Raw genomic sequence first — 72,089 nt, 5'->3', positions numbered from 1 at the left:
TTAAGTTCTGCTTTTCTAATGTATCAAATATGTATGTCATGCAATAAAATGCTAATTAATTACTTAAAAATCATACAATGTGATTTTCTGGATTTTTGTTTTAGATTCCATCACTCACAGTTGAAGAGTACCTATGATACAAATTACAGACTTCTACATGCTTTGTTAATGGGACAAACCTGCAAAATTGGCAGTGTATCAGATACTTGTTCTCCCCACTGTATAATTATATAATGAACTGACATAATGGTGCATAAGTATCACACAATAGAATCTGCCCCCACTCCCATATATTTATGGAGCCCCTACGAGGACATAGTAATGGAAAAAATATATTTCCATTATTTTGCGTTCATTTCCCCAAGTAAGTTTGGAGTCTCGCAAAAATATTGTGTTACCCCCCAAAAAATGTTGCATTTGCAGATGCATTTGTAAAACTTTTGCGTTCCGTCGCAATGGTATTGCGTTCCCCCAAGAAACGCTGAATTTGCTTGTGAATGCTTACTTTTTACCACGCAAAACTTGTGAGAGTTATGCAATCCCCCAAGAACCATTGCGTTCACTCACAAAACCTCTGCATTCACTCGCAAAAACATTGTTCCGCCACAAATCTTTGCGTTCACTCACAAATGCATACTTTTTCCTCCCATATTATTCCATCACCATTTTGTGTTTGCTCACATAACTTTGTGAGGGAGCACAGAAATTATTGGGAGAATGCAAAAGTTCTGTGAATGAATGCATAAGCATTTAAATCTCAATGTCCTCGATGCTGGCCGTGGGGGTGCATTTTATTTTATGATTTGATTAACTTTACCTGTCCTGTATGCCACTATTATCATCCCTCTCACATTTTTGGCTTTCAGCAGGTAAATAAAATTTGTCCATGGCCAGACAGTTTATCCTATTTCTATGTTGCAGACAGACTACTGCAGGCAGTGAAGTAAAGCACAGGAAACTGCTAGGAAATAGTTACCAGCATGGTCACAATTCATTTTCAGTGAAATCCTGTGAAACTACCCAGAATATGAAATGAGAGTCTGAAAGTCTCCACACACAGTGCACTGTCGCCCCCGAGAGCACTGCCACCCTGAGCCCATACGCAACAATTTCACAATTCATTTAAAGTTGTATTTTTTCATATAGTAATAGAGTTGTGGCTGTTAAAATTATTAACACATGAGGAAGATTGAATGATTTGGACAAATGTAACCATTTTGATGTCTACATAGTGGCATCTGTTGGGGTAAAGAATGACCACAGGAAAAAGTTTGAAAGCTCCAAGATTTAGGATTTGAACAGTTATATAGTAAACTGCAGAAGGAAATGAGAAGAAATACTTGAATCACAGAGGCACTCGTCTTAATCAGCCTTTGTGTCAAGACTTGTGTGAGGACAGGAAGTGGTTCATTATGTCTTTGCTGGAGGGCATGCCTTCCCTGCTGATCTACTGCTTTGGCTGGGAAAACATAATTAACCTGGGAGACAAATAAGAGCAAATAATCATGATCTGATAACGTAGCTGTGTAACTTAAACCACACATTTAAAGTGCAGAGCATTCAAACAAAGGACGTGATTTGGACAAAACCCACAAGATTGCAAGTAATAAAATGACAATGATACTGACAAATATATTTATTTGTGCTTGAATCTACAATATACTGTAAACACTACCGTTCAATAGTTTGGGGTCAGCAAGAGTTATGCTCGCCAAGGCTGCATTTATTTGATCAACAATACAGTAAAAACAGTAATATTGTGAAATATTATTACAATTTAAATATATAACCCAGTTCCCAGAATGGGAATGAGATGCCGTGTCATGGTGTTGATGGCGCTATGGGAGCACCTTCAGCGTGAGCTGGTGTCTGAGTCATGTGTAGTACACGCCAAGCAATTGGCCAAAGATGAAGTCAGGTGACGCAACGTTTAAGTCTATAAATAAAACCAGCATGAGAGCATCAATAGATTCACTTGTCTGAAGATGCCACGTAGGTGTACTTGAAGTATGGCATTGTGGTGCGGTTATACACTCACCTAAAGGATTATTAGGAACACCTGTTCAATTTCTCATTAATGCAATTATCAGTTGCTTCAATGCATTTAGAGGTGTGGTCCTGGTCAAGACAATATCCTGAACTCCAAACTGAATGTCAGAATGGGAAAGAAAGGTGATTTAAGCAATTTCGAGCGTGGGATGGTTGTTGGTGCCAGACGGGCCGGTCTGAGTATTTCACAATCTGCTCAGTTACTGGGATTTTCACGCACAACCATTTCTAGGGTTTACAAAGAATGGTGTGAAAAGGGAAAAACATCCAGTATGCGGCAGTCCTGTGGAAGAAAATGCCTTGTTGATGCTGATGAAAATGTTGCCTGGTCTAATGAGTCTCGATTTCTGTTGAGACATTCAGATGGTAGAGTCAGAATTTGGCGTAAACAGAATGAGAACATGGATCCATCATGCCTTGTTACCACTGTGCAGGCTGGTGATGGTGGTGTAATGGTGTGGGGGATGTTTTCTTGGCACACTTTAGGCCCCTTAGTGCCAATTGGGCATCGTTTAAATGCCACGGCCTACCTGAGCATTGTTTCTGACCATGTCCATCCCTTTATGACCATCATGTACCCATCCTCTGATGGCTACTTCCAGCAGGATAATGCACCATGTCACAAAGCTCGAATCATTTCAAATTGGTTTCTTGAACATGACAATGAGTTCACTGTACTAAAATGGCCCCCACAGTCACCAGATCTCAACCCAATAGAGGATCTTTGGGATGTGGTGGAACGGGAGCTTCGTGCCCTGGATGTGCATCCCACAAATCTCCATCAACTGCAAGATGCTATCCTATCAATATGGGCCAACATTTCTAAAGATTGCTTTCAGCACCTTGTTGAATAAATGCCAAGTAGAATTAAGGCAGTTCTGAAGGCGAAAGGGGGTAAAACACAGTATTAGTTTGGTGTTCCTAATAATCCTTTAGTGTATATGGGTAATATGCATGGCAACATGCCCTAGAGAGGGAGCCAAGGTTAGAAACCGGGGACTCCTCTATATAGAAAGGGCACGAAGCACTCGGCGTGTGACCCTTACCATAAGCATGGGTTTTAATAGGGGATGAAACCCCTTGTTTTTGAGCCACCACTGGAAGGGCTTCATGTGCAGCATGCCTAACGGTATTATGTTGGTGGCTGAAGCCATGAGACTCAGCAGTACCTGGTACTGCCGGACCCGATTTTGGTAAGCTTCCCCCAAAAAGTGAACCTCAGGAACTTCCAGTGCACAGGCAGAATCTCTCGTTGAAAATATGCATCCTTCAAATTCATTGTGACAAACCATTACTTGGATTGAATTTGAGACACGATAAGCTTTAGCATCAACATCTTAGCTGGGCCGTCTCAAACAGCTCCATCTGCAAGGCCATTGTCTAAGTGTGCGCACCGCCTCAGTGGATGCGGGACCCGAATCACGGGGTGCATGAGTAGATTGGGGGCACGGCGAAACACATCTCCTAAACTTCTTCTGATTATTTTTTAACCAAACTCTTGCTCTACAGACAGAGACAGACTTCTGAAGGCTTCTGAAGCTGGTGATGCTCTCACGCGGGTATTAGTTATAGACATGATCATGCGCGGCGTTGCATCACCTGACTTTGTCTTTGGCCAATTGCTTGGTGTGTACTACACGTGACTCAGACACTGGCTCAAACTGAAGCCCGGGGTATACTTCTTTTTTCCGCACCTGGACGCGTCACACGTCAGTCCTATCCGCGCGTCTTTCAAAATGATTGCGTTTGACACATGCGCAGCAAAAAATGTTCTATGCTCTACCAGACATCGGAGGGCAGCACTGAGTCCTGTCATCCGCTGGGCATGATCCGAGAAGAACTGTAGTGCATCCACCATTGCAACATAGTTTGGAAGAAACACTGAAGAATCAAAAATTCTTTCTTTTTTTTTCAAGCGTGTTGTTTTTAAACCGGTCTTTGCACACTCTTCTTCGACGGATGAACACTGTGCTCAATACTGTGCGTATTGCCACGTAGTGTACTCTTCTGTACTGCTGGCGCATGCGCTGTTGCACGCGGACTGTCCGCGCAGTCTCAAAATTTGGGCCCTCTGCATGACGCAAATTACGTCATGCGGACATGCGGACGGTGCACGAATGTGGACGGCCGAAGTATACCCGGGCCTTGAAGGTGTTCCCATAGCATCAACACCAACATTGATGTTGCTTTGAAAGGGAACTCCGAAGATTAACAGCTACTGAAATACTCAGACCAGCTCGTCTGGCACCAACAACCATGCAACATTCGAAGTTGCTTAAATTCAATTTATTCCTCATTCTGATGCTCAGTTTGGACTTCAGAAGTGTGTGTGTGTGTGTGTGTGTGTGTGTGTGTGTGTGTGTGTGTGTGTGTGTGTGTGTGTGTGTGTGTGTGTGTGTGTGTGTGTGTATATATATATATATATATATATATATATATATATATATATGAATTGAAAACATTAATGGCAAATATGTTTATATTTGTATTATCATGTAATATTTCTTTTTCATGGGACACAAAATTTAAATATCAATAACCATACTTAGCTCATAGTGAGTTAATATTTTATTTTAAAAAAATGTTTATTAAAAGGCTGCCAAATCAAAGTCAGTGTGGTATAACCAACATTAATTTTAGAAAACAAAACAACAGCAGCAGCAGGAAATGATAGCACAGAGAGGATCCATTCAGAGCTAAAGTCATTATTTAAGTTGAAAATATCACATAATATTCACATAATAACTTTCAAGACATTTTTATTGATATTTAGAGGAAAAAAATAAAGTTATATATATATATATATATATACTATTTAAAGAGAATGGTTTAAAAAAAAAAAGAAGTTGTGTGCAAACATATTTTCAAAAAAAGGAAAATATTAGTATGTATATAATATTACTCTTTTTTCTTATATCATTAGGTCATGACTAGTCTGTTAATCTAAACTACCCATGAGCTTCTCGAGGCTTTTTTTTTCTTGGTTTGACAAACTAATCATCTCATCAGGTGTACATGACAGCACTGTCACGCTCCCTTGTACAGCAGTCTAAACCACGGCATCTTGTTAGATCTTGCTGATTCTGTAAAATGTACGTTATCTCACAACATAGCAACCCACGTAAGAGTAATAAACAACCCATTCTCACTCCCAAGGCGTCAAAATCAGAAGCATGGTCAAGTGCCTTCCGCGTCACATCGAAGACGCTAAAGTCACCCCTAGGCGTCACTATATTGACGCGCTGGGTGCTCCATTGATTTCAGTTGTTTACCCAATGCGTCAGATCAAGACGCATGTTATTCTTTGCATTTGTAAAAGCAGACATGATTTTATTAATATTTTATTCATATTTAAAGATTACTTTTATATTTTGGAGCTGCTTACCCAACTCCTACCCTAAACCTACCCACTTCTAAACAATATAAAACACGTAACAGGCAAATACAAGTACAGTCACATCTATTTATTGCAAAAAAAACAGTATAAAAGTATTAACTCATGTTGCATTCCAAGTCTTCTGAAGTCCCACGATGTCTTTATGTAAAGAGCAGAGTTGATCATAATGTTTTAATCGCTGAAATGATGATCCCGCCACTAAGTGAACGCACTCATTCATATCTCATTCAAATAATACACACGCCTCTTTAGCTTGACGCAATCGGTCACAAGACACACGAGAACCAATGACATTTTACAATCAAAGCTGACGTAATGACGCAATTGGTCACGAGACATACGAGAGCCAATGCAATTTCACTATGAACACTGACGTAACGGGCGGCAATATTTGAAATTTAATGTGTCCGTGATCTTCTGCGGATGGAGACGCTGATCGCTTTTGAGGATTTCCTTCACACAAATCAATTGCTTGGCCTCGGAATATTTGTACTTTTTGAATAAATTGTGCTTACAGTCGACTCTGCCTGTTATATCTGCGTTTTAAATACCTCACAAATGGGTAGGTTTAGGGATGGAATGGGGTTGGGTTACATGTTAAAACATGTCTAGATAGCGTAAATAAAATGATGCTGGCTGATTAAATTAAGAATCACAGTCCAAAGTGTCATAATGGCAAAATCATAACCCAATATATGATCATCATGAAGATAACGTTCCCATGCCCAACGCGTCTGTGTATGACGCCAAAGGTTTCTCATTGAAATGAATGGAGCACTCAGCGCGTCGATATAGTGATGCCTAGGGGTGCCTTTAGCGTCTTTATTGTGACGCGGAAAGCACTTGACCATGCTTCAGACTTTGACGCCTTGGGAGTGAGAACGGGTTGCCAACAATAAATTATCTGCATGTATATGCAAGTGATTTTTTCCCCTCTATGTGCACATTTTATTTCTTTCTTTATATTCATTTAATGGGAAAATATAATATTTTTTTGTATGTGTCAATTGATTTAGTTAAACGTGTCACCATATCCGAGTGCATACATTAAAGCTACTATTTGTCGTCTATAGATTTTTGTTTCATTCTTTGCGTTCAGCCCAAAGTTTTTCATCATACATTCTTGCACTTATACTTCAGAAATGTGAATGAAAGGGATTGTCAGTCCTGCTTATGCTTTCTCACTTGGTGGTCCTGCATCATGCTTGGATTGTATATTTTGTTTACCAAGAGGGCATGAGAAATGACTTCCCCCGAGAATACGGGAGGTCCGCGAGCAGGCGTCAGGCCTCTGGTGGGGAACACTTGACTGCTTCTGCTGACAGGTCACCACAGGACTAGCTCAGTGTGATTGACATGTCAGGAAATGAGCAATCACTCCTGTCCATTTTGCCCTTTAATTGCATGAAATGTGTATATGTCGAGACAATGAAGTTCTCAGAACACTTTGTCTTTTTTCGATACTTGTTGATGTATAATTTCAACTCTTCAGTATTATCACACCTTTTGACCAATACATTTCCATGACCTTTACAGTCATTCATCATTACTGGACGAGGATTTAGACAGATTGCACTTCAGCAAGGAATTCTATTTATATACCCTTTCTACAACGCATACACACACACACAATTCCTCGAGACATTTATTTCCTTTTTATTACTTTTTTAACGCCTGGAAATCACAGCTTAAAGTTCCCTATTATTTCCAGGTTTTGCATGACCTTGAAAAATCTCCTTTTAATGATGAATTAAGACAACATAAACATGACCTCAGGAGTATTTTTGTGCACCCACATTTTAAAGGCATATTCGTAATTTTCATCATTATACCCACGTTAATAATTTCATTGATGCAAATCTTTGCTTGCAGCAGCCAGGATATGTTGAAATACGATATTAGTGAAGTGGAAAGGCACGGTTTCCTGTCTCAGGTGTCTCAATCCTTTCATCAGGCTTTGCTTTCACCACACCGACCCAGAAAGAGACGGGCCACAGCGCTAACGGATTGCCCTGAGGAAAAGGCCAAGCTCCCTTTGGAGGAAATGTGGTCAGGCCAGCTGTTGCCAGGGACAACGGGCTTTTCACATCGTCCAAGCCCAAGACGGATGTTAGTGGGATTCCAGGTTTGCTTACCCTCCGGTCGAATGGGCCTGCAGGGGCTGTGGGAGCCCCCTGCCCAACAGCTTGTAGATGGATTGGAACGGCCCCAAGATCTGCTGATTGTTTAACGCCCAAACACTGTGTGGTCTGACAAATGACGGGTCGCAAAGGTCAAAGGGTGGAGCTCCAGTGCCTATTAGTATAGCGTTTGAGCTGTCGTTATGTTAAGAACGTGCTGTAATGTCGGTTTGACAGACAGGTGGTGATTGGAAGGTTGACCGTAGGGACAGCTTCGAAAAGAAGCACGGAATAACTATGTTAACAAGAAAGGCCCATTTTACTGCAGAATAGCCATTAGCAGTGGTGGAGGAAGTACTAAATCTCAGTACTTAAGTAAAAGTACAAATAACCAGATGTATATTTACTTTAGTAAAAGTAGAAGTACCACAATGACACTTAAGTAAAAAGTACCTGATTTTAAATGTACTTGTAAGTATTAAAAGTAAAAGTAGGCCTACTTGCATAATGTATTCTGTCTATATTCTAATTTTAAAAAAAAAACAGTATGGCCTGTGGCATTTTAATTAAGTTAGTTTTGGGTTAATGTAATGGCCCAGTTTACATTCTGACTTACAATTCTGGTTATCTATCAGGGTGATCTGCAGAATTAAATATCATTATTCTGAAGCAATATTCTCACCAGTGTTCAATCAGCTTTGATGTATTTAAATCTGCATATTTGTGATATAGAAAGGGACTTTTTTATCTAATCTTGCTATGCTTCAGCTTTCCTTTTATATTTTTAAATTTGATCAATAAATTGAATTAGAATAAGGGCTTTTACCAATCAAATTAAATAATTTACACTGAACAATTACAACTGCATTAAATAATGTTATGAGACTGTTTTAATATATATATATATATATATATATATATATATATATATATATATATATATATATATATATATATATATATATATATATATATATATATATATATATATATATATATATATATATATATACACTCTAAAAAAAAAAAGGTTCTATATTGCACCAAAAATGGTTCTTGGCTCGTAATCATAGGGGAACCTTTTTTAGTGCTATATAGCACCAATTTTGGTGCTTCAGTGGTTCTTCAGCGGTTCTTCAGAGGTTCTTCAGTGGTTCTTCAGAGGTTCTTCACCGGTTCTTTGACTAAGGTGCTATATAGCACCTCTGAAGAACCGCTGAAGCACCACTGAAGCACCAAAATTGGTGAAAAAAAGGTTCCCCTATGATTACGAGCCTTTTTTTTTAGAGTGTATATATATATATATATATATATATATATATATATATATATATATATATATATATATATATATATATATTGTATATATACATTGTAAAAATATAGTGGAGTATAAATATATAATAGTACATAATATATATAATTAAATATAATAATTGCTTCAAAATGTAACGAAGTAAAAGTCAAAAGTATGCACTATTGATGCGTGAAAAATGTACTTAAGTAAAGTAACGAAGTATTTGTACTTCGTTACATTCCACCACTGGCCATTAGAAAAAAGATTTGGCATAAGATCCATCGGGAAATGATTGGATTGTGAAAAGTGGGAATTATATACCAAAACAGACCTAGATGTTTAAAGAGGATTATTGAAAAAGTTAAAGAGATTGGTGGAGAGTTAAGATTTGCAAGTTCATTTAGATTAAAAATACAAAGACAAACATTTTAACTTTGGAATAACATAACCAATGAATAAGACCAGGGATGTGGATTAAGAAAAAAACTATTGAATCAACAACCTAAACAGAAGCTTGGCCAGAATGGGAGTCCTTCTTGAACCAGATAAGACCAGCAAACCAGAATCGATTTTTAGTTACTATGGTATCAACTAATTGGTATTTTAATATTGTAGTTGTATTTAGTGTAAATATATGTTCAAGTTTACTGCTGTCATTCATAAATTTGAATTTGCCCTTGAGTACTTAAAATCATAACAGTATTTAAAAAAAACTGTGCTTTCAGATAATATAATAATTCAATATGATTGAAAAGTAATGACAAATGAAAAGTTTTACTTTAAAGTACATTTCTTTTGTCATGTTTTATATAACTACTTTACTATGATTTTAACTGTAGAGTTGTAGTGTTCAATATTACATTTAAAGTGAATAACTTCATCATTGCAAGTGTGTAATTAAAAATAAGTTTAAATTAGGGCTGTCAAAAGATTAATCGCGATTAATCGCATCCAAAATAAAAGTTTGTGTTTACATAATATATGTGTGTGTACTCTGTTAATTATTATTTATATATAAATACACACACATTCATGTATATATTTAAGAAATATTTGCATGTATATACTGTATATACATTTATATAATCTATAATATATATATAAATATAAATGTTTTATATATAAAAAATAATATTTTTTTCTTAAATATATACATGCTTGTGTGGGTATTTATATATAAATAATAATTATCAGAGTACACACACATATATTATTTAAACACAAACTTTTATTTTGGATGCGATTAATCGCGATTAATCTTTTGACAGCCCTAGTTTAAATGCGTGGCATACAAGTTTCAGTAGAAATGATATTAAAGTATATTTTAGTTTACCAGAAATGCTTGTGCACTTACTATATTTCTAACTAACTATATTTCAAAGACAATAGAAGTAGGATAATTATGAAACTACATATGAAGATGTATTTACGTCCTGCAGAAAATAGCATTTAATATAAATTTAAACTAACAATTTTTCACAAGGGATCAGATAATTAAATAGTTAAAAAGGTATTGTTCCCTAAGAAGCTTTAATGTATTCAACTACTTTTTATCAGTACCATTTTCAAAAACATGTTGCTTGACTATAGTCTAACTTCTTACATTATTATAGATTGAGAAGCTTCAGTTTCAACAGTTGACAATAGAATGTGTACATGCAAAATTATAGTGGGGTTATTTGTGCTTTCCATCTTGTATCATTTGTTGAAATGGTCTCCAAGATCTTTTGTTTTTCTGCAAGCTTGACCAAACTTATTGAGGTGATGTTCCCCACCGAGGCAAACAATCAACACTACCACAGCGCCTTTCATCAAAACTTGGATCGTGCAGTCAAATCTGTTGGCGCTAATTTATTTCATTAGCGTAATAAGAGCACCGCAGAGAGCTGTCCTTCACTTTCCTGTTGTGAAAACATCATCATTTATTTCCACAGTGTGAGCTCCCTCTTTGACTTGTCCTCCCTTCACCCGAATGGGTTCATCTGTTCGCATGGTGAAACTCATGTGATGAATGAGATTAGGCTAATGTGTCAGGCACGGGATGCTTGGAAAATGGCTTGAATTACCCTCTGCATCTTCTACATGCTGCTTTGCTTCTATCGGCTCTGTGTTTACATTCATTAGCACTTGTCTGAAATGTGTCACATTCGCACTCCCCTCCATTTGTTGCATTTGCTTGGCTCTTCATGTCCATTTCAGACAGCCCCATTCTGCAAACAGATGCTATCAAGCAAAAAAAAAAATGTTTTGTCTGCCTTCCATTAGCAAGACAAACGTTTCCTTCAAGACTTTACATGCCTGTAGAATCTAGCAACATTACTCTGAGCCAAGCATGTGTACGTTCGCAACCTTTTCTTTCTTACGATCATTCTTGAGAAACTCAAACAAGGGAGGGGAACACCGTGACATAGTTATAAAGTGGTCTCACTAGGCTTGAGATGTGTTAAAACTTAACTTGCTGAAACAAGCACTCCTACCCATTCTGCTCACGAGGGTCAAGGGTCTGAGAAGAGCCAAGCCACACTATGCACTGTTCTATGGTAATGTTGGAGGGACAGTGATTTCTTGTTTTGTGTTATGAGTATAGGGGTATTTGAATTGCATATAAAATATCCCTCCATTTTTATTACACAGTGTGAATAAACTGAATGTTTTGAATACACAATAACCAGGTTATATATTACGAGGTGGGGCCTCCATGGATTGGACTTGTTTGTTCAGAGCATCCTACAGATGCTCGATTGGATTGAGATCTGGGGAATTTGGAGGCCAAATCAACACCTCAAACTTGTTGATGTGTATCCTTCCCATAGTGCATCCTGGTGCAATGTGTTCCCCAGGTAAGCAACGCATACGCACCCGGCCATCCACATGGTGTAAAAAAAAAACGTGATTCATCAGACCAGGCCACCTTCTTCCATTGCTCCGTGATCCAGTTTTGATGCTCAGTTGCCCACTGTTGGCGCTTTCGGCGGTGGACAGGGGTCAGCATGGGCATCCTGACTGGTCTACGGCTATGCAGCCCCACACACAACAAACTGTGATGCACTGTGTATTCTGACACCTTTCTATCAGAACCAGCATTAACTTCTTGAGCAATTTGAGCTACAGTAGCTCGTCTGTTTGATCGGACCACACGGGCCAGCCTTTGCTCCCCATGTGCATCATTGAGCCTTGGCCACCCATGACCCTGTCACCAGTTCACCACTGTTCCTTCCTTGAAGCACTTTTGATAGATACTGACCACTGCAGACCGGGAACACCCCGCAGGAGCTGCAGTTTTGGAGATGCTCTGACCCAGTCGTCTCGCCATCACAATTTGGCCCTTGTCAAACTCACTCAAATCCTTACACTTGCCCATTTTCCTGCTCTAACACATCAACTTTGAGGACAAAATGTTAACTTGCTGCCTAATATATTCCACCCAATAACAGGTGCCGTGATGAAGAGATAATCAGTGTTATTCACTTCACATATCTGTGAAGTATATATATTAAATATTGCTTGTTCCACTACAATATTTTAACCTTGATCATGCTTTTTAACTGAATGAATTTATTTATTTAAACAATGAACATATATTGAAAATATGATTTAAATTAAATTACATTAAATAGATGCAAACTATAATTAATGATAAACTGTGCCATGATTTCTTTGAGAAATTGTACATATATTTTCATTTATGACTGACAAATATGCATCACATTAAGTAGTTTATGTTTAAATTCAAATGGATGGACATTTTATATGGAATTTAAATACATAAATCGTCTCGGTTACGGATGTAACCCTCGTTCCCTGAGGAGGGAACGGAGACGTAACGTTAGTGACTAACGAATGGGGGTTTCGCTTAGAAGCCTATCATCTTCGAGCTTAGAGAAAACGCCCAATGGCGTGCCAATGCCATGGGGCATGCGGAATTTGCATACGTAACTCCGCCTCACCGCGTGAGTATATAAGGAAGTACGTGGCAATATCGCATTATGTTACCTGCTTGAGGAGCCAAGACTGAACTCCTGCGTTCCAGGTAGCACAACTGAAGTGGCAACGGGACGTTACGTCTCCGTTCCCTCCTCAGGGAACGAGGGTTACATCCGTAACCGAGACGTTCCCTTTCGTTCAGTCACTACGACGTAACGTTAGTGACTAACGAATGGGGGTCCCAATATAATCCCGCCACTCAGCTGTCTTCCAGTGCCCTGCGTAAGTGTGAGTACTCTGTCGTAATACTAGTACGGACGAAGGACTCCCACTTAACACAGGAATACCAAGGTACACTGGGAAGCATATCCCAGTGAGGGAATGCCAAGGATGCCTACCCGTGGGGAGGACTTAAGAGTACACATATGACCCGCTAAGGGCTGCATATGGGAAAACTCTAGGGTACCAGCCGAAGGTGGATTTTTAACCCTAGGGGTGGCGGGGACACGCCAAGGGAAGAAACCCGCTCACTGCGGAGACTTACGGTGAAATACACGTGTGGGGGTCGCCGGAGGGAACCATGCACACGGGGCACCTAGCCGGACATGAGGGTCTGGGCTAGAAAGGGCAGACTGAACTGATGTCGGCGTCGACAGTGCTGGAGGAGCTCAGGGCTCTCGGGGAGCTCACCTGAGGAGAAAATCGCACGTATCCAGTCCGTGGAGTGGAGTGGCGAGCAAGCGAAGACACCTGAGCCTGGCCCCTACCGGCCCCTCGGGGGGGGCGAGTACATAGTCGGACACTGGCTCCACTCGGAGATTGTAGAATCTGGCGAATGTGTTCGGTGTCGCCCAGCCTGCAGCTCTGCAGTTGTCTGCTAGCGAGGCGCCATGCGCTAGAGCCCAAGAGGAGGCCACACTCCGGGTGGAGTGTGCCCTCACACCAAGGGGACATGGTCGACCTTGCTGCTGGTAAGCCAAAACAATGGTGTCCACTATCCAGTGAGACAGCCTTTGCTTTGAGAGAGCACTTCCCTTCCGCTCTCCACCATAACAGACAAAGAGCTGGTCTGAGGTCCTGAAACACTGCGTCATGTCTACATAGGCGCGGATAGCGCATACTGGACAGAGCAATGCCAAGGCTGGGTCTGCCTCCTCCAAAGGCAGCGCTTGCAGGTTCACCACCTGGTCCTTAAATGGAGTGGTGGGAACCTTGGGCACATATCCAGGCCGGGGTCTCAGGATCACGTGAGAGTTAGCCGGCCCGAACTCCAGGCACGCTTCGTCAACCGAAAATGCCTGCAGGTCCCCGACCCTCTTAACTGAGGCCAATGCGGTCAGCAGAGCCGTCTTCATAGACAGGAACTTAATATCAACTGACCGCAAAGGCTCAAAGGGAGGCCTCTGCAGAGCACTTAAAACTACTGCGAGGTCCCAAGAGAGTACGAGAGGAGAGCGAGGAGGATTCAGTCTCCTCGCTCCCCTCAGGAACCTGATGACCAGGTCGTGCTGACTTACCTTTTTGTTCTCCAAGAGATCGTGGTGGGCAGATATTGCGGCCACATATACTTTGAGGGTGGAGGGAGACAGCCTTCGCTCCAACCCCTCTTGGAGAAACTCAAGCACGGACCCGATCGGGCATTTCCAGGGGTCTTCTTGGCGGGAAGAGCAACAGGTGACGAAGAGGTTCCATTTCAACGCATAGGCATGCCTAGTGGACTCTGCCCTAGCGGAAGTGATGGTGGCGACCACCGTAGGTGGCAGGCCACTCAAACCTGCCGCGTCCCGACCTGTGGAACCTCCACGTGTGGCTCCTGGACGGGACGCGGCAGGTTTGAGTGGCCTGCCACCTACGGTGGTCATAGGGTGCCCCGTCTCTGAGTAAGGAGGTCCGGTCTCAGAGGAATAGGCCAGGGAGGGGCTGTCGCAAGGAGTATGAGTTCGGGGAACCAGGTCCGGCCGTGCCAGTACGGGGCGACCAAAAGGACCTGCTCCTTGTCCTCCCTGATCTTGCACAGGAGCTGTGCGAGTAGGCTCACTGGGGGTCAGGGAATAGAACAGGCTGCAGTGGGAAGAGTCGTGGGAGGCAAACAGATCTACCTGTGCGTCGCCGAAATGTTCCCAAATCAGCTGGACCGTCTGGGGATGGAGTCTCCATTCTCCCGGGAGAGGCTGAAACCGCGAGAGCTCGTCGGCTGCGTGGTTCAGGACCCCCGGAATATGGACAGCACGAAGGGACCTCAGGCGCTTCTGACTCCATAAAACGAGATGGCGGGCGAGTTGAGACATACGGCGGGAGCGTAGACCGCCCTGGTGGTTGATGTACGCTACTACGGCCGTGTTGTCTGTCCGGACAAGCACATGTTGACCCTTCAGCAACGCTCGGAAGCGGTGCAGGGCGAACCGTACTGCCAGCAACTCGAGGCAATTGACATGCAGGAGGCGCTGGCAGAGGCATCCGTCGATACGACAACATGCCTGGAAACTCGTTCTAAGGGCACACCGGCCACGGGGTGAGCGTCTGTAAGCAGGCCCGAGTCACTTGGATCCGGAGCGTGCCAGACTGCCATGCCCATCTCGGGACTCGATCGCGAAGCCAGTGCTGAAGCGTTCTCATATGAAGCAATCCGAGCTGCGTTACCGCGGCTGCAGATGCCATATGCCCCAGGAGCCACTGAAATAGTTTCAGTGGGACCGCACTCTTGCTCTCGATTTGACGGAGGCAAGTCAGCAGAGACTGCGCGCGCTCGCTCGTAAGCTGCGCGCACATGGCGACCGAGTCGATCTCCATACCGAGAAAAGAGATCCTCTGCACGGGGCAAAGTTTGCTCTTTTCCCAGTTGACCCGAAGGCCCAGACGGGCTAAGTGGTGGAGAACCAGATCTCTGTGTCCGCACACCTGCTCTCGAGAGTGGCCCAGTATGAGCCAGTCGTCGAGGTAGTTCAGGATGCGGACCCCGTGCTGCCGAAGGGGCGCAAGGGCTGCCTCAGCAATCTTCGTGAAGACGCGAGGGGACAGAGATAGCCCGAATGGGAGGACCGCGTACTGATATGCCCGCCCCTCGAAAGCAAACCGTAGGAACGGTCTGTGTCGAGGAAGTATGGAGACATGGAAGTAGGCGTCCTTCAGGTCGATCGCTGCAAACCAATCGTGAGGACGAACGCATTCGAAAAGGCGTTTCGCAGTCAACATCTTGAACGGAAGCCGGTGAAGGGATCGGTTCAAGATGCGAAGGTCCAGGATTGGTCGTAACCCACCGGTTTTCTTGGGTACAATGAAGTAGGGGCTGTAGAACCCCGACTTCATCTCGGCCGGAGGGACAGGCTCGATCACACTCTTCGCCAGTAAGGTGGCAATCTCCGCACGCATGACGGGGGCATGGGCCCCGGTCACGGTATAGCGAACTCCCCTGTAACGGGGAGGAGCCTGCGCGAACTGAATCGCGTAGCCGAGCCTGACGGTCCGCGCAACCCAGCGGGACAGCCCCGGAAGCTGAAGCCATGCTTCCAGAGACTGCACCAACGGGGTCATACGGACGGCAGACGTACCCAGGGTGGGGCAGCGAGGCAGCGTTACCGGCCCGGACAGGGGAGGCTGTTGGGCGTCCCGGGGTCGGGGCACGGTTAACGGCTGCGCCCTGACAGAGGAGATCAGGGAAGGACGCACGTTCCACTGGGGTCTGCTCTGCCAGGGGGCTGGCGACAGAGAGGGATGCGAGTGGCGAGACCCGAGGGTGGCGCGCACTGTCATCACCGATCTCTGGGTGCTCAGGGATGGGGGTGTCAGTTCTTTCTTTAACCACATTAGGGTGCTGCTGACCCGGGGGCCAGCAGCTGAACAAAAGATTCTCCCCCGGCCCTCCACCGGGGGAAGGAGCGGCCCTGCTGCCGTCTCCTGGAAAGAACTGCCCATCCCTGAGCTGTCCGCGTCAGGAGCGCCGCTTAGCCTGGCGTTTCTTCGTGGGCTGCGGGGCTGGAGCGGACTGGGACGCCTTCCTGCGGTTGCCTCTGCGTGGCCCGGGTGGAGGCTGCTGCTTGGGAGCGTGCTGAAAGCCCAAACACGTCACGCAGCGCTCGTGCCCGTCGAAAGGCAGAAGAGATCTACCGCACCCAGAAGTGCACGGGCGAAACATCCTGAAAAGGACGTGCCACGTGCAAGCTCTTTTATGAGAGGAAACTTTGCAGTCGATGCCGAAGCGCCCAGGGAAACACACACCAGCTGTCAAACGGACCACTGCGCAGATCAGCAGGCAGGAAGTATGCGATCACTGGAACGCGCCGTCACACCAACACCGACTGGAAAGCTGCTCGTCTCGAAGAAGCTGACAGAGTCTCAGAAGGCTGTAGGAGTGAAGAGGTAGGGTACTCTTGGCTCCGAAAGCAGAAACATAATGCGATATTGCCACGTACTTCCTTATATACTCACGCGGTGAGGCGGAGTTACGTATGCAAATTCCGCATGCCCCATGGCATTGGCACACCATTGGGCGTTTTCACTAAGTTCGAAGATGATAGGCTTCTAAGCGAAACCCCCATTCGTTAGTCACTAACGTTACGTCGTAGTGACTGAACGAAAGGGAACTTAAATGTTGCTTAAATGTTGCTGTAATGATCTGTATTAGGGCTGTGAGATATTGAAGAAAAATGTGATATGCAATACCTTGTTAAATAATGCGATATGCGATACACTATTGCTTTAAATGTGTAAAATCTATTTAAATTATATTAAAAAAAAATATAAAAAAACTGAGAATGATACCATTTATGTGTTTCCCATTCTTTCTGGGAAAAGAAAGCATCGCTACAACTTCTGAAAGTGACCAGCAATGTTTTAGCAAAAATTAAATGTCACAAATCTGACAATATAATTTTAACATCAAAGTAAACAAACAAAAAATGTAATGCCAATATTTAAATGCCAAAAACTCTTTGACTTGGTAATATATAGTTATATCAACCTAAAACTTAACATCAAGAACATCCAGGTAAACAAAGACACCTGAACTAGGGGTGGATGATTATTTTTGTTATTTTAATTTATCTTTACTAAAAATAAGAACTAAAAATGATAGTCTTCACATGAATTAAATATACACTGATACATAATAAAGCTACAAAGGTTATTCAGCCAACAGCACTGAGTGATTTTCTCTTGTTCTTTTGTTGTTTGACAGACAGTGGCAGGCTTACTTTATTAGCAGGCTGTCACTTTAAGATCTAATGCACGAATCCTATTGACACTCATTCGGTTTCTTTCCCCAACTGATACCGTTCACTTAAAGCATAACTGACTGTGTTTACATGAATACTCGTCAAGACAGACATTTTGACATAACTGTGTATTTGACAGTTCGAGTGTGTAACAAGGCACAGAACAGAACTGAAGGGATCATACACTTTAAGAGAGGTGGCTTGTGCACACATTTCGTGTGTGTGTCAGAAAGAAGACAGCGCAAGACTGCAAGGAATTGTTTTTTGCAAGTTATTACGTTTAATAACACTTTTTGACGTCAAAAAAGTCACATATGTAACAGTCGTGTGCCCAGTCTATTCTCTGCTATACGTGTCGACCTAAAACGTACACTTTTCACAATGTTGAAGTAGCCTATTAAAATCATTCAGATATTGCATGCCATTGCGATATGCATATTGCGATATGTACATTTGCGATATTTCGATAAGTTCGATATATTGTGCAGACCTAATCTGTATCTGTATCAAGTTTCCATACAGCAAATTTGCCTTGTAGAATTTATAGTTTGTATTATTTTGAATCTTTATTTTTTTATTTTAACCCTTTAGAATATAGATAATGTAAACTAAAGGTTGCGTGCAAGTGGTGGAGATTTTGCAACATGACTCTAAATCCCATCCAGACGACAAAAAGTGCAATCTTCTCAGCTTTTTGTATAAAATGTTGCTTTTTTATGAAGCTTACCCACATTCAAGTGTTGATTAAAAAAGGCTGCATGAAGCTACAGTAGAATACAATGTTTTTAAAATGGAAAGAGTTAAAGTACAGATAAAGGTATCTTTCAAGTATAAAAAATGTATACCTAAATACATAGTATACTTTAAGTGCAAAAATAACATATACATAGTAGTCTAAAAGGGGGAGTATAAAACTACTAAACTACTGAGAGTATACTTTAAAGTGCACTTTTATAAAGTAAAATATGTGCTTTAAGTATTTGACTAGTAAGCTATCAGTTACACTTAAAGTATACTTAAAAGTATACTTGTATACACTAAAAAGTGGGCCAATTTAGTCCCAAGTAACAATGAAATAGTACAATTACAAGTACAGTATACTTCTAGTACATTGATATTAGTATACTTACTACATGAAGTATACATAAAAATATACTTGAACTTTACTTAAGTATATTTCATAAACCGAACTTGAAGTATATCAGACTGTATCAGACTCCAATGCTGAATGAACCAAATAACTTTATAAAATGTATACAGATGGTTAAGCACATAGTGCATTGCATACGTTCATAGTGTAGTGTGTCATTGGGGACAGAACTTTAGAAACCCTACAACCACCTAACAACCTTCTAACTGCATAGCAAACACTAAAAACACTCTGAACACCTGAGCAACAGCAACTCTCAGAAGACCCTAGAAACCGTATAACAACACGCAACATCAACATTGCACTATTGCGCAGACAAGCAGCACTAACTGTTTTTCAGATAATGTCATTTACAGTAGCTCAATTCTGTTTGAGCACTTTAGCAACTGTTTTTGAAGTTTGCAATTCTCAACGAAGACTTGTTAAACAGATCAGTTGGATTTAAACTGCCTGTATCCTTCAGTTTTGAGGTAGATAGACAATGTTACGTCTGTTAACATTACACACACACACAAATAGGTGTGCTTTCCCAGACTGGGTATCATCCCTCAGTATGCCTCTAATCCAAACAGACTTTAACCAGAGACAGAAGCTTACACAGAATAATGTCCTCCATTAAACGGATGTAAGTATTTGCCAACTGTCTCTCCCCTGTCCACTTGTAAGACAGACAGTGAACACAAATATTAGCATGGCTTGATGGAGCAGCAGAGATCTTGTCATCTAAACGATCTCAACTTTGCAGCTTCTAGCTCCCTTTTTTTTGTCTTCTAGCATTAACGTCGCCCACCAGGGTCAAACTATCCAAACAAAATGACACAGCAGTGCTGACTGATGATCTAAATATATGCTTGAGTGATGACTTCTTGCACATGAGTGAAACTTCTTTCTCCACCCCTGGGAGCAGTTTACGGCAAACCTTTTACCCTCGAAAGCCTGCATCAACATTGAACTTTTGGACCTTTTAGTGAAGCACAAGGGCTTCAAAACAAAATTAAGCGATGATAATGTATGAATGGTAAATTGCTAAATTAATCTAGGGAATTTTGCATGGATCTGTAAATTATTTATGTAGCTCAGCATTAGAATGAAAATGGATTTATCCGAAAATGGTTCAAGACAATTTTCCACTGCACTCACAAACACAGAGAGAGTTTCTGTATCTTTGTGTGGACTCTCCCTAGGTGTAATGGTTGTTATACTGTACAAATTGTATATTCTATCCCCTAACCCTAAACCCTATCCATCACAAAAAAAATTCTGTATTTTGACATTTTCAAAAAACGTAATTTCATATTATGTATAAGCTGTTTTCCTCATGGGGACTAAAAATTAGCAAGTGAAAAATGACTGTTATTATTATCCATGTGGGGACATTTGGTCCCCATAACGCAGGGCATACGCGCACACGCACGCACACACACACACACACACACACACACACACACACACACACACACACACACACACACACACACAGTTTTGATTTCCCCCAAAATACAGGAAAAACAGTAATATAGTGAAATATTATAGTTTAAAACTACTGTTTTCTGTTTTAATATATTCGAACAATGTAACTTTTACACAAAAATATTAAGCAGCAATGTTTTCAACATTGATAATAGTAAGAAACATTATTAATAATTGAGCACCATAATAACACCAAATTACCAAAAGCATAATATGATGATGCTGAAAATTCAGCTTTACATTTTACGTGAATTACATTTTAAAATAAATTGAAATTGTAATGATATTTCACAACATTACTGATTTTACTGTATTTTTGATTAAAAAAACATGCAGCCATGTTGAGCATAAAATACTTTTACCATTATTACCATTACCTAGCCTGGGGTGCGTTTCCCGTACAACGATGCAACTCGCTGGTTTAACTACCATAGTACGATGCATCTTTAAAGAAATCAACTAGCTAGTCACTACTGTTTCCCGAAACCATGGTACCTGTGTCGCAAAACCATGGTTTGAACCACATTGGTTGGAGCTGTCGTTATGACGTTCTTCTTCTTCTTCTTCGATCTAATGGCGGACTGGTGCTATGAGCACATATCGCCACCTGCTGTAAATTTGGTTCTTTTCTCTTTTCGACTGCGCTTTCTTAGTGACGATGTGGAGTAATTACGTTAACAACTCAACATTCATTCTTTGCACAATAAAATATAAACACAATGTTGTCTTCTCTGATCCCAAAAATCTATAACTATTAATTTCACAATTTCATATTTATTAATTACTTATTGAATATTGATAGATCAGCACAATTAAAATGAAAATAAATGATGGGTTTTACTGTTGATCAATGATCACTGTGATTGTTATACTATTGTGTACACCTGTTGTTGCATATTTTGCTTAAGATCATTAGCCTACCTATTTAAGTCCCCTTGCCATTCAGCTATGTGTTCATATGACCTATGAAAATGACGCGAAAACCACAATTTTCAAAAAATGAAGTTACAGTTCTTTTGGAGGTGGAGAATAAAAAAAAAACTGCTATTTTCAAAGCTGAAAAATTGTGTAACAAATGCTGATAAAAAAAATCCTGGGCAGAAATCACCCAAAAAATAAATGCTTCTGCCTATTCCTTTTCAGACTTTATGTTGATTTATGTCATCATTTGTTAAATGTTTAAATGTCAGAATAAAACAAATCTGAATCTGCCTATGTTTCCTTAGCGCTAAGCACTGCATGTGTTGCGTATATGTGTAATGCTACAGTAGCCTACATATACAATTAAATATTTAAGGGTAAACCCCTTTTTGTAAAATATTGTTATATGACTATTTGTCTTTGGGAATTTAACAAAGTTACTCACTTGCACACTCGTTTCTTCGCACAAACGAAACCAAGACTGCGTCCCAACCAGCATAAATTATCCTTTCGGAGGGCACATCGAAGGGAGAATAATTGCTATCGTCACGCTATTATATCGTTTCAAATAATTTGTAATGAAGAAAGCAAATTGTGTAAAACCTAGGCACCTCGACTTTAAGTCATCCAAATTACTTAAAGTAGATGGTAAAACCTTCGAAAGAAATAGGCTATAGGGTCGATAGCTCTGAATAGAACACATCCCAGCTGCTGCGAAATCAATGACGTCGATACGACAAACTAACAAGGAACTTTACTTCTAACCACAGGTCAAGAGCTGTCGTTCCAACCACACAAGTTTGCGATGCAGTTTGCGAACGTTCGTTGGAACGATGGTTTCGGGAAACACCAAATCGTTGAACTATGCTGATAACGACGGAACTTGCGACCATAGTTGGCCAACGATGCTTTCGGGAAACGCACCCCTGGTTAAAACCAGACCATTCTCAGTAGTAACTGATTTATGGTCTGGCAAAGCTTCATAGACAAATCATTTCCAAAGGGGCGTCACCAACGGGCGTCGCTCAAATGCCTCTAGGCGCAATTGGATAGACCTAAAACCAATCAGAGCGATGAGGGAGATGACGTATGCAGAGCGTTCTTGTCTGTACCACTGTCTATGGTCTGTACTTGTGTTCTCAAATAGGAAATGTCCCCGGTTTCCATTTCAGAAATCTGGTCACCTTACCTAAACCACATATTAATGTTTAATTATTTTTAAAATGTAAACGAAAAGAGGCAGGGTGTTTTATACTTCGTTTTATTATAAATATATAAGATAATGAATGTAGGCCTAACTACGTGTTGCCTGAACCACATGTGTGTGGCTAATATGTGTAAGTTTTTTTTTTTTTTTTTATGAAATGAGGCAGTGGTGTTTTATGACATATTTTGTATGCGAACTTCTGACTTGCGTCCGTGACTTACCAAGTTTGACTCCGGAGAATGAACTCCCGATGACGGTAATAGTTAATATTAAACATATTATAGCCACACAAATGTAGTGAAGGCAATGCATATTATCTTCAATGCATGTATATAACAAAACGAAATATTTAAAAAAAACCTGGCCTCTTTTCGTTTACATTAAAAAATAAAAACATGTAATAAGTGATTATGATTATCACTGTAATACAATGAGATAGTCTCTTTTTGTTAAATGTTAGTGTAATGCGTGATCAATATCCATTTTAAAAGTATAAGTAAAAGGTATAAGAAGCTATACAATACATAAAGCAATTCAGTCAAAGAAAGTCAGCGCTGGGAGACTACAACGATAAAGTTGAATCGCTTACAAATATAAAGTTATGAAACTTCAATTTGCCCTCAGACAAAACGATCTGTCAGGGAACAAATTATAGATTAATGAGAGCAAAGATCAGCCGTTAGATCTACACAAGACGATTCATATCTTCACATCAGAGCCAGCGGCAGACGGCAGACGGCAGAAGGACTGGCCGAGGAAAGGCACCTCTCGGTGGGGTTGAGCAATTGAGCGCCGCTGGTCCACTGGAGCTCACAACTCCGAAAATGGCAGATTTAATTTTTTTAAAAAGGCGCTCTCTTTATAAATAAACCACAGATTTGAGATTTAAAAACAACTACATTCTCGCCTGAAAAGGACTTAAAACTATATTTTGTGAAAAATTAACACTACCAGAGGGCTCTCGCTAAGACAAGCAAGCTGGTATATCAGACTTTTGCCGAATCCAGTCGGTAAGACAGCGATAACATCTTTTTTAGATATGAAGGCTTCTAGTGTTGTTCTTTGCTCTGGTTTTAACGGAATGGAAAAGTTTAAATCGCTTAAAACAGCCGCGATAGCTGATAGTGATGTTCCACTGCTGCATCCATCTTTGTAGTCAGTGTACAGAATCTGCTTCACTGTCGCTGCGCTGTCGTCATCGTGTAAAGCCCGCCTCAACGTTTCTGATTGGTGCCTCAATTTCTAGGGCTTAGAAATGGGTTTGAATGGGCTCTTTGCCAGATAACTTGCAGAGCAAATCTAAATTTGCCGGAAGTTGTCTGGGTTTTCCCAGGCTAACCATTACCATTAATTTACCACAAATTACCATTAATGATTCAATGGTCAGAATTTAGTGACACTTTATTTTGATGGTACACTTTAGACATTCTACTAACTATAAGTAACTTTGCAACAAAGTTGCAAAGATACTTAAGAGTTAATAGAATGTCTGAAGTGGACCATCGAAGTGTTACCCAGAATGTTTTTTTTTTCTCTCTGATGTAGCTCTACCAACTACAAGCAGGGGCTAGCAAGGCCACAAAGCCACAACCCATTCTCACTCCCAAGGCGTCAAAATATGAAGCACGGTCAAGTGCCTTCCACATCACAATGAAGATGCAAAAGGTCACTATATCGTCACACATGGTGCTTTATTGATTTCATTGAGAAACCTTTACCGTCATACATAGACGTATTGGGCATGGGAAATTATATTGGGTTATGATTTTGCCATTATGACATGTTGGAGTGTGATTCTCAATTTAATCAGCCAGCATAATTGTATTTACATTTATTTTATTTACGCTATTTAGACACGTTTGAACATATAACCCAACCCCATCCCATCCCTAAACCTACCCATTTGTGCTTTATATGATATAAAACACAGGATATAACAGGCAGATACGACTGCATGCACAATTTATTCAAAGAGTAGAAATATTCCAAGTGTTCAGAGGCCGAACGATTGATTTGTGTGAAGAAAATCCCCAAAAGCGGTCAGTGTCTCCATCCGCCAAATTTCAAAAATTGCCGCTCGAAGAAACGTTACGTCAGATTTCATAGTGAAATTGCATTGGCTCTCTATGTCTCGTGACCAATTGCGGCATTACGTCAGCTTTGATTGTAAAATGTCATTGGCTATTGTGTGTCTCGTGACCGATGGTGTCATTTTAAAGAGTTGTGTGTATCATTTGAATGAGATAGGAATGAGGCGGGGTCATCATTTCAGCGATTAAAACATTAAGATCAACTCTGTTCTTTACATGAAGATATCGTATGACTTCAGAAGACTTGGAATGCAACATGAGTTGATACCTTTATACTGTTTTTGGTCAATTTTTGCAATAAATACCTGTGATTGTATTTTATTTGCCCGTTATGTGTTTTAAGTTGTTTAGAAGTGGGTGGGTTTAGGGTAGGAGTGGGGTTAGTTTCTCCAAAATATAAAAGTAGCCTATAAATATTCGTAAAATCATGTCTGCTTAATGCAAAGTATTAAATGCGTCTTGATCTGACGCATTGGGCAAACAACTGAAATCAAAGGAGTACCTGCGCACTATCGAAATAGTGATGCCTAGGGGTACCTTTAGGGTCTTAATTGTTGACGTGGAAGGCACTAGACCATGCGTCAGATTTTGATGCCTTGGGAGTGAGAATGGGTTGAAGGCCAGGCTAACTAGTCAAACACTTAACCATTCTGTGTGTACAAAAAATGAATGTGGGAATTGTGCATATTCATGTTACTTAGTGTAGCAGGATAGTTGCCTTAGTTAATTTGGCCACTACCCGCGATGCTTACTGCATGGCAATCGCCTAATTGGCTTCAGGTGCGCTATAGGTGAGTGCGTGTGTATAAGGGAGGTCTCACGTGTTGTTGGTGCGTGTTGACTGGCGGCTGTTGCTGCAACTTGGACGCTGGCTGTTTGATCTTTCCCAGCTTTGGGGATCTTTGAGCCGAGCTGTAAAGGGTGAGCGTTTGGCTGTTACTGCGTTGCTGCGTTGCTGCATCTGGTATGCATCCCGGGCTGTACTTATCAACCTGTGGTTTGATGTCGGAAGGGCCGAGTTGCTAGTAATCAGTTGAAGAGGCGCCGCTTGTAATATGTCCGTGTGATTGAGGATAGCCAATTGGGGCGCTGATCCAGCTTGCCCTTTTTTGTCCATTTTTTATTTATTTGTTTTGAAGGTTTCGCCTTGCTGCAACGTCTCGTCTTGCCTCATCCATTGTGTCTTCAGATAGGCCCGCCTCAAGTGAACTTGACATTGGGAGATCACGAGACTCGTGTATTGCTGGGGTGGCAGAATGGTCACACGGGTTGACCATTCTGCCACCCCTGCACTGTTTCAACTGGACGACAGTGTGTTTGGGGTCTGTATGATACATATTTGGTGTTTGTTTGATCGTGTTTTGTTTGTGTGAGTGAACTCGTAGGTAAATCTGAGTTGTTTGTGTATAGAGTGTTCATCGTTGGATGTGTACTTGCTGCGTGTGTGTGTGCACGAGTCATGGATGCGTGTGTGTGTGTGTGTGTGTGTGCGGTTAAGGGATTATGGTCTCATTTGAGTGAATGTGTAATGTGATTTTTTTTGGTGTGTTTTTATGTGTTTCCTTTTGTATTTTGTTTGAGATTATGATGTAACTGGTCAACTTTTTTATTATTTCTCCCTGCCATCTTATGTATATTTTTGATTGTGGATTGAATTATACTTGCTTTTTTCTATTTGGTTTATTTGTCTTTTATTTTTCTCTTTGTTGAAGTCAGACCTATTTCCATCATGTTGCACTGTGTGTGTGGAACTGTGTTATTTTTGTAAAATAAAGTAATTGCTGTTTTTTGTTTTGTTTTTGTTTTTCTCGTCTTTACTGTATCTTTGTGGGACCAAACCTGTGTGTCCTATTGGACCATTAGTTCCCTGGGTGAAATTCCCAGGGTGGTGTAGTCAGAGTTTAGGAAGTTTTGATTTACCATCTTCTTTTAATTATACATGAGTCCAAAATAATACAACAAACCTCCGGTGCCACATTAGGATCATTCTGAAAGGGAATTCTCTACTTAATTTTGCATGTTTTTCATGCAACTATCCTTTATTCTTTTGGCTCTCCCTTCAGTCTTGGTTAAGTTTACAGCACACCTTTTATAAATAATTTTGTGTAAAAGTGAACTTTAAACTCTAATATTACTGTATTGCTGATTTTTTTACTAAAACAGCTTGGCACTGGGTCATAATCTTCCCGTTGGAGACTATAAATTGGGGGCTCTCTTTGCACAGCCAAGGCACTGAAAAGGAGATGGCAGAGATTTGAGGAATGTTATTACAGCTGTGTTCTTTCTTATTGCAGGGGAAGTGAAACAGCAAATCGACTCATGAAGAAACAATTAACAGTCTCTTTCTGTGGGCAAGGAATGAAGCAGCTGAACGTTAGGAGAAACAGAGGAAAAGAGAAAAGCCAGCCACAAGTACCTTCTCAAACGGTAACCACTAAACTCAAGTCAGCGTGCAACCAGAATGGCGGTAATTTGATTGGACTGATGGTCTAATGGCGTTTGAAGTGAGCCCGGGGCCCGGCGAGGAGGCTGAAATGCAGTAAGACGTGTGGAGCTAACTGATGAAACGGACGCCTGGCGACTTAAGCAAAGGAGCGGCGAATTAGAGCATAGTGACCTATCAGCAAGCATCAGCTCAGGTCACTCAATGACAGCCCCTATTAGACGTACCGCTGAGCGAACTGCACATGCCAGGCGGTGTATTGAAATGGAGGAGGGCTGCCGGCTGCTTGGTGGGGCCATGTCGTGAGCTTTCCGTACCAGTGACCAGGATCAAGGCAGTCCGAGCGGGCCTGGCCCAATACTTTCTGTCACTGCATTATATGGCATGGACGGCGTGTTTCATGCCTGGTAAATGAGGTGACAAGGAAAGTCAACCTGACCTTGAGATGAAGGGTCCACTACACTGCAGGTTTCCACTTCTCCACAATGAATGGAGATGCTGAAAAACAGTATGAGTCTATGCCGTGTGGTTACATTAACATTAAAATGTAACGAGCAAGTTGTATTACACATCAATATTTTTATTTATTTATAGGTAACACTTTATTTTAGTGTCCTTGTTACATAGTTACATGTACTTACCATAGTAATAACAGTAAATCATGCATAATTACATGCAACTAACCCTCAGCCAAATCCTAATCCTAGTTAAATAATATTACTCAGTACTTAAATATATAATTACTTACAGTTAACTACATGGGTTAAGGGTAGGTCTATAGGGGTAGGTTCAGGGCCGGGCCCATATGCAAAATAAATTGTACGGGCCCCCCTAACCCCACCCCCCAAGTACATCGAAGAGACATTTATAGACGTTCACTGTAGTGTATCAAGAAAATACCATACCAAACAAAATCATAAAAACACACACTCTACCCAACCATTTTTTTACCGCCAAAACGGAACAAAAACAAGTCTAAAACAAGCTCAGCCAATGTCAATAATAAACTATAGGCTACTGATCTTGGCACGGCGGCCCAAAATGTAAAAACATAAAACTCACTAATTTTAGTTGCATTCTCCGGGCCTTTCTTTCGGCAAATTCATATGAAATTAAAAAATAATAATATGATAGGCTAATATTTAAACACAGCCTAACTATGAAACTAAATAGGCTACGTTTTCTTTGACCTTCTGTCTGACGAAGGCACCTGCACCTTCTGATGGATTTTTCCTTTATGACAGCGGAAACAACTCCCAATACTCCATCATTTTTAGCCATACAGATAAGAATTAAGACATTATTATAAACTATAAACTGTCTACTGTTATTTGTGTAAACTCACAATAACAACAAAGGCTGTGGATTCAGGGAACAGATTATTTTGCATGCACTCCACTCCAAACGCTGTCTTCATTTAAAAAAAGTATTGTTTATTAAAGTTTTTTATTTAAAAAGCATTTCTAAATTTAGTTCATATTTCCAACAAACGGAATTCCAAGCCAAAATAACGAAGTGGTAAAAAAAAAGTGGAGTTACCACCATGCAAATTCAAACATTTTGCCCTTCTCTCCCTACGCGGTGACTGCAACCTGACAGGGGAACGGTAATTAACTAAATGTTCTAAAGAAATATGCACATAAAGGCATATTTTGTACACATCACTATACGACATGTCCAGGAGAAAATATATGTTGTGATATTGTCTCGAGAAAAGAAATTACGAGAAAAGATATGCATAATACACTCTAAAAAACAAAAGGTTCTATATGGCACCAAAAATGGTTATTGGCTCGTAATCATAGGGGAACCTTTTTTAGTGCTATATAGCACCAATTTTGGTGCTTCAGTGGTTCTTCAGCGGTTCTTCAGAGGTTCTTCACCGGTTCTTTGACTAAGGTGCTATATTGCACCTGAAGAACTTTTTTGGAGTGTATTTTGTTATTACGATATAATTGAGTGGAAAAAAATATGTATGCGGCAGCAATGCGTCACCATAGTTTTGCGACATGGCGCTCCGCAAAAATTTGTTTTATTCGCTTCAGTTTTGAAAATGAGCGCTCCGCTGAAGCAACAGTAACAGAGATAGTAAGAAAGAAAATAAAAACGGTGCACATGTCACTGAAGCGTTCTCAACAATCAAAAAACTGGGCAGATCTTGAACTGTTTTCATCCCAGAGATTTGTCTTTGAAAGGCTGCACGGAATGCGATCAATTGTTGTGGAAGGGCTGGAGACAAAAATGCAGAAGTATAATCTGTAGTTTTCACGAAATCCCTGTTGCTGTCAAATAAATGTGAATTTCCCTGTCCAGTTAACCCGGAGAACGGCGAGTAAACATATACATCCTACCGACATTGTAACAATAAAAAGTAGGTTGAAAATTGGCAAAGTTACACTTTAAGGTAAACAACAGCCTGGGCTCAATTGTTTTACTGTTGTGTCAATTATAGCCTGCGCTGCCCCATTCATAACAGCTTCTTTGCAAAGCTACATTACACTGTGACAGGTTAACAAAACAATCTGCCCTGAAATGTGCCACAGAAACAGTTGTGGTTGGATTGAAATCATCAGGGACCTTGTTAAAAATAAACTACAGCCACTTGTTTCTTTATGCAAAGCTGGTAGTGTGACGCCAACGCCGACCCCGCACCCAGGAACACCACAATGTTTGGCAAACTTTCCCCCACATCTTACATTAATTATATGCTAGTTTAGACTTTTGATTATAAGATTAATAAAAAAAAAAATATGTAGGTGTGTTTACAGGCAGACTATGTGACATAGCTGAACCCAGAATAATTGACCAGTCAGGGAAAATAAACAAACAATAATTCCTCAGCAGTGTCAGTCCGTGACCAGCTTAACAGAAACCACCATAAAATGTGTGCAGATGACTTTTGAATTTACAAAAAGTAATTAGATAATTTTTTCAGATATTACTAAGAAAAAAATGGAACATACATTTTCTAGTTTACTTACTTTCTACTAAGTGACTCAAAACTGTATTTAAAATAATGGATGTCAATAATTTAGGAAACTTCCAATATATCTCATACTCTATAAGTATAAAGGCAATATCATCATCAGACGTCACAACCACGTACCGCCCACATTCACTAAATGCATAGAAGTGTAAAAGTCTTAATCTGATTGGCTGACTTCTACAGGGTGTCCGAAATTACCCCCTATACCCTTAAATAGTTCACTTTTTTGAAGGGACAGCCATTTGTAGTGGTGTATGAAACCATAGTGGACATTATCAAATGTACTCATTCAGTCTCACAATGCACTGTAATAACAAGTGTACAACCGATGTGTAATGGGTAGAGAATAACCATAATGCACTGTGAGGGTCGCGTTGAATAAACTGCTGGTCTGCATCCGAAAAACGCATACTCTCTTAAGTAGGTACTTAAATAAGTAATTACTTCACTTATATGGCATGAGTATGAATGTAATCTGGATGTACTAGATTCGTTATGTCGTCATTATAATGTGACTTACCAGCATCAGTTATGTCGCTTCACTGCCATTCATAAATCCTCTCCATTGGCCTCATGGGATAGTAAAGTGTCCATCGTATGCACACTTCAGAATCTCGTTGGCAGAAATATGTAATCTGGGTACTTTTTGCCTACTCTTTCACAGTGAATTCGGACATTCTTCTTTTGTCACATAGTGTTTTTCACCAACTATATAGTAGGGAAGTATGCGATTTATAATAAAGCCTCGCCCTGGTCTCAGCATAAGATGCATCATCCATCCATCCATCCATTTTCCAGTTTAATATCATACAGGTTTAAATTAATTTTAAATTGATTATTAAATTGTTTGATTAAGTTTTATACATAGTTTCCAAGACAGAGTTCATTACTACTGGAGCTGCCAGTTAGCTAAGTGCTAAATGATTATTAAACAGAAAGTACAAACTATACGAAAGCCCTTCCGGCACAATCAGTGTCCATATTCACTCACTCGTTTTCATTCACTCCCTCAAGAGGACTATATTAGTGGAGTAATGTAGGGTATAGGGGGCGATTTTAACTCTTATAGGTCTGCACAGTTTTGGGGCCCTTTAGAAGTTTTGACATGCTCTGACATTTGTGCGTTTTTCAGTTGCTTATAAACACATTAATGGCGCCTCCGCCAACTTCAGAGAGTTAAACACAGCCCAGGGCTGTGTCCGAAATCGCCCCCTATACCCTTAAATAGGGCACTATTTGAGGGACAGCCATTTGTAATGGTGTCCGAAACCCTAGTGGACGTTATTGAGTGCACTCATTCAATCCCACAATGCAACGCAATAACGAGTGTAGAACTGATATACGCTCAATGGCTAGAAAATACCCATAATGCACTGTGAGAGTCGGGCACTGAATTAATTCCCACGTCTTGCCAGGAGATCATCCATCCATTTTCCAAACCGCGCTGGTCCAGCGTGATATTATACAGGTATAAATTCCTTTTTTAATTGGTTATTAAATTGTTTATTTATAACTAGAGATGTTCCGATACCCTTTCTCCCTTCCCGATACCGATTCCGATACCTGGGCTCAGGGTATCAGCCGATACCGAGTACTGATCCGATACCTGGGTGAGTATCTGTATATACAGCTCTATATACTACTATATACTACTACTATTATAAAGTTTTAAATATGGATATTTTTCTTACACAAACACATCGATTCGCTTTAGAAGGCCTTTATTAACACCCCGGAGCCGTGTGGAGCATGTTATTTGATGGGCAGATGCATTTTTTATGGACTTCAAAAATTCTGTCATTAATTACTTACCCTCATGTCGTTCGACACCCGTAAGACCTCCGTTGATCTTCGGAACACAAATGAAGATATTTTAGTTGAAATCTGATGGCTCTGAAAGGCCTCCATTGGCACAATGCACGGTTCACTCTCAAGACCCTTAAAAGGTACTAAAGACGTCGTTACAAAGTCCATCTCACTACAGTGGTTCTACAATAACTTTATGAATCGGAGAGAATAGTTTTTGTGCCCAAAAAACCCTAAATAACGACTTATATAGTGATGACGATTTCAAAACACGGCATCATCAAGCTTCGAAGAGTTATGAATCAGTGAGTCAAAAAAAAAGATGTTTTTTCAGGTTTACAAATGGGATATGGGAAAAGTATTAGGACCAAACCTTTGGATTCCCAAGTGATCCTATTTTATAAGTTGTGTGTCCCTTCTCACATCTATAATGAAAGATCAGGAGAAGTATTGAGAAGGGAATTCCTGTGGCATATAAGCTTTAATAGCATGCCGGTCTGTTATTGTACGGACGTGTATCCACCCCAAACATTATGTTGAACATAACAAAACTGTGAATGGACACTACATATCAGTCAAACGGCCATTTCTGACTAAGTGGGTGGTCCGTGGCCAGTTTCAGTGACTATAGAGCCCAGACCTTATGCTGTTAGGCAAAGATCTGGCTACTCAAGAGTAATGATGCACCCTGCTAAGCTTTAGTGGTCAGTCACCACTTTGCCATCTGTACTTTCTGCTGTCTGTATTTTGAATACTCTGGCCAAATGAAGTCGTGTAAATATTTATAAGCTTGTAATGTCTGCACAGTGACCAAAACAAGTTTCTGCCACGCTCTTCCCATTTCTAAGGGAGAGAAAAAAACTCCTGAAAGCAAACATTCACAAAGACGATCTCGTAGGCTCCACGGTCAAAGTCAATGTATAAGTCATTAAAGGGGTCATGTTATGTTCAACTCTCTGTAGTGTGTAATGTAGATCATGAAAAATGTCGTTAAAAAAGCACAAAGTCACTCAAAAGGGAGTTTTTCTCTATATCAGTGTCACTGTTTCTAAACTCCCCAAAATGCCTCGATAGTAGTTTTCTCACAGGAACGAACACGTCACAATATTTTCGGGGGAAATGAAAAATAAAGAGACAAGGTCTGGTTGTGTTGAATTAGTAAACTTGTGGTTATGGTAAGGGTTATGACATTTCCCAAACATGCTCGAATTGGTTGACCAATCACAACTGATCCAGCCAACTAATCAGAGCACATTGTGCATGTTCAGGACGGAGAGACAGGAACTAACCACGAGTTACTGACAGACTGGGAAGAGAGGATTCCGTCCAGCACACCTTCGTTTCCTTCACAGCGGTGCACTTTCATTCCTCCCTTAAAGCCCAAATTTAACACCCAAATCAGCCAAATAAGTGAGTGTTGTAAGATGCAGTCTACTGTTGCTAAACTGCGGGACGTGTTTGATACTAAGCAGTGTTATTAAAGGGTTAGTTCACCCAAAAATGAAAATTCTGTCATTAATTACTTACCCTCATGTCGTTCGACACCCGTAAGACCTCCGTTCGTCTTCGGAACACAAATGAAGATATTTTAGTTGAAATCTGATGGCTCTAAAAGGCCTCCATTGGCACAATGCACGGTTCACTCTCAAGACCCTTAAAAGGTACTAAAGACGTCGTTACAAAGTCCATCTCACTACAGTGGTTCTAAAAAATATGAATCGGCGAGAATAGTTTTTGTGCGCAAAAAAACCCTAAATAACGACTTATATAGTGATGACGATTTCAAAACACGGCATCATGAAGCTTCGGAGCGTTATGAATCAGTGAGTCGAATGAGCAGTTTGGATCGCCAAATTTCAGCAGTTTGGCGGTTTGACACGCGATCCGAATCATGATTCGACTCACTGATTCATAACGCTTCGAAGCTTCATGAGGCCGTGTTTTGAAATCGTCATCACTATATATGTCGTTATTTAGGGTTTTTTTGCGCACAAAAACTATTCTCGCCGATTCATAAAGTTATTGTAGAACCACTGTAGTGAGATGGACTTTGTAACTACGTCTTTAGTACCTTTTAAGGGTCTTGAGAGTGAACCGTGCATTGTGCCAATGGAGGCCTTTCAGAGCCATCAGATTTCAACTAAAATATCTTCATTTGTGTTCCGAAGACGAACGGAGGTCTTACGGGTGTCGAACGACATGAGGGTAAGTAATTAATAACAGAATTTTCATTTTTGGGTGAACTAACCCTTTAAAAGCACATTAACTCACAAAAGAGAAATGGTGAGTGGTCTCTTTAATTGCTATTAACATACACCAATCAGGCATAACATTATGACCACCTTCCTAATAGTGTGTTGTTAGACCAATATGTTAGCAGTAGATCCTTTAAGTCCTGTAAGTTGCGAGGTGGGGCCTTCATGAATCGGACTTGTTTTTTCAGCACATCCCACAGGTGCTCGATTGGATTGTGATCTGGAGAATTTGGAGGCCAAGTCAACACTTCAAACTCGTGCTCCTCAAACCATTCCTGAACCACTTTTGCTTTGTGTCAGGGCGCATTATCTGCTGAAAGAGCCACAGCCACCAGGGAATACCGTTTTCATGAAGGGTGTACGTGGTCTGCAACAATGCTTAGGTGATACGTGTCAAAGTAACATCCATATGGATGGCAGGACCCAAGGTTTCCCAGCAGATCATTACCCAAAGCATCACACTGCCTCTTCCGGCATGCCTTCTTCCCATAGTGCATCCTGGTGCCATGTGTTCCCCAAGTAAGCGACGCACATGCACACGGTCATCCACGTGATATAAAGGAAAATGTGATTCATCAGACCAGGCCACCTTCTTCCATTGCTCCATGGTCCAGTTCTGATGCTCACGTGCCCACTTTTGGCGCTTTCGCGGGTGGACAGGGGTCAGCATGGGTACCCTGACTGGTATGTGGCTATGCAGCCCCATACACAACAAACTGTGATGCACTGTGTATTCTGACACCTTTCTATCAGAACCAGCATTAACTTCTTGAGCGATTTGAGCTACAGTAGCTCGTCTGTTTGATCAGACCACACAGGCCAGCCTTTAACTCCCCGCGTGCATCAATGAGCCTTGGCCACCCATGACTCTGTCGCCGGTTCACCACTGTTCCTTCCTTGGACCACTTTTGATAGATACTGACCACTGCAGACCGGGAACACCCCACAAGAGCTGCAGTTTTGGAGATGCTCTGACCCAGTCGTCTAGCCATCAAAATGTGGCCAAACTCACTCAAATCCTTATGCTTGCCCATTTTTCCTGCTTCTAACACATCAACTTTGAGGACAAAATGTTCACTTTCTGTCTAATATCCCATCCACTAACAGGTGCCTTAATGAAGAGATAAAATCAGTTGTATTCACTTCACCTGTCAGTGGTCATAATGTTATGTCCGATTGGTGTACACTCATAGGATATTATTAGATTAGATTCAACTTTATTGTCATTACACAAGTACAAGTACAAGGCAACGAAATGCAGTTTAGGTCTAACCAGAAGTGCAATAGCAGCAAGTGCAGGATATACAACGTTTGCATAAGTGCAGGACATGGATATGTACTGAGTATATATAAATATGTCTATAAATAGAGAGATGGTTATTACTATAAACAGAATTTACAGGTGAATATGTACAGTGAATAATATACAGATGGTTAATACTATAAACAGAATTTACAGGTGGATATGTACTATGAATATAATATAATATACAGATGGCTATTACTATAAACAGAATTTTACAGATAGAGGTATACAATGATATGTTAGGCTAAAATTAGGAATATGGCAGTGGATTAAGGTAGTGCAATAAATTATGGACAGAAGCTATCCGAAAAAAAGTGTAAAGTGCAGTGGAAGTGATTGCATATTACAGTTAGAAGTACGGTGCAAAATACAAATGTAAACAGTAGGTACTGTAAATAACAGTCGGCAGTGCAAATGAGCATAATCCAGTTACGGTGTGGTAGTGCAAGATGAATAAGTAAACAGTTGTTACTGTAATAAAGAGTCGGTAGTGCAAATAACAAAGTGAAGGTGGATGTGAGGTAGGAGAGTTATCAGTATATGAGGGGAGTGGATCAGCGGGGGTTTGAGTTCAATAAAGAGACAGCTCTGGGGAAAAAACTGTTCTTTAGTCTGCTGGTCCTGGTCCGGTGGATCCTGAAACGCCTGCCGGAGGGCAGGAGAGAAAACAGTCTGTGGGCTGGGTGAGAGGAGTCCTTGAGGATGCTGCGAGTATAATGATAATGTCAACGATAATGCCAATATGCATTATATAACGATAATGCCAATATGCACTGTGGCCTGGCAACAGTAGAACCATCTTAGGCTTTTTTTTTTACTCCAAATGGAAGTGTTTTTTTTATGTAGCAAATCTGAATAACTATTAGCCTCTGCATACGCTGTTGTGCCTTCACCTTAATTTACTCAGGTCTCCGGCCTTAAAGATGCATAAAGTCATGAGATACTCAATTAGAACCACGTTTAACACGGCAGTGACACTTTAAAGTCGCTGATGTGTTTGCACGCAGATCTGTTGGAATTAATTCATGAATCCATCCAAATTAGCCTTTTGACCAGCCTTTAACTGCTGTCTCCTTAATTACATGGCTGTTTACACAGTATGTGTGGTCTATTTACACTGACGCTCGCACATGAGTGAAAAACCCAACGGTAATAATTGAGTTCTATTTGAAAGGAAAATAAGCAAATGCCTGGTAAATTTCAAAGAGTAATATTTGCTTTGGAATCTATGTGCGCGGGGAGGACGTGTCCAGGGAAAGACTGTCTACGTGCTGCAAAGAGATTTTTTCATTTATTTTTGGTCAATAACCCTAACCTTACCCCTAACAATGGTTATCCCAGTGACGATAATGATCATTTTAAAATTGAGGGTATTTATTACATGACATGGCTAGTTGATACGAGAACTAAACTGCTGATGTAACTGTATATGAATGTTCGCAAATGTTAAAGGGTACATAACACACAGTTTCTGCCAATCTCATGTTAATCTGGAGTACCTATAGGAGTAGTATTGCATCCTTCATATGTCCAAAGAGTCTTTATTTTTTATCATATTTATAAAAGATAGATACGCTGTACCGATTCTTTCCGAAAACAGCCGAACTCGTGGAGGAGTGCAGTGGGCGGAGCTAAAGAGTCACGAGCACACACACACACAATGCATCATCGCATTATCCCTGGATAACTTTGGATTCACTATATGTTCATGTTGTTGACATTATATGAATTTATGTGCCAAGTGCCAACAAAACACAGACATTTGATGCAGTTTCACTCTAGCCTGGCTCCGTCCTCCTACGTACTTCCGCTCAATTTTCATCTTCCTTCAGTACTCCGTCTGGGACTGCAGTATATTCTTAGGTTTTCTCTGAAAAAAATTGACCGGTCCAATCAGCGAACAGAGGGATTGGCTGAGAACGATGACGTTGATGTTGTGCGCTAGTTTGAGTTGTAGTTCAGTAATGGCGGCAGAGAAAAGATGCAAGCGAAGCCATTCATTCCGTTGTGGCACCGCTGCCGAATATCCAGAAGTTAAAGCCGGAGCAAGAACAATCTTTGCTGAGTTTTGTTGGTGGTCATGATGTTGTGTCACGGAAAAAGTTTGATTTTCCTGCTCGCTCCGTTAGTGGTGAAGGGGTTGGCTGAAGCCCCGGGAATTGTTTCTCGTGCGGTCGGAAGGTATTGTCATCATTTACAGGGGCTAGTCAGTAATTTTATTGCCGTCCGTCTCCCACCACCCGCGTAAAAATCCCCGGCCGAATTACCTACTGGTTTTGACAAACACCAAGGTTGTGTGGTAATTTAATTGCTGTCCGAATCCACATCTCTGAGTTTTCAAGAATATATCACTTCAAAATTCACTGTTTATATCCTTTTTGACCACGGCAGAGCACCGTACGGTTGCGCTTCGCTGTAATTTGGATGCATTTCTAGACTTGTATATCTTTAAATGCTGGCAAGTATTTACAAGAGCAATATATTTCATCACCGCTCAAAAAATAAAAAGAAGAAATGCACGTAAACATTTGAATCGGGCCATTATTTATGGCAGCATTTATTCTTATCATACCAAACATATGACATTTTATTTACAGCATACAATCATGTTACGGACCACGCGAGTAGCGCGTTCCCGATCACAAAACTCTCCCCTCCACCGTGAATAAATCACAATCCGAATGCACAAGTTTTAGGTTTTATTACTGAAGTGTCATGCACATTTATTTTCACGGACTTCCATGTGAGAAACAGAGGCGAACGGCGCATGACATATGTCATGACCAAACGTTAGCGATTGGTTATGGTAGATCCAGAGTGGCTCTGGGCAGATCCAATAGTTTTAAAGGTCCCATGGCATGAAATTTTCATTTTATGAGGTATTTCAACATTAATGAGTTCCCCTAGCCTGAATATTGTCCCCAAGTGGATAGAAATGTTGATCGGTGTAAAACCGAGTTCTGGCTGTCTTTCTCTGCCTTTGAGAAAATGACAGGCCAGACGAGCCAATCCTGAAGTCTCCTGGTTTGACGTCCCAGCAGGAACGGTTACCTCCCTTTCCTCCGCCCAGAGAATCTGGCACGCCCATGCAAACGCTCCAGTCCAGAGATCATTGCTTGTGAACGAGTGAACGCTGGCAGTTTCTCCGTGTTTGGATGTACAAATGAAAACAGAAGTCTTTCTTCAGTTCCTTCTGATCTGTGATCAGTGATTTCTTATGTGTAGCTAATTATTTATTATTCGTGCACACGCTGCGGCTTCTCTCTCTCCCGACAGAACGGTGTTTTCTATCTTGTGAGTCAGTGTTTTTGTACGTCCTCGTCGCTTCTATCTGTTCTTAAATGTGCATACAGTCTTTTCTGCTCAACACCTGCAGAGTCACGTCTTTAGAGATAAACCTCACACACGCCGAAGCTCGGCCTTCAACATCCCCGACCCCCAGTACTGCATCTGGCCCACAGCGGAGGCACCAAACGCGGCGTGAGATTAAGCAGAAGGGGGGTAAGCGTGAGCATATCTGGGCTAGGCTAGCCAGCTTTCCCCACAATAAACTGGATTACATTTGATTACTGCTGTTGTGTCTTTGTTTGCGCTGTGTTTAACGTTACTCAATGCGCGTCACTGACGCTTATCATATGATTGGAACATATCTAGAAATAATGCTATAAGTTACTCAACACTTTGGCTACTAACTCGTTCATCTCGCTCTAATGGTACATTGCATGTGTTACAAAGTTGGTAGAATAATGATGAAGACGGACTCGGCGTGACTGGGACTCGTGTTTATTCAGAACTCTCAGATACAAACAATAAACTCGAGCTGACAGACAGCGCTCTCACAACTCAGTAGTTACTATAAATAACTTTGCAATTGCTCTGTCTCCGTGATGTCCGGTTCGAGAACGAATCATTCTTTTGAATCGGTTCTTTTTAGTGAACCAAACCAGTTCACCAAATCGGACTGAATCGTTCTAAACGGTTCGCGTCTCGAGTCAGCGCTGATCCATAATTTACTAAAGTTACTAACTTTCTGACATGAGTGACAGTCCCTCCGACTAGAAATAAACTAATAACCTGAAGTATATGCTAGTAACTACAACAGTTCACCCTGAACTGAGACATGCTGAGAGAACTGATGAGAAGTGAACACAGGTCCATCCGTCTCTGGCAGACTCGTGCCTGCTCGTGCCTCGTTAAACCACGCCCCCTCCGCTCATTTAAAATGCAAAGATGTCAGCCAATCACAACAGTGGGCGTTTTTTACTGAAGTCTCACAGCAGACACGCCTCTTGAAGCAGGGCATTCAGCCACAGGGCAAACAGCAGTATAGAAAAAATGCCTTTTATTTCAAAATTATGACATTTTATGATGTAAAAATCATACTAACAATATAAGTACACCTCAGGAAACACTATAAAATAATAGAAAAATGCCATGCCATGGGACCTTTAAACTTCAACAGAGTACCCACCCTCAAGGAAGTAAACGCTTGTCAATGGAGAGTGGCCAGACTTTCTGTACAAATGAAATGTACGAGAGTCTGGTAAGACCACACTAGCAGTTTCACTCGCCTGCGGTTTCTACTCATGACCGGGAACAAACAAACACACTTGGAGAACTCCATTGCTGCTCCGGAAAAACAAACTGCATCCACTGTTTCCTTAACATTGGGTTATTTGGAAAGCTGAACAAGGTTATCTTTCTCTCACAACCAAAAACACACTTCTTTAGCGACATTGTTGATTCTGCCGAAGGCTTCTGTAACGCGAACGAAGCTTGTTGATGGACGTGATCTTGCTTCCGCTTGGGTTGAAGTGTGCACGCGCTCATCCGGAAGAAGTGCCCATACAAGGAATTTCACCCTTAATGACGTCACAAAGGGCCATACTCTAAAAAAAAAAAACTCAAAACTTGTTTAAATCCTGAAGGAGTGTATTTGGCACAGAAATACTCCGTCATAAGTCCAACATTTTTTTTATTTTTTTATTTTGGCCATGTTTAGCATGAGAATCCAACTCTTTAACAGTGTAAATAAGTCAGAATGCATGAAATAGCATTAGAACCCCCATTAAATTCTGAAAACTTTTTTTAGCCAGCCTATTATGTGACATGACAACTACCTAAGACTTTGATCGTATTATTGTGGGCTCTCTGGTAACAACAAAATATTTAATAATATTTATTTTATCATTTTTTATAACAAATTATTTTTATAAATGTTTTCAATAATAATAATAATGTTGCTGTTTGGTGAAATATACATTAAATTAATATACGTTATATAACATATAAATAAATTACTTTATTGAAATATTAAAAAAATATATTACATCATAAAATTGAAACTCAAATCAATATTTCAAGTCTACTTATTTACTTATTTTGCAATTAAAAACTTTGTAGGGTGATACAGAAGCTTTTTTTCTGTGATCACCATTTCAGGGTGACTGTACAGTATGGCATTAAAACAGATGTATAGCACAGAGGTCTTTTTTTCATTTGCCAGAAAATTCACAAGAGGACAATTATAGAGCCTCCAGATGGAGAAAAGTCTGACAGATATGGTACGACTGGGACAACCTTAAGCATCCCTCGCAATAAAGCTGAGGCTTCGCTCTGGTGACCTTCTATCAGGTCCAGGCCTAAGCACATAGTCAACAAGTGCCCTGTAAATGCTTTACAAGAGCAGGCATACTTTCCAACGCACTCCCCTCATCAGATAACCGGCTCACGCTGCAAATTCCCCTGATGACATGGGCCATGAGAAGTTGATGGCCGCAATGATATCTGGAACAAGGTGTTGCAACCAAAGAATGCCTGACTGTGGTTAAAGATTTCTCATGCACTCCAGATAAGGGACAATTCTGTTTCATTGCTGTCTCAGCCTTATCTATGAGTCTGACAAGTCAACTTGGATACCATCTACCATCCATCTCGCTTGCGATGCTCTTTTTATTGGTTGCTCGTCGTGTCTAGTGTGAATGCCCTTTTCTGATTGAGAGTCAGCGCTTGATTTACTCAATGCTACAAGAAACAATCCATAGAAAAACAGAAAAGGCTGGTCATTTTCTGCCAAGACGTTATCCGTTCATTTTACAGACATTTCTTTAAACCCTACAACATGCAACGTAATTCAAAATACGGATGTGAAAATCAATATGGAAATTCTTTCATATTAGCACAGACAGTACATTGGGATTTTCTTAGTGTAGTATCAATTTATTCAGTACTTCATTGGATTATCTGGGAGTCTCTGGCCTTTTAAAGTGACAGTATATCATTTCCACACTGTCTTATAAAGTTACTCTGTAAAACTCTGTGCGTAAAGCACATGATTGCTGTATAGGTTTCGGTTCTCATAGTGCCAGACATGCTTTCATCAACAGCCCACCCCTGCGCTTCCAGGGAGAGAAATTAATGAATTCAAATGAAGTCACGCTCAGCTGAACTCACCTCTAATAACGGTCCTGTGGGAGGACTCGCGTCCAAGAGGGAGTTGGGAATAAAACATCTGGATCTGTATTAGTAAGCTGAGGTGTAAAACATGATTTTAAACCGCAACTTGTTTTTCAACAGCTTGTAAAGAAGAACGAGAGTTTGATGTGTTGACATTGCCAAATATAAAAAGGCTATTTAAATATTCTGATAACTTTTCTAAAAACATAACAGTACGTAAAACTTATTTCATTGGACAGTGAGTAGAGTTGGGAACCCTAACAATTCTGGGTTCGACTCTGACTTTATCTCTTTACTTAATGTATTACAACTCAGAATACACTGATCATGTTTCTTATAGAGGGTATGCATTGACATCACTTTCCCGCTGGAAAACACAGCCCCTCAGCTGGGATGAGTGGCAGAGAGCTGCTGCATGAATGGATTTAATAGGGGAAACTGCAAAAAACGTAAGTAAAGCGATTACCAGTTTAAACTAAAGCTTGGGCTCCATATAGTGTTCCTTAAAACGTACCCAACATCCAGAGATCCATGGAATCGTATTTCCTGACATTTATATGAGCCTGATTTAAATGCCGGGAAAATACATAAAGCAAATTTGCCTTTGAATGCTTTATATAAATACAATATAGGTGTCTAAATCCAGGTGATTACTTTTTATACGATATTTATTGAAAACATCCATTTCTTTAACCAGACACCTGAACAAACACATTCATCCAGTTTTTCATGTATTACACATTTCATATTTAATAAAAAAGTAACATTTCAAATTCAGCTGTTGCTCTCAGGCAACATTGTACCATAGTGGAAAACAAGCACCAAACCATCATATCAAGTTATCATATCCATCTTCATCCTCATCTCCATCTACAATCTCAACCTCACCTTCACTCTCTTGTCACTATGACCCTCTTCTTCCTCATCACAGTATGACACCTCATCCTCACCCTCATCAACTAGCATTTGTGTTTTATACCTTTTTTAAGTGCTATAGAAAATAGTAATAATAATAATAATATGTGCAGTTATAGTATTTGAATTACTATTCTTATAAGTGCATTACAAAATCATGCAAAAATGCAAATATATTTAGAGAATCCTAGCTGTTTTCCTTACAAATATAATACATTTGTACCCAACCCAGTGTGTCTGGTATGGCCTTATGCGATTCCATTATGGTACAATGTTGCCTTGAGGCAACACACAGTTTTTTGTTATTTACTCTAAAACATTTGATGATATGTAATGAAAAGTTCTTGAAAATACTTCTTTACTTACAAGTGAAGGCGCCTCATATTTTTTGTGGGTGATTAACTGGACGGAAATGAGTGAAAAAGGCACTTTTCATTGGAGAAAATATGGAGCCATGTGACCTGTGCACATGTGCTGAAACAGGACACAAAATGGACCCCTGTGGGTCATGTGACCACTTTTTTCACTTTCATTGATTAGTATTTGAGTTCTTCTTCCCTGAGATAGGTTTGAACAATAAATTGATGTTTCATTTTATTTAAAATAAACTAAAATAGACTATGTTGCCTGGAGGCAACACCGTACCATAGAGGGATATATTGTCCAGCCCTAAAACTTGTATAGTTTCTGTCAGTGCTTATATAAAAACATCCAATCATGCAGAATATGGTAAATATTTAATTGATGAGTTGTCAATACAATATAACAATACAATATATAGAGTATGATTTTACCCCAAAATTCAACATATTGACACAAAATGATAACTGCAAATCCACGTTTCGCTGACTGGAGTTCAGTTGTTTCTGTGAATTTCAGCGAATCCATTTGCTTCACTTCTCTGTAGCTTTCGGCAGTCTGTAAAAAATATACCTTAGATTTTTTTGTCAAATCTATTTATACAGTCAATCTCAAAGCTCTTTCTTGTTTTAGATGTGTTTGTGTTTTTCGCAGCATTCAGGCTGAAAACCACCGCTAGTCTTTTTGCCATTGAGTGGGAGTAACCACTGTGACTCCGGACAACGGTGACGTCACGTTCATACCCTCTATTGTGTGCAAACAATGAGGACAACACAATAGAAAGAGTATTGTCTAATTAGGGGTGGGTAATATACTGGTAGACACGATTAACCAGTAGAAATTTCCCAACCGGTAGAGATTTTGGACTATAGTCTCTATCGCGGTTAAGCTCACATCAAGTACCCGTGCTGCGCAGTCACGAAAGCCTATTATTTAAATGGGTTGCAGTTTAAAAACAAGTTATTTTAAATAATTCAAGTGCAATAAGCAGCAAAAAAGGACTCATTTCGGTATATGTGCATTGTCTGAGAGACTGTGAGAGACGTGCACACATGAAGCCGCATTATATGGAGAAAAATCCTGGAATGTTTTCATCAAAAACCTTAATTTATTTTCGACTGAAGAAAAAAAGACATGGACATCTTGGAGGACATGGGGGTGAGTAAATTATCAGCAAAAGTTTATTTAAAAGGGAACTAATCCTTTAATCTGTCTAATGATACTTAGTTTCTCCAGATGAAGTTAGAGCGTGATGTTTTAATGAGCAGTAAATGTTGAACGACAGTAATCTTGGGCTGTTGCGATCTTTGACAGCAAAGGGGTTAAGGTCCTTTCACACTGGACGTGATTTTGACGCGTCGAAAAAACTTTGGATTCAACCAATCACATAAAAGGAAAAAAAGTTGACGAAATGTCCAGTAGATGTAACTAGCTATTCAATCAACATTAACCTTTGCTTTCTCACGACACAAGATTACAGCTCCTGTGGAGTACATGCAAGTCGCTTTGGGCTACAGACAACGATAACATAGCCTAACTTGTTGATTTTTTTCTAAAACTAATTGTGTCCGCTACTATAGAAAGTGAATGTGTTTCCATCAGTACGACTCTGGCACTTAAATGTTTACATTGTGACTCAACTGGAAACATAGCTGGAAACAGCTGCTCCGGATCGATTGGTTCCCTGAAGTTTGTGGTGTGTCTCGTCAGATGCGGTGCTACTGTCTCTGGATGACAGCTCCTCAAATTGTCCCACGGACATTCGAAAGTAAGTACGGAACCGGCCATGGTAAAAGTTTTAGCTCCTGTACAAGATTAGCACACTCCACTTCAGACTCTCTGTTTTTTTAACTGGGTGCACCCAAAACCTTTTTTTCGGTCTTTTAAATAACCTGAAAAAGCTCGTTTTCACTGGACGATGAAGTGTCCATGTTTTCTTAGCTGTCGCCTCAAATGTTTTGGAATGTTAAAGGACTGAAACGTCACAGACGTCGCAAATTCGTGTCACAGCTGATGTAAATGGTTTTGATGCTTACTATTCGTACACAAAATATTCGCTTTTCCGCTACGTGTCTGGTGTGAAAGGGACTTTAAAGTAAAATATGACTTTAGATAAACATCACATTTGTGTTTCTTTTTTGTTGTTGTTTGTTTGTTTTCATTGCTGAAGTAAGAGTTGAAGTAAGTTGAACTGTCTTCTCCTGCGTCCTGCTCTTCTGCGATCCAGAATGGCAACACAGCTGAAAGGCTTGAGCTGCGCCCTCTACTGTACAGGCATGATTTTGCATTTCCTTCAGCCTGAGGCTTATTCATTTTAATTTAGGTGTGAAATGGCCTTTACATTTGCCAAAAATAGAACTTTTTTGGTTTGGTTTTGTTATTAAAAACAAAGCAAGCCCAGCCCAGGTGAGAAAAGGTAACACAAAATGAATGTAACACATTACTTTCCATAAAAAGTAACTTAGTAATGCGATTAGTTACTTGAAGTGAAGTCATAGTCTTACTTTGTCTTATATGTCATAAAATGTGTCTATTTTGTACTCTTGACATTTTAGTGTCACTCCTTCATTGCTGTGCACTTTTCTGTCAATATCTGAAGCATGTTCAAGTGCTTTCCGTGTCACAATGAAGAAGCTAAAGGTACCCCTAAGCGTCACTATATCGATGCGCACTATATCGATGATTTCAGTTAGAAACCTTTGACATCATACACAGACACGTTGGATGTGGGGTTTTGATTTTGTCAGACATGTTGGAGTGTGATTCTCAATTTAATCAGCCAGCATACTTTTATTTACATTTATTTTATTTTTTATTTACGCTATTTAGATACGTTTGAACGTATAACCCAACCCCATCACCAAACCTACCCATTTGTGTATTATATGATATAAAACACAGGATATAACAGGCAGATACTACTGCATGCACAATTTATTCAAAAAGTACAAATATTCAGAAGCCAAACAATTGATTTGTGTGAAGAAAATCCCCAAAAGCGACCAGCGTATCCATCCGCCGAATTTCAAAAATTGCCGCCCGAAGAAACGTTACGTTAGATTTCATATTGAAATTGTATTGGCTCTCGTATGTCTCGTGACCAATTGCGTCATTACGTCAGCTTTGATTATAAAATGTCATTGGCTCTTGTGTATCTCGTGACCGATTGTGTCAAGCTCAAGAGTCAGGTCCATCATTTGAATGAGATATGAATGAGTTCCTTCACAGAGTGGTGGGATCATCATTTCAGCGATTAAAACATTAAGATCAACTCTGTTGTTTACATGAAGATATCGTATGACTTCAGAAGACTTGGATTGCAACATTAGTTGATACCTTTATACTGTTTTTGGTCAGTTTTTGCATTAAATACCCGTGATTGTACTTTTATTTGCCTGTTATGTGTTTTATATTGTTTAGAAGTGGGTGGGTTTAGGGTAGGAGTTGGGTTAGTTACTCCAAAATATAAAAGTAGCCTATAAATATTCATAAAATCATGTCTGCTTTTACAAATGCAAACAAAAATTAACCAAAGAGGCCCAAACGGTTAAATCATTTTTAGGTTGCAGAAATGACATATTCGCGACATGGCTTGCACATTCTAAATATGTAATTAACGTACATGAAAAGTTCAAGTTCACTCATTTTGTGCTGATGCAGGAACATGTAAACTTTATGAACTATTCAAAAATATTGTTAGTGCACTAAGTTCACTGTCACTTCCTGTCATTGCTTCATCTGTCCTTTTAATATTACAGTTTTTCTCAGTCGCTTTGGTACATTTCTCAGATCAGAATTGAAATTCTCAAAACTACCTGTTCAATTCTCACATCATTGTGTCACTTGTGCACATCAAAAAAGCAGTTTCTCATTTCTTTGAACAAGTTGCAAATGCTTGTGTACATCCATGCAAATGATTATGTACAATTTTCTGCTGTTTCCTACATTATCAGTTGCTTATGTCATGTTGATCAAAATGTATTATATTGGGTCTCTGTTGAATAGTCTCACCCCCCACAACATTTAGGCATTAGTTCATAGCACAAGTCTTTACATGCAAAATGGTTGAACAAGTTGTCATAAAATGTCAAGCATATTTCTATACATTTCCGTTAGACGTTCATATTTCTACTTTTGTTTTTCAGTTTTTTTCCTTTGTGCTATGCAGTGCTGTCTTTTTCTCTCTGTATCGCAATGACATGGTCTGTCAACAAATTACAGTACAAACAGTAAAAGCGTAAATGTGAATCTTGTCCAGTCTCTTACAATCAAATTCCCACATACACTAAGGTGTAGCCAACAATTTACAATAATTGTCATCAAAACTTTAGCCATAGTTTACATCAGAACATCCCTCCAGAGTACACTGTTATATTGACAACATGACTAAGCAATTTGACTGTCTTATCCGTACACAATGACACAAGGACTTGTCATTCTGGTGGCACTGACATGTTCATTGACACAGATATTTATTTTTGAGAGATGAACTAAGGATTTTGAGCAAGAGACTGGCTTTTGCATGTAATCCATGGTGTTTTTCTATTTGTACGAATAGTTTTGAGAAATGCACTTACTGTTTTGCAAATGTCGAGGATGATTCGAGAAATGTACCAAAGCGACTGAGAAAAACTCTAAGTGAAAGCCTAGAAATATAACTAAAAAAATTCAGCTCAATGCATTTTTTTTGCCTAAATCATCTTTGTTATCATTGACCAAAAAAAACAACCTTTATCAACAAACATTTTACAGTGTTGAACAAATGAATAAATGCAGGGAAACTCTTCCTAGTTCTATTGAAAAAGAGAGAACACAGAAGTGTCCTGGTGAAAGACATGCGATGAATACTATCTTGAACTGGCTGGCCCGAGCACTGTAACTGTACCTTGAACACATGTTTTTGCTGAGGCGCTGAAAGATGGCACTCCGAGGGCCAGAGTTGACTGCTTCTAATCTCAAACAAATATAAAACTGATTTACTTCCACTACTCCTGTTTTCCGCATGTGAAAAGGACACAAAAGAGATGTTGAGGCAGCAGCAAATTGTTTATTTTCTTTGGAACATTCCAGCCGTCGACAGATATTCCCCTTGCCCAAAACGCCTGTAACATTTCTCCACACTTAGACTGTGACATGCTCTACCTTTGTTTCCTGAGTTCTTGCTCTTAACACGTCCACTTCAGTGGGCGTCGCTGGGTGGTAAAAATCCCAAAATCGACCTTTTCCCCCAGTCGTATTTATAAAAGTTTCAGAAAGGTTTGCAGATCTATTTTTAAAAATGGCTGAGATTTTCACTTTCACTCACTCAGGCTTTCAATCTCTCTGCTGGCACAGAGCGCTTCTCAACAAAATGCCACAGTAACCAGATCGTGCACACGCGAGTCCTGTTACAACTCCATTAATGACACCAGATGACCCACGTGCTGCTCTCAAGAGAAGATTCCAACAAAACTTATCTGCATGCATGATGTCATTTCAACTTTAGACGAAACTAAACTGTCTAAGATGGTTCCAGTTCTGCAACATGAGCTGTATTTTTACAGTTAGATTTGTTTTGCATTGTAATTCTTCTAGTCTAAGACACTCAGTTGAGTTCTGAGAATTCAGACTATTTTGGCACTGAACATGGCGCCATAAAACTGATCCATATTGGAATGGACTTGTCACTCAGCAATTCCAGGAGGCAATAAAGAACTGTGCCGGTCCCAGAAGGCAATATTTCAGTCACCAGCCCTCTCTGGAAGGAGGACAGGGATTTATCCTGTGGGAGCAGAGGTCAGAATTAATCTCTGCCTTTCTTGAGCCCCTGCCTAGATAGATAGAACGATAGGTAGGTAGGTAGGTAGGTAGGTAGGTAGGTAGGTAGGTAGGTAGGTAGGTAGGTAGGTAGGTAGGTAGGTAGGTAGGTAGATAGATAGATAGATAGATAGATAGATAGATAGATAGATAGATAGATAGATAGATAGATAGATAGATAGATAGATAGATAGATAGATAGATAGATAGATAGATAGATAGATAGATAGATAGATAGATAGATAGATAGATAGATTCTAGGGTTTTCTGGGTATTTTTATGACTTGTATGTAGCATGGAAGTTAGGGCATTTTGAAGGTTGCTAAGGTGTTCTATGTGGTTGCTATGTGGCTATTTCTGGTTTGTTTAGGGTGGTTGCTTAGGTGCTTTGGTTGACTCTTGGGTTTGGCAAGGCTGATAGATAGCTAAAACCCACAATGTGCATTAAAACAAATTAAATATCAAATTGGATTTTATGATGACTCCTAGTAATGGATGAGAGAAACTGTCTCTAATGTTTTACATCATCTACGAGCTCATGTTTTCCTCCAAAATGAAATCTTCCCTGCTGAACTCTGACCCCCACCATGTAAATAATAAAAAAGAACATACATTGGAACACATAGGTGCCAATCATATCTCTACACAGCTAAATGAATGTGATAACCATACATACTCTGTACAGCAGGCCAAATTCATTGAAATGGGTCCTCTGTTAGGAATACATTGGTCCTTTTGACATAGGAAAGGAAAGCAAATACATCAAATGACAAGCAAATAACACATTGCTGAAATAAAGTGAGAAGGAAAGAGGTGGGAGAACGCAAGAAAAAAAAAAAACCCTGGGCCAAACATGGAAAAACATGAAGAAACAGTTCACGAGGCCAGCTGGAGGTGGCGGGCTGGCCCCTGCCGGGGCCTTTTCCCATACACTGTGTTAATTTGTCTGTTTGACAGACTCAGTGGACAGCCTGCTGGAAGTCTGCCCAAACTGCTCAACTATTTCCTGAATGGGAGTCCCTCTTGGCCCCTTCGCCTCCTCTTCTCACTTTCTCTATCTCCAGATCTCTCTCTGTCCTCCCCTCTGCTCTATCTAACCTGCCTCTTTGACCAAGGTAAAAACCTTGTATCATGTTTTTCTTTGACAGCATGATTGAAATGTAGAAATTTAGGATCCAGTTGAGATTCTTTTTTTATGTTTGTTTGTTTTTATTTTCTAGTTTATACTTTTTAATATTCTGAACCACTCATTTGTATTAATAAATTAATGTAAAACAAAGTATGGCTGGTTTATCTGCACAGTATTATAGAATTTTATTGAAATGCAGTTGCTATAGACCTTATGTAGCCCCGCCACTTTCTGTTGCTGCGCTCTCTCTTCCGGATTTATGAATGAACACCGTCGTTTTGATGTTTTATTAGCCTGACGTCGTCATACTCAATTCTCAGAATATGAGTCTGATACTGCTCCATTGGGCTGTGTATATGGGGCGTGTTTCAACTGAACCAGGAAAGACCTCATTTGGATAGACCACAACCAATTAGAGCAACGGAGCGATGCATAATATTAGTTGTCAACAGAACTCAACTGCAGTCCACGCACGCTGGAAGAAGTAGAAGAAGAAGATGAGTGTAAACGATCTTTGCCGGTGTTGTAAAAAAGAATCGGATCAAAACGGCAAATACAGATAAGATAATTAGCAAATAGGATTGTATGTCCAGGTGGAAACTGTCAAAACGGCAATCCCTCAAAAAACACGTATCATTTTCAATATCAACAGTAAGATTTCACCGTCGGCCCCAAGGAGGGCACCATCCCCACTCCCGACCAGTTCAGCCAGACATCATCACATGAGATGGACACGATGCCTGAGCCCACCGCAGACGGAGAGTCCGCGTCAGAAGGAGCAACTGAGTAAATGCTGTGAGTTGTTGTTGGACTCTGTGCTGTTGACCAAAAGGTTGCAGTTTCGTTTCACAATACCGGAAGGAAATGACTGAGGAGCCCTTAAAGGGATAGTTCCCCCAAAAATGAAAATTAGCTATATTACAAAAGTCCAGGCTAATCCAAGCATTAGAATTTGATTCATAGTTGCTCTGTTTTTGAAGTCCATAAAAAGTGTATCTGTTCGTCAAATAACGTGCTCCATGCGGCTCCGGGGTGTTAATAAGGCCTTCTGAAGCGAATCGACGCATTTGTGTAAGAAAAATATTAATATTTATAACTTTATCAAGTAAACTTTCCACTGATCGCATTCCATGGAAAAGTGTTGAATGTTGAAAGTGAAACTCAAGATGCATACGTGACGTCATGACGAGCGGACCTGTTCGCATTAGTCTTTCGATCGGTTGGGGACCTTTCAACAATTTTTCCATAAATTGAACACGGAAGGCGGTCGGTCGAAAGTTTACTTGATAAAGTTTTAAGGCGAGACACGGCAGGTGAAAACATCGTTTTTTCATGCAGTGGTCAATTTTGAGATTTTGGGCCAGTTTGCTCCCTTAACATGTAAGCTTTCATGTCAAAATAAAAAAAAGTCAACATTACACATTAAGGTGGTTATTTCATTATATTTTGTCACCGTGCGCCTTTAGATTTCTACCTGAAATCATCAAACATTCTAGCGCGATCTCTCGTGCCGTCTCCATTCACAGAAACATGTCATGCTTGGTATCATTATAAAGCTCTCAGTCTCACAGACAGCGCTGTCTAATCCAAATATGGACATTTCCTTTGTAGAACTAACCGCGAAAGTTTGCAGCCGAAAACCACATCTGATTGGTCGATGTGAATTTCTCACTACGCGCTGCCGATTGCTTGTGTATTCTCTGCCTGAGAGAAAGTGCAGACAACGCTGAAATCGGCTCATAAACGCTCACAGAAAAGATCAAGTAGCAAGAGCCTGTTAAAAGAAAGTAAACAGCAACAGATTAGACGACGAAACCCTGTCAGAATTAGATTCAAATAGTTATAGATGGACCAATACAACAAACAGGGACAGTTCATCTGCAGTTTTTGTGACTGGCGTTTGTTAAGGTAGTTCTCTTAAGGTAGTGCTCTAATAGTTGCTATTAATAATTTATTCATTTATCAATTTCCACGTGTTTTAAATATTATACACTACTTATATTAATTAACTGAATATATATTTTGTTTGTAGGTTGGGGGTTTTATAGAAATGCATGCATTTACACAGTATAAAACTTTAAAGGCTGTTTCCTCAAAATGAGTTTTTTCTCACACTCAGAGTCAGATGTATCCACTTCAGTAGCACCTACAAGCACCAACTTTTGCAGTCTTATACTGAACTATATTCTGAAGGCTTTTACAGAGGGATTTGTTGATATATCATTCCTATCCTGAGTTATAGGTCCTTTAACTCCAAAAAACATGGCGAAAATTGATTTTTTAAGGCTATTGTCAGTATTCTCTAATTTACTAAAGCACAGAATAAGATATCCAGAATCCCCTCTCTAAAAGCCCTCTCATCTAACATGTCAACAAATAGAACCCAGAATTTTAAACATGGTCCTTTCCAATTTCCAGATTTTGTTTTTGGAAAAGTATGCAAATGAGCGTATATTTAAGTATATAAGGCCTCATTTGCATATTAAAACATTAATTTACACAAAACGTGTAATACATTTTTTTCTTATGTTTATGCCAGTAATAAACTGGAGAAGTTTCACAGTGATATCTTGTAATTAAAAAAAATTCCCTATTCACCTGTAGTGTCTCGCCTTAAATATGGATATTTTTCTTACACAAACGCATCGATTCGCTTCAGAAGGCCTTTATTAACACCCCAGAGCTGGAGCACGTTATTTGATTGGCAGATGCACTTTTTATGGACTTCAAAAACAGAGCAACTATGAATCCAATTCTAATGCTTGGATTAGCCTGGACTTTTGTAATATAACTCAGATTTTATTAGTCTGAAAGAAGAATGTCATATACACCTAGGATGACTTGAGGGTGAGTAAATTATAGGCTAATTTTCATTTTTGGGTGAACTATCCCTTTAAGCAAGGCACCTAACCTAACAATCACTCCCCAGATGCTGCAGCAAAATGGCTGCCCACTGCTCCGGTTGTTTGTGTCTACAGTTTGAAGTGTGTGTTCACTAACTTGGATGGGTTAAATGCAAAGGACAAAATTCCTAGTATGGGTTACCATACTTGGCCTTCACGTAATGTCACTTACATAGCAGTGGGTGTTTACATTGAATTCTCACAGCAGACACATTCAATTTCCAGGGCTAAAATCTGGGAAAATTGGCTTTTATTTCTATGTTATGACTAGGGCTGGGTATTGAGTTCGATACTTTTTAGGTACCGACCAAATTGCCTCGATACTATCGAGTATTGTAAAAGGTCTTGTCGTCCGATACCAAATTTTGATACCTAAGGGGTATTTTGGTATTTATCTTGTCAACGTCAGTGAGACAATAAGCATGCAGAACGATTGGCTGTGGTGGAAAAAAAAAACATTATTTTACAGCGGTTACGCCCAGGGACACGGCTTGCACGTGAGGCTGTAGTGTGTAACGCCGTCTGCGGGGCATTGCGGCTCCGAGGATTGAACAAAACCTCGTCAGAGCCGCGATGCGCAGCAAACGTGTGCAGTGTAAATATGGAGTAAGCGTCCCACCCCACACAGTTTTAAAAGATTGCCCGTTCACTGCTGCAGAGATGACGAGTCAGCATCGTCAACTTAATGTTTGCAGCCCAACACGGACTCAGAAAACATTGGTTTATTAATAAACACTTAAAATGTATGTGTCCTTGCTATTTTTACATTTATAAACATAAGGCTACTTTTGCCAGTGCTTTGTAGCAAGCTTTATGTCTTTGAGTCTGTAAAAAAAAAGTCAACAAACTGAAAAAATAAACCAAAGGTTAAAACAGGTCTTGCTAAAACAGAAAAATTAATTTGGTAATTTGGAAAAAAGTATGGTTAGGAATTGGTATCGAAGTCAAGGTATTGGTATCGGCATCGAAATCGAACATTTTTGAACGATACCCAGCCCTAGTTATGACAATGTACAAAATGTCAGACTAACATTATAAGTGTACCTCAGGAATCATTATTCCAACGTGCAGGGAACTCTTTGGTGTCGTGATGATGAAATTATATGTTGGGTTATAATTTTGCCATTAGGAAATGTTGGAGTGTGATTCTCAATTTAATCAATCAGCATAATTTGATGTACTTTTTTGTTTGTTTTTTTTTACACTTGAACATGTAACCCACCCCTAAACCTTCCCATTTGCTTATTATGTGATATAAAACACAGTATAAAACAGGCAGATATGACTACAGGCACAATTTATTTAAAAAGTACACATATCCCAAGGCCTAACGATTGTTATGTGTTAAGAAAAGACCCAAAAGCGATCACCGTCTCCATACGCCGTCCATCACACATTCAAAATTTGTGTAAAAAGTGGCGCCGAGGGTTCATGACCAAGCGTCAATATGTGAGAATGTGTTGTTTCAGCAGGCCAATACCCTAGCAAGACCCCAAATGTGCAATTTACTGCTCCGTAACACCACTTCAGACATGTCACTCCACATATTCGGACACTTGGCAGTTTGGTCAATTGGAAGAGCATTGTGTTTGAGACTGTTTGGGTAACTCAGTGAACACTTCTTGTGGCAATGGGGAAATTAGACTGTGAGGTAATACAGGGTCAGGGGAGTATTTCAGGGTCTCAACATCTGCCATCTTTTAGTATTTATGAAATTAGAAATATTACATGAAACTTTATAGAGCAGAAGGAAATTAATTGGCGACACAGATGCTGCCATTGCAGTCCCTAATGTCTGGTGTAATGCCTTTGGAACGCCCTACTGCACATATTCATGCTCACCTCCTTGTGTAATGCTGTCACAAACCCAGTGGACTCTATGAAGTGTCTTTTCCCCTCACAGGAGTGACTGCTGCTCATTGTTTAATGACTACAGGATTGACGACGTGTCTAGCTGCAGCCACGGGGGTCATCTAATGAAGCCCAGCTGACCACCAGACGCCAATTAAAACTTCTTAAAATTATACTCCAACTGACACAGCTCTACAAATACCCAGACTGCACTGCATGGTAACAGTTTGTGATTAGAGCTCAGTTTATAATTTTAGCACTTGTGTATTATGGTTCTCTGCGACTAATACAGGATTACAGAGGTTAAATAAAGGTGAATATGGTTGGGAATGATGCCCAGTGCAGTTTTACAAGACGGGATGTGAATTAATGAGTGAAATTTGACCCAGCGCTAAGTTCTGGTGCTGTTTCATTTTATGTTTGCAAGTATCCGACTTCCTTCATAACACATCACTGTTGAGTTTTCTGAAGTCAGCAATTCAAGCTTAGAACTGAGAGGAAGGCAGTATGCCTATTATTATTTAAGTCATGAGATAATTCTAATGTTCATTTCATGTTCTCTAAAATTACTATTTTCTATGTCAACTTCCCCTGCTAGTTTTCAATCTTCCAACCAATCTTTTCAATCTACCAACCATCTGGCTCCATTCTGGTATTTAATGCTCACTTATCATGATCAAATTAATTTCCCGTTTGATAAAATCATGTCCCATCCTACATTTATCTTTTTGAATATCCGGTTTCAATCATACGCACATCATACAGTATTACATCAGTCAAATGAGTTGCAAACAGGGCTTCACAATGAAGTGAAAATACAGTATTATTTCCAGCTGATTTTCAGCCCTCATCATCATATCACAGAAAATCTGACAGGTTATGCTTGTTGACAGAAAATTCATATTTTAGATAATGCACATGTACAGTTGTGGTCAGAATTATCGGCACCCCTGGAAAATATGATCAAAGATGGATGTAAAAATAAATCTGCATTGTTTTTCATTTTAATCTTTCATTAAAAAAATAATCGCAAACATCTAACCTTTCATTGGAGTAAAATAATTGAAACTGGGGAAAGTGGGGTTTGGTACACATTATGTGTACCAAATCACATAATGAAAAAAGTGCTTTTCTCTAAAACACATTGGCCAGAATTATTGGCACCCCTACATTTTTTTATGATTATAATGTCTCTGAAGTACATTCCCATTAATGTTTACATTTTTTAGCACACCAGGGTGACTAGGAACTTGAAATTGTCTAGCTATGACTTCTTGTTTCAAAGGAGTATAAATATGAGGAAACACAAAGGCCAATTTCCCTTAATCATTCATCACAATGAGTAAAATCAAAGAATATAGTTCAGGGGCCGTATTCACAAAACATTTGATCTTAGCACTAAAAGTTCTCCTAAATCGCAGTAAAAGTTCTTAGTTAAGAGTTTTCTCTTAAAACCTATTCCCAAAGCTGCTGAGACCAATTTTTTACTAAGGAATAGAGAGAGTCTTAAGCTAAGAGGTCAGGGTTGACCTCGTTGCTATGGATGATGTCATCACGCTTCTTAACTATGACAATGATTGGCTGATACACTGTAAAAAATTAATCATGTGTCTTGTAATTTTCACCAAAAAAAATTAAGGTGATAATTAAAAATAGTCTGTATATTTTCTTAAGAAAACTGTGGTTCAGTGTTGTATAGAAAATATTGAGAACATTTCCCTATTAAAACCAAGAGATACATTTTCCTAATTTTTTTAAGGAAATGTAAGCAATTTTGAGGCTTCAATCGAAGAACCAATTAAGCTGATAAAATTAAGGAAAATAAGGTTACCTATTTATTTTAAGAGAATTAGCTCAATTGTGCAGTTTTACTTAGAGACACCATTGTTAGTTCCCAACATGCTTTGCATATGGCTGGAAATAGAGAGTTAATATTGAAATTAAGTGTTATTTTATGTGTTTTTGAGTGAAGGGAAACATCTGTAAATATTTAATGTTTGGTTATGTTTGACATTTGAAAGAGTTTCTGTTATGTTGAAGTTTTGACCGTTACCATTGTGCAGAAGAGTAGAGCTTATGGTAAGGTTGTGATGTAAATACCTGCAAGTATTATTATTATTATGAAGCATGTTTCTTTGTTCAATGAGAAATAACTTTTCTAATGCTAGTGCAATAACAAGTTTGTTTCTGCTTGCGCTAGCAGTAAACAGTCTACGTATAAACATGTCATTTCCATTTAATATAATTTATAACCTATTTTTTAAAGTCAACTTAAATTAAAAAAGCACTTTCCACTAATAATATTAAATTCATCATGTGCCATAGACTAAATAATTTAGGAATTTTTACTTAATTTATTTGAGTAAATTTCACTAAAAAAAAACAACCTTAAAATCTACTCAAATATAATACGTGTAATATTGTTACCATAATTTTTTTAAGCAGATAGCATGTGATATTTTTTACAGTGTAGGGGAGGGGTCTTTGTAAATTATTTAATCATAGAAATGTTATAGAATGAGGTATCATGTTACCATATTCAAATAAAGGTTTTAAAATAAGAATGTTGCCATATTCAAATTCAGATTTTAAAATAATTGTTTTGCCATATTCAAATAAAGATAAAAAAAAACAGGCTAAGTGTCACTAATTAAACAAGTAGGCCTATATGTTCAGCTAATTGTCAGCCTCTTACATGTCTTCATCTCGAGAGATTGTAGAATTCAAGCGACAAATTATGTTTTATAAATAAAGTTCGGGAGGAGCACTATCCAATCAGCTCGAGTAAATACAGTATACACAACTGACTCAGCTTACCTCGACAGCTTTCTGCATCTCCCTCTCGGCCCAGCCGGGGATTCGGGGGAGGACTCTGGGTTTGGGCTAAATTCTGAGCTCGGAGCCCTCGATCCCCTCGGACAGCATGCCAAATAGGCTTACTCTTTTACTCTATCCGATCATTTGTAAGTGTGAACTCGTGAAACAACTGCCACAGGTAATCAGACATTGTAATCATCCTTTTTTTATTGATTTATTATTTGTGGCATTTTTGACTTTTTATTATGATAGGACAGTGAGTAGACCGGAAGCGAAGTGGAAGAGAGAAAGGGGAGAAAGGTCCACAACAGCCATTAGGATTGTTTGTGATTTTTTTCCTAGTGACTTAGGAGTCCTCTTACTCCTAACGTTTCACAGATTTAGGAGCTATGGTGCTAAAATCTCTTAGCTCTTAGGACTGACACGCCCATTATTTTTAAGAGTTTCTCCTAAATCGGCATGTTTGGAGCTACTTTTAGCCTTAAAGGGTTAGTTCACCCAAAAATGAAAATTCTGTAATTAATTACTTACCCTCATGTCGTTCGACACCTGTAAGACATCTTTTCATCTTCGTTCATCTTCGGAACACAAATGAAGATATTTTAGTATAAATCCGATGGCTCAGAAAGGCCTCCATTGGCACAATGCACTTTACACTCTCAAAGTCCATCTCACTACAGTGGTTCTACAATAACTTTATGAATCGACGAGAATAGTTTTTGTGCGCCAAAAAAACCTAAATAACGACTTATATAGTGATGACCGATTTCAAAACACTGCATCATGAAGCTTCGGAGCGTTATGAATCAGCGAGTCGAATCATGATTCGGATCGCGTGTCAAAACCGCCAAACTGCTGAAATCACGTGACTTTGGCGATCCAAACCGCTGATTCGACTCACTGATTCATAACGCTCCGAAGCTTCATGATGCAACTATTCTCGTCGCTTCATAAAGTTATTGCAGAACCACTGTAGTGAGATGGACTTTGTAACGACGTCTTTAGTACCTTTTATGGGTCTTGAGAGTGTAAAGTACATTGGGCCAATGGAGGCCTTTCTGAGCCATCGGATTTCAACTAAAATATCTTCACTTGTGTTCCGAAGATGTCTTACGGGTGTCGAATGACATGAGGGTAAGTAATTAATTACAGAATTTTCATTTTTGGGTGAACTAACCCTTTAAGATGTTTGTGAATACGGCCCCTGAGGTGCAGCAAAAGATTGTTGAGCTTCACAACATAGAAAGTGTTGTAAGAAAATAGCAGAAGCATTTAAAAATCCTATTTCCACCATCGGGACAATAATTATGAAGCTCAAATCAACTTCAGATGTCACGAATCTGCCTGGAAGAGGACGTGTCTATATCACCCTAATGCAAGGCAAGGAAGAAAGTTTGATTGGACAAATATTCTCCAAGGATCACAGATGGAGAATTGCAGAGATTAGTTGAGTCTTGGGGTCAGAAAGCCTAAAAATAAAATAAAAAATTCAAACAACCCCAGATCACCACATTTGGGAGGGTTTCAAGAAAAATCCAATAACAAACTCCAGCATATTCAGTTGTCAGACACGACTGTAACCTCAAAAGGGACCTGGTTCTGTGGTCAGATGAAACTAAAAAAAGAGCTTTTTGGGGATATAAACAGGGGGATAAAAATAACCCCATGTCTGTTGTTAATGTTGTAGGTCTATTTTTTGCTGGAGGTCCTGGACATCTTGTTCAGATACATGGGATCATGAATTTAAGCAAAAACCAACAGATACATAATCTAAACCTGACGGCCTCTGCAATAAATCGTCCATCGGGACAATGATCCAAAACAAACATCAAAATCAACACACAAATATGTCACTGAGCACAAAATTAAGCTTCTGCCATGGCCGTCCCAGTTCCCTGACCTGAAAATTATAGAAAATGAGTGGGGTGAACTGAAGAGAAGAGCTGGGAATCTGAAGGATCTGGAGAGATTCTGTATAAAGAAATGGTCTCTGATCTCTCGTCAGGTGTTCTCCAAACTCATCAGGCATTACAGGAGAAGACTCAGAGCTGTTATCTTGGCAAAAGGAGGTTACAAAAAGTATTTAATAAAAGGGTGCCAATACTTGTGGCCAACATGTTTTGGAGAAAAGCATTTTATAATGTGATTTACGCCCCATTTTCAATTATTTTACTTAAATGAAGGGTTAGATTTTTGTGATTTTTTTAAATGTATTTATTTATTTATTTTTAAATGAAATATCAAAAGGATAAACAATGCAGATTTATTTTTTACAGCAAATCATATTTACCAGGGGTGCCAAAAAATCGTCTCAGGTTATGACTATAACCATAGTTCCCTGAGAAGGGAACGAAACACTGCGTCCACTAGGGACAGCTTTGGGAACGCCCACAGCGTGATAGCGTCTGATGCACGTATGTCAACTCAGCCAATGGCGAGAGTGAGCGTCACGGGCGGGTGACGTCACGTCCAGGAAAGGATAAATATACATCCGGTCCGATCGCACTTCAGCTAAACTGCCGAAGCAAGGGATCACAGGGATGCAGGGAGTATGGCAAAGGGACGCAGTGTTTCGTTCCCTTCTCAGGGAACTATGGTTATAGTCATAACCTGAGACGTTCCCTTTCGAGGGAACTTCACACTGCGTCCACTAGGGACAGCTTTGGGAACGAAATACCAAAACGCCATAATACCAAATGCCTGTCGTGTGAAACTGTGGCACATTCAAGACAGGAGCACTGAAGAACCTGGAGCACATTCCAGGTCAAGATCATAGTATCTCACAAACGTAAGAGGCGAGGACCAACCGGCCGCATCGCAGACTTCTTTGAGGGAAACCCCCGATACTAAGGCCTTAGAGGCCGCCATACTCCTAGTAGAGTGGGCTTTGACAGCTAAGGGACACTGCTGATCAGAAGACCCATAAGCCAGTGAGATAGCCTCGACTATCCACTTGCTCATTGTATGTTTGGACGCAGGGAGACCCCTGTTCTGAGGTCCAAAACAAACAAACAATTGATCCGCTTTCCTCCACAGGGCAGCTCTGTGGACATAAGCATCCAGTGCTCGCACTGGACATATAAGGTTCAATCTTTCCTGGTCTGGATTAACAAATGGAGGAGGACAGAGAGCCTGCAGCACTATAGGCCGTGGAACATTGGTTAACACCTTCGGAACATACCCTAATCTAGGGTAAAGGAAAGCTTTAACCATCCCTGGTGCAAACTCCAAGCACGAAGGGGATATTGATAAGGCCTGAAGGTCTCCTACTCTCTTAATAGAAGAGATGGCAAGAAGGAAGATGGTTTTCAGAGTGAGAAACTTTTCTGAGATGATGTTAAGTGGCTCGAACGGAGCCGAAGATAAACCTTCCAACACTATAGCCAAATCCCAAGTAGGAACTCTAGTGCGCACCGCAGGCCTCAGCCTCTTAGTGCCACGAAGGAAACGAGTTACCAACGGGTCTCTCCCCACAGTAATACCATCCACATGGGCATGGTAAGCAGAAATAGATGAAACATACACCTTTAGTGTAGCAGGGGTCAACCCAGAGGAGAATCGCTCTTGTAAAAAATCTAGCACTGAACCAACAGGGCAGTTGACTGGATCTAAATGTCGTTCTTGACACCAAGAAGTGAACAACCTCCACTTCAGGGCATATAGTCTCCTCGTGGATGGAGCTCTGGAGCTAAGAATGGTCTCCACTACCTCAGTAGAGAGACCAGACTCTATGAGCTCAGCCCCCTCAGCGGCCAAACCCATAGGTTCCACATTTCTGGGCGGGGGTGAAATATTGAGCCCTCCGCCTGAGATAGAAGATCCCTCCTTATCGGAATCTTCCAAGGTGAGCCATCGAGCAGTGTTACCAGGTTCGAGAACCAAATCCGGCTCGGCCAGTAAGGAGCTACTAGCAGTAGACTTATCCCCTCCCGGCGAACTTTCTCCAGAACTCCCTGGAGCAGAACAACTGGGGGAAATGCGTACAGACGCCGCCTCGGCCACGTCTGTACCATGGCATCCAGTCCCAGAGGAGCTGGATGTGTCAACGAGAACCAGAGTGGACAGTGCGTCGTATTCTGAGACGCAAACAGATCCACTTCCGCCTGGCCGTAAATCTCCCAAATGAGCTTCACCACCTCGGGGTGAAGTCTCCATTCCCCTGGCCTCAGCCCCTGTCTCGACAGGATGTCCGCTCCAATATTCTGGGCCCCCGGGATAAAGATTGCTCTCAAGGAGAGTAACTTCCCCAGAGACCACAGGAGGATCTGGTGCGCTAGCTTGCACAGTGGGCGCGAACGCAGACCCCCCTGACGATTTACATAGGAAACCACCGATGTGTTGTCCGTACGGACCAACACATGATGGCCCCTCAGGTCCGGGAGGAAGAACTTCAAAGCATTGAAGACTGCCATCATCTCCAGGCAGTTGATGTGCCACGAAAGATGATGGTCCCCCCACAGACCCTGAGCTGAGCGGCCTTCCATTACCGCTCCCCAGCCCGTGAGAGAGGCATCTGTCGTCAGGGTGACTCGACGACATAGTGCCCCCAGCACCGGACCCTGGGACAGGAACCAGGCTTTCTTCCATATGACCAAGGCGCGGAGACACCGCCGCGTGATCTTGATCATACGAAAAGGGTTCCCCCTCGGGGAAAACCCTCTGGTCCTGAGCCACCACTGTAAGGGCCTCATGTACAGCAGGCCAAAAGGAATCACGTTGGACGCCGCTGCCAATAACCCCAGCAACTTTTGAAACTGCCTGACAGTGAATGACTGGCCTAGTTTGACTCTCTTTATAGCTGACAGAATCGCAGCAATGCGCGTGGGTGAAAGCACTGCCCGCATTGCTACAGAATCCCAAACCACGCCTAGAAAAGTGGTCCTCTGTACTGGAGGAAGCACACTCTTCTTCGCGTTCAGTCTCAACCCCAACTTTTGAATATGCGCGAGGACGACATCTCGATGCCGAACCGCCATTTCCTGCGACTGTGCCAGAATCAGCCAGTCGTCTATATAGTTCAGAATGCGTATGCCCTGCAGCCTGAGCGGGGCCAGAGCTGCATCTACGCATTTCGTGAACGTGCGGGGTGAGAGAGCTAGACCAAATGGAAGAACCCGATACTGGTACGCTTTGCCCCCGAAAGCGAACCTCAGAAACTTCCTGTGTTGTGGAAGGATGGAGACATGGAAGTATGCGTCCTTCAGATCTATTGTGACAAACCAATCCTCGGATCTGATTTGGGTCACAATCTGACTTAGCGTCAGCATCTTGAATTTTAGTTTCCTGACCGTACAATTCAGACGACGAAGATCTAATATGGGGCGCAACCCTCCATCCTTTTTTGGAACTAAGAAGTACCGGCTGTAAAAACCCGACTCTCTGTTCTGTACAGGGACCTGTTCTATAGCCTCCTTTTTTAACAAGGTTTCTACTTCCTGTTCCATTATCAGAGCCTGCTCGGGACGTACTGATGTTACCAGCACTCCGTTGAAACGAGGTGGGTGGAACCCAAACTGAATTCTGTACCCCTTTTCTACCGTCTGCAGGACCCATAGCGATATATTTGGTAGACGTTTCCATTCTGCCAGAAAATCTACTAAGGGAACCAGCCTCTCGAGGCTGGTCTCTGATATTTCCACTGCAACCATCTCGGCGGCCTGAAGCGTACTGGCAGCACCTAACCGATCTGGCTGTGTTTCTAACCTCCTTGGAGGCTGCGAGTGTGACACCTTGTCCTGTGGACGCCGAGTCACGAGCTCGCTGGAAACCGCTGCGCCCCGAAGCACCAAGGGTGGCGGGGTTGGCAGAACGGTCCCCTGAGGGCAACGAAGTGGAGTGGGCACCGTATACTGAGGTGAACACCAATCCACCCCGCGGGGGGGCGCCCTCGGAGACCTGACGCTGCTGGCGTCAGGACCTCTTTTGGCCTGAAGCCTTCTTCGCCTGAAGCACGACCCTCAGGTCGGTCTTCGGCTTAGAAGGCTTCGGCTGAGAGTGCCGACCTGGCCCACCGTATCTCTGAGGTGGAGCACGAGATGCGACACTCTCTTTTTGCTGCTGCCTGTACGAAGAGCTAGACGGCTGGGGCTGCTCACGCCCAGCAGCCCCAGAGGGTTGGTGGCGGCGCGGGAGATATTTTTTAAAAGCCTCCGCTTGCTTTTTATTCTCCTGAAATCTGTCGACGACTTCATTTACAGCGTCGCCGAACAGACCAGCGGGTTCAACTGGCGCATCAAGGAGAAAAGCCCTGTCTTTATCCTTAATGTCAGATAAATTGAGCCACAGATGTCTCTCTGTCGCCACCAAGGCTGCCATAGACCGCCCAATAGCTCTAGCGGTCTCCTTGGTGGCTCTCAGGGATAAATCTGTGGCCCGACGCAGTTCGCGCACTGCCTCAGGGCTCACTGTTTCGCCGCCATCCAAATCCCCCAGCAGTTCAGCCTGGTACGCTTGCAAAATGCTCATTGTATGCAAACATGCACCAGCCTGCCCTGCTGCCGTGTACGCTTTCCCCACTAGCCCTGATGTTGTTTTTAATGGTTTAGTGGGGAGCGTGGGGGCCTTCAGGGACGATGCTGACGCAGGGGACAGATAACTAGCAAGCGTCTGATCCACTTTAGGCATCGCCCCATAACCATATTCTTTCAGCCCCCTTATATCACTGTATGTTTTTACTTGAGGGCTGAAAAGACGTGATGAATATGGTTTCTTCCATGATCTACACAGCTCACTGTGTAAATCAGGAAAGAAAGGAAGACCCCGTGGTGAAGGTGACACATTTGACGTCAAAAAGCGCTCGTCTAATTTGCTTTTCGGACGAGCGCCTTGTTTCTCGGCTGGCCAATCAATATTTAACTTCGCCACAGCGCGAGTAATCACCTCCACCAGCTCTTCGTGTGCGGGGGAAAGAGATGGCGAATCATCTTCCCCCAATCCGACGCTCAACACATCCACCTCCTCAGAGCTGGAGTGTTGAAGCGACGGGCTCTCACTCTGGGCGGAAGAAGCCGCAGCGCGGGCTTCCGACACCAGAGATTGAGCGACAGATCTCCCGGGTGAAGGCAGAGAAAGAGCGCTCGCGCTCGTCTCAAACCCCGCCGAGAGATCCATCTGCGAACCCCATGATGTCCTTCTCCGCTGTGCCTCAGCAGCAGCGGGTCCAGAACCAGAGGGAACGCGATCCTGATCACCCTTCTCAAAGAGTGACAGGCGGGAGCGGAGCATGCGAAGCGGCAGCTTCTCACAATGCTCACACTCAGCCCCCTCGAAGGCTGACAGAGCATGCTCCACTCCCAAACACATCACACACAAATCATGTGTATCTCCACCCGTAAGGAAACGGGGACACGGAGGAGTACACTGTTTGAATACTGATGCATTCGCCATTTTTAAACTGAGACTTATTGTGCTTTTGACGGACAACAATAGGTAGACAGAGACAGTTTTTCACACAGATCGCTTAGCTGAGGCAGAAAAGCTGAAGTGCGATCGGACCGGATGTATATTTATCCTTTCCTGGACGTGACGTCACCCGCCCGTGACGCTCACTCTCGCCATTGGCTGAGTTGACATACGTGCATCAGACGCTATCACGCTGTGGGCGTTCCCAAAGCTGTCCCTAGTGGACGCAGTGTGAAGTTCCCTCGAAAGGGAACTGACCACAACTGTATTAAGTGCAGTTGCTATTTATTTTTTTTAGTTGCTTGCGACTAATATTAAAATTAATACAATTAAGTATTAATATTAATGCTTATAAGAAATTAGTAAATATGTAGAATATATAATATTTAATTTTAAATATTAATTTATACTTTTATTCAGCAAGGACACATTCAATTGATCATAGTAAAAACTTACATTGCAAAAAAAAAAATACTTCAAATAAATGCTGTTCTTTTCCATTCATCAAAGAATCCTGAAAAGAAAATGTTTCAAAGCTTCCACAAAAAAAAAAAACATTTTGGTTTGTTTATAGTTTTTAATGAGCGTAATCATTGATAATAAATAGAGATGTTTCTTGAGCAGCAAATCAGCATATTAGAATGATTTCTGTATAGGGTCATGTGACAGTGACACTGGATACTGGCTGCTGAAAATTCAGCTTTGCATCACAGGAATAAAATACATGTAATTTTTTTAATTTTATATATATATATATATATATATATATATATATATATATATATATATATATATATATATATATATATATATATATATATATATATATATATATATATATATATATATATATATAACATCCTTTTTTTAGGTTGAAAAGTGGGATTTTTCACATTTACCAGCAGGTAAAGTTGCAGGTCGCATTTTGTCCAATTTCTGTTTTCTAGGCTTGTCACGTGTGTAGTATTCTCTATTTCACACAGCCATCTCTGTTTATGACCCCCTGTCAACACAAGCAACTGTCTGCTTTCAAGCATTCACAGACCGAAATAATTCCACCCCACCCCCCACACAAAGATCAGCACTGTCAAACACACACACACACAACACTCCTGAACGGTGAGCAGTTGGACGTCGGTGTCAGCTAAGGTTAGCAGAGAGCCTGAGGCAAGATGGCCTAGTGAAACACAGACGCACGGTGAGCTGTGGACATACAAATACAAACACACACACCAGTTGAATTCTACCCATGGTGAAGGACACAGTGGAAAACAAATGAATAAATGATTAGCGGTGAACACACACTTGCACCTTCTGGTTTTTAACATGGACTTTATGGTGGAATTGCTCGATAAAGTGTACCTGAACTGTAATCACAGGTGCTGATAGACCCTGTTTAGAGGGACTTCAGAATCTGTGTCGGCACCCTTAAAAATCTGGGATCTCTCTGTAATATCTGTCATTATTTTAGCTCAGCTTTTAACACTATTCTTATCCACTATCCTTATACTGTATACTAGGGGTGTAACGGTACACGCATTCGTACCGAACCGTTTCGGTACAGGGCTTTCGGTTCGGTGCGCGTGTGTACCGAACGGTTCCGAATGCAATCTTTAACCGTTAACAGTCGGCTTGTTTTAAGCGCGGAACACACTTCAATCCTAGTTCCCACTCGAACATATTAAGTATACGTATCATATGTCGTGTAATCGCTCAATCAGTGTTTCAATTGCGGAAAGACGTCAAACAGCTTGTAAACAATGTCACGCAGCAATATTTACCTCAGAGTCAGAAGTCATTCAGTGTCCACAGCTGTTAATTCACTAGAGAAATCAACTCTTTCACTAAATATATATATATATATATATATATATATATATATATATATATATATATATATATATATATAAATTCTACTTAACCTGTTAGTGATGTCTTGATAATTTAATGCTATGTTTAGATAAATCTGTCATGAAAATGATAGTCACTAAGATTATATTTCAACAACGAATTGGAGAAAAAAGGAGAAAAAAATAGGAGTTAATGCAAAGCTGCCTTATGTGAAGTTTACATGTTTGCACACAATGTGTTATTTGACTGTTGATTATCCTATAACTAAACATAAATATCAGCTGAATATAGGCTCATAGTTTGGGCTCTGTTGTTTACCTTTAATATTATAGTAATAATGTGCAAGTAAGGGCTCCCTATATAGTTTACAGCATTATCTTTAAGAAACTTTTAGTTATAATTTAATAAATTTAAGGACAGACACAATTTTTTCAGTAAACCACTGTTTAATAAAAAATAAATAAAAAGCCAATTTTTAAAACTGCTGTACCGAACCCGTACCGAACCGTGACTTCAAAACCGAGGTACATACCGAACCGTCAGTTTTGTGTACCGTTACACCCCTACTGTATACTATACTGTACTGTGTCAATGGATCCTGAACTTTTTGTCCTGTAGGAAACAATACGTCAAAATTCATAATCATATGTCATCAACCAGGGTTCTTAACATCGGCGCCCCACAAGGGTGCGTCATGTGTCCTCTTTTATACTCTCTTTATACAAACAACTGTATGTCCCATTCACCATCCGTTAAACTGTTAAAATTCGCCAATGATACCACTGTAGTAAGTCTTATCTCTGATGGGGATGAATCTGTTTAACGGGGTGAAGTGAAACAGCTGGTGAGGTGGTGCGAGGACAATAACCTAATCCTCAATACATCTAAGACCAAAGAGATGATAGTGGACTTTAGAAAGAAGGCAGTCCAGCACCTTCCCCTCTCCATCAATGGTCAGGTCGTTGAGATTGTCTCCTCCTTCTGCTTCTTGGGCACTACCATACACCACTCATTGTAAGCAAAGCCCATCAGAGACTCTATTTTCTCTGTCAGTTGAGGAAATTTGGAGTTAGCCAGAAAGGCATGACTCATTTCTACCGAGCCGTCATAGAAAGCGTGCTGACCTTCTCTATCTTGTCCTGGTACGGGAACGTGACCAGTCAGGATAAGCGACAGCTAGAGAAAGTAGTTCGCAGAGCCTCCAAGATCATTGGCTGCAGTCTGTCTACCATAGCCTCAGTACGACACCAGAATTATTAGGAAGGCGAGAAACATTACCACCGACCCCTACCACCCAGAACATCACCTGTTCACTCTTCTGCCATCAGGGAAGAGGTACAGAAGCATCACCAGCAGAACAACGCTTCAGAGATAACACTTACCTCCAAGCTATACGATATTTAATCATGGCTTAATACTTGAATGTTTGATTTTGGTTATGAACTTGTGGACTGATTCTAGGATTTGAGAAATGAGGTCCTGTGTTTGAATTTGAATGTGATTATTTTGCTTATGCATTATAAGTCATGGAAACTTATGTTTTTAGGTTACTTTAACTCACAAAAAAATAAAATAAATAAATTCATCAGTGGTTTACATATGTTTCTTTGTCCTTTTTGGAGCCCATTTAGGAGTCATTTAGATTGGTCTTTATATGGTCTTTCAAACTGGGCACTTACTAAACCGGCCTAGCAGGGATAACCGTCATAGAAAGGTATTTTGATGTGTGTGTGTGTTCATACATTACATGAACTAAATGTCAGTCTGAACTCAGATTCAGCAGTATGTTAACTCACCTGAACACATTTGAAAGGGCCTAAGGCTACATTACACTAAACACTTCCTCTTCACACAATGTACCATTCACATGGAGCACATCCCCTCAGTGTACTACCCCACCTCCACCCATACAAACACTGACCTCATATCCAGGTCAGCCTGATACCTAACTCCAGTTTCATTCTAGCGCTTGTCACATCAAAAAAGCAATGAGTGAAAAGAGGGAATATCCACCCTTTGGAGATGTCAACATCATTATACAGGGAAAAGACATGACAATCCATCAAGAGAGATCTTGATGATCGTTCCATTCTGAGGAAGGTTTTTATGGTTTAACCATGCTTCATTTGCTTGGGTGATTGTATATTAAGACTGCAGAATTTGAACTCTTGAAGATGAAGTGTTCACTTAAACTTATTTGATGACAGAATGTTTTGAATTACACCAAGGCACTGTACAATATCTTCCCTCTGGATGGCAGTCATCGGAAAGAAAAAGATGAGATTGAGACATGAAACAAGAAAGTGAGGTTTAAATGACATTAAGTGTGATTGGCAGATTAAACCGAAACTTGTATTTCAAGTTTTATTTTTCAGAAAATGTGTAAGTTAAAGGACTACTTTTGCTAAAATCAACTACTCACCCTACTGTCGCTCCTTATTTTTTATTTCTGTAAAAGACAAAAAGGTTCACAGAAAACGTTTTTACATTTTAAAAACACAAGACACAGGGTAGGGTAGTAGAATTGAAAAAAAAAAACAAGGTGTAGAGATGCATTTTTTTAAAAGATGAATTTGACTTGAGTGCTGTGGTTTTAGATCACAGTGCCAATCGTGAGACGTTGCAAAAGACATGAGACAAAAGCACTGTCTGTCTAGTGCATATTGTCATTGAAAAATAAAGGAACAGCAGCTCATTGAAATGCAAAAAACGTGCTCTGTGTGTGTGAACCTGCTGAGGTAACAGAATTTTCAAAGAACATTTTATGGAAGTGGATGGTGACTACAAAAAAGTAGTTGCAGACCAATATATTAGACAAGCTTGTAGGTGATTTTCGGAGTGGCTAGCAATAACAAGTTTGCTTTGAAAGCATGAGATCCCACCCTCTATTCAGAGCGTATCAGGCCTGGGAGCATCGGGAGCAACGTGCCCCCATAATCGTATAGTCATTCAGCGAACTTACTATTGAGAGAAAAAAAAAACGTAATTCTGTAGATTTGGCATTCACTTATTCCATAACGAAATGTCGCCAGCAGCATTTAGCTCACTGGAACACTAATCTCTACAACGGTAACTTTAAATAACACATTATCTTAATAAATATGAATAAGAAATTAGTCAGAGTGTGTGTAAGGCTGGGAAAGGCATCCCCTGTCACATATGTTTCTCATTCAATTGCCTGCTGATACAAGCTTGTTTCCGCCACTGAATATAAAAAAAAAGGTAATTGCGACTTTTTTATCTCACAATTCAGAGTTGTGTGATATAAACTCACATTGGCCCTCATTTATCAATCTTGCGTAGAAATGGACGTATATGTTGGCGTAAGATTATGCTTACACTCCTCTCACCGCCTGATTTATGAAGCTGTGCGCACCTCTGAAATCCAGGTGTACGCAAAACCTGCCCTTGATAAATGCCGCGGCTGAAAACGATCGTCATTAGAATAACACGCCCCTATATATTCAAGTCTCTGCCTCCCCCACGCCCTCATTTTACGCAGTGTTTTACACGTGTTTTGAAATAATTAGCATTTAATTTCGTATCACGTCACATGTATTGGGGTGTACAATAGTGATGATAATGTGATGTGGAGTATCATTCATTCACATTAATATAATTGCATGGCAATTTGTAAGATTCTTCTTATTATTATTATGATTTGTATTATTACAGTTTTTCAATTTCTCAGATCAGAATTGAAATTCTCAAAGCTACCTGTTCAATCTTCACATCATTGTGTCACTTGTGCACATCAAAAAAGCAGTTTCTCATTTCTTTGAACAAGTTGCAAATGCTTGTGTACATCCATGCAAATGATTATGTACAATTCTCTGCTGTTTCCTACATTATCAGTTGCTTATGTCATGTTGATCAAAATGTATTATAATGGGTCTCTGTTGAATAGTTTTACCCCCCACGACATTTAGGCATTAGTTCATAGCATAAGTCTTTACATGCAAAATGGTTGAACAAGTTGTCATAAAATGTCAAGCATATTTCTATACATTTCCGTTAGACGTTCACATTTCTACTTTTGTTTTTCTGGGGTTTTTTTTATTTGTGCTATGCAGTGCTGTCTTTTCCTCTCTGTATCGCAATTACATGGTCTGTCAACAAATTACATTACAAACAGTAAAAGCGTAAATGTGTCTTGTCCAGTCTCTTGCATTCAAACTCCCACATACACTAAGGTGTAACCTACAATTTACAATAATTGTCATCAAAATTTTAGCCATATTTACATCAGAACATCCCTCCAGAGTACAGTTATATTGACAATATGACTAAGCAATTTGACTGTCTTATTCATACACAATGACACAAGGACTTGTCATTCTGATGGCACTGACATGTTCATTGACACAGATATTTACTTTTGAGAGATGAACTAAGGATTTTGAGCAAGAGACTGGCTTTTGCAGGTAATCCATGGTGTTTTGCTATTTGTACGAATTGTTTTGAGAAATGCACTTGCTGTTTTGCAAATGTCGAGGATGATCCGAGAAATGTACCAAAGCGTCTGAGAAAAACTGTAATGACGCTTATTGGATTTAGAAGAAGAATGTCGTTATTGTTATTATTTATTTTATTATTATTTAAAAGAAGAAGAATGTCATTTTTATTATTTTGTCAATCTGAATTATTTTCAGTCCCAGTCCGTGCGCAGCTGCCGGGCCTAACCTTGAACCGTCAGGTAAAGCGCACAGGCTCGCAACTGGAGGAATACCTACAAATCAAATGCTTTGGTAAAGTCACACAAATTAAACATTGAAGTCCATGTTGCACAAAAATAAACACTGAAGTTTATAATTACTTCCCTATTCGCACGGGATTAGTATATGTGGGGACCTCTGGTGATTTGTAATAATCACAGAGAATGTCTGTGATCTTAATCCCGTCCGAATCGGCCATGTCTGTAATATGTAAAGTAAAAATTCCCCTGCAAATGACCTACCATATTTCGCCAAACACCGAGG

The sequence above is a fragment of the Gobio gobio genome, assembly GCF_949357685.1.
Source record: "Gobio gobio genome assembly, chromosome: 23".
NCBI classification, from domain to species: domain Eukaryota; kingdom Metazoa; phylum Chordata; class Actinopteri; order Cypriniformes; family Gobionidae; genus Gobio; species Gobio gobio.
This window is presented reverse-complemented; position numbering follows the sequence as displayed.